The sequence below is a fragment of the Trachypithecus francoisi genome, unplaced genomic scaffold (genome assembly GCF_009764315.1).
Source record: "Trachypithecus francoisi isolate TF-2019V2 unplaced genomic scaffold, Tfra_2.0 Lachesis_group5, whole genome shotgun sequence".
NCBI classification, from domain to species: Eukaryota; Metazoa; Chordata; class Mammalia; order Primates; family Cercopithecidae; genus Trachypithecus; species Trachypithecus francoisi.
Window position 1 is genome coordinate 23,816,746 of NW_022681470.1, and position 72,089 is coordinate 23,888,834.

The 72,089-nt window shown below is 42.9% G+C and overlaps 1 protein-coding gene and 1 pseudogene across 1 annotated transcript; one reads left to right on the forward strand and one right to left on the reverse strand.

Moving 5' to 3' along the window:
* The first annotated feature begins 555 nt into the window (after positions 1–555).
* Positions 556–38,201, forward strand: DUSP27 (dual specificity phosphatase 27, atypical). Its single transcript, XM_033197021.1, has 6 exons — positions 556–699; positions 1,331–1,456; positions 22,596–22,690; positions 26,371–26,602; positions 28,296–28,513; positions 34,856–38,201. Exons 2-6 carry the CDS (start codon positions 1,347–1,349, stop codon positions 37,687–37,689), a joined length of 3,489 nt encoding a protein of 1,162 aa, XP_033052912.1. The 5' UTR covers positions 556–699; positions 1,331–1,346; the 3' UTR covers positions 37,690–38,201.
* A 32,631-nt stretch (positions 38,202–70,832) lies between these two features.
* LOC117075019 lies at positions 70,833–71,392 on the reverse strand (annotated as a pseudogene).
* Between the last annotated feature and the right edge of the window lie 697 nt (positions 71,393–72,089).

Below are 72,089 nucleotides of genomic sequence, written 5' to 3' on the forward strand. Positions count from 1 at the left end.
GGAAGATTTCCTGACCCCAAGAGGTTGAGGCTACAGTGAGCTGTGATGGCACCACTGCACTCTCACCAGGGCAACAGAGTGTGACCCTGTCTAAAAAAAAAGCAAAAGAAATATAATTCTGATCGCAAACAATGACTACTCTTTAATTGTACCACAGTGCTCTCCCAATATCTATCTGTTGAGGACCCTTTCCATTCTATATATCTGGTCTTTTATTTAGGCCTCTGAGGTTGACATGTGGCTGTGGTAAGTTTTTTATTCTTCTATATCTTTGGATTTAGACTCTCTTCTGGAAGAACTTTGAATAGATGGTCCCAGGCAAGAGAGTTTGAAGAGAGAGCCCAGAGAAAAGCTGTTTTTTAGGTTCTCCATCTATCAAGCACAAATGGTCTTCCAATTCTGCTGCTAAATGTCAGTGTCTGGAGAATCAGCCAGGAGGGAAAGAGTTAAGTGAGGACTGCTTTGGGGCCTGGGTCTGGAGCCTGCATTCCTTCCTCCCAGAGATCTGCCAGCCTATGGGGCCAGAGGCTAAATTTAGAGGGTGGCTAAGGTTTCCTGTTAACAGCTGTCCTGCCCCTAGGAGAAGAAGCCCTGGAGAGAGGAGGTGGTTGGTTCCTGTCTCACTGGCCGGAACTTCAGCTTCGGTCATTTCATGTGGGCCCCTCCGCCCTTGGTGGGGAACACCCAGGCAGGCTAGAGGTGAGTGTCCTTCTCCCCTCGTCAGTCCTGGTGAGCCCAGGACTTATAATACAAGGAGTAGCAGCTCTGCCCTGAGTGTCAGGGCACAGCCATGATGGCTGGGACCAGCTGCTGGTATACTTCATGTTCCTTAACAGGCTCCAGGATGACGCCTGAGCCAAAGGCCCTGCCTCCTGTGGCCTTGGTTAGAGTCACCGAAGGCCAGCTGCATCTTCCCCAGCAGAGACAAAGGGGTGCGCATGGGCCTAGGTGAGGGGGGTGTGTGTATGCACACCCTATAATTTTAACTGAAAAATCTTGCTGGTCCAGGGAAGTCGTTGTTCTTCAACTTCTTGAGCTGAGTTCAGGTAACCTGCTAGCTCCTCTGCCTGCTCCCTTGCTGTGGAAGGAGCCACACTGGCACTTCATATTGTCACTTCAAGGTGGGCTCCTAATATGGTAGGGTGCACTTCTTGGTGTCCCGGTAACAGTGGCTGGGCCAGGTCTGACTGGTTTTTCCTTGTCGGTCCTTTGCCCACTGGGACCTTCCTATTCCTAGTTCCACTGAGGTGACATCACCAACACACCTAATCCCCCGACAAAACCTCTGGAACCTAATTCCCTAACTGCCTTTTTCTTGCCAAACTTTCAGAGGTTGGCAGATTGTCATGGCGACCAGCAAGGACCCAGAGGAGGAGCAGGTAGTCCCAAGTGAGGAGGACGAAGCCAACGTGCGGGCGGTGCAGGCCCACTACCTCCGGAGCCCCTCCCCTAGCCAGTAAGTGACCACTCGCCTCCCACCCTCACAGCCACAGCTGGGAAGGGCTAGGGACAGGTTGGGCCATTGGCTCCAGGGAGCCTGCAGCCATCACCTCAGTTCACTCATTTAACAAATATTATTGAGTGCTTGTATGTGTCCTACTTTCTGGAAGAGGTAAATATGCGAATAGACTGATTGCAATGTGGCAGGTGTGTGCTAGGTTTTAATATGTCCAGGATCTAGTATGTGGTGGACTAGACACTAGGGAAGGGAACAACTGGACTTGGAAGGTCATAGGAGGCTTGGCTGGAAGAGATGATGATGGACCCGAACCTCAAAGGATGAGTAGGAATTTGGCAGTGCTTGATTCACTAGGACTGGGGCTTGGTATGGGGATGACAGGCCATAGACTATAAGAAAAGGGATCAGGAGAGGAGAAGCCCATGGAAGCATTCCCTAGCACTAAAATAACTTTTTTTCCATAATCAAGCTGTGTCTTTTAAACTGGGAGATGTGCATGCCTGGGGCAAGTGGCAAGATGCCAAGGGGCATGAGGCATCTTCCTGGAGAGTCCTCTTTTTACCACAAGTCATTTGAAGCTTTCTTTTACATTAAAATCTCCGACGTTATGTTATCATGTAGAATGAAAAAAATCTGCATAACGTTTTAAGACAAACCAGAGACATTAAAGAAATATCATGCTTAATTGCCTGCTAAAACAATACTGTGTGTGCCTGTCCATTTTCTTTTGTCATAAATCGTAACAGGAGACCTGACTTTTAATTATATCTCTGTCACCAAATTGGCGTGAAGAATAACTTAAATGATTGAGCCTTTAGTTGGAAATAACTAACTAAAACATCTGAAATTAACTTCCCCTCTAAGAATTTATCATTCTGCTTGACTTCACTTCTCTTCGATTCTCTTGGGGTCTTGCTGGCTCCTCCCGCCTGTGGTTCAAAAGGCTTCCCCAGTAGAGTAAGATGGGAACAAGGGCAGGTGCTCAGCACTCATGGGCCAGCGCACTTCGCCCAAATGGAGCTTAGAGACTTCTCCTTTAAAATTCAGCATTATGTCGGGAGTCCAAGGCGGGAGGATCACGAGGTCAGGAGATTGAGCCCAAAGCCTGGCCAATATAGTGAAACCCCATCTCTACTAAAAATACAAAACTTAGCCAGGTGTGGTGGTAGGTGCCTGTAATCTCAGCTACTCGGGAGGCTGAGGCAGGTGTATCACTTGAACCCGGGAGGCAGAGGTTTCAGTGAGCCGAGATCGTGCCACTGCACTTCAGCCTGGGTGACAGAGGAGTGAGACTCCATCTCAAAAAAAAAAAAAAAGAAAAGAAAAAAAAAGAAAATTCAGCATTATGGTCTCACTTAGGAAAACTGTCAGGATTGAGAGATTTAACATATGTCCTCCTCTCTTATATACCCCCCAATAAGGCAGAGGTCGCTTTGTGTGTGGTTGGGATAGGTGACAGTTTCATGTATTGCTAAGGGTAATGTTAGCTATTATATCTAAAGGACATTTCTTTCTTGCTCAAATAAATTCCAAAACAAGTACCTGAGCAGTGATTCAAGAACTAAGACTCCTTCTATCTTGAGGGTTCACCACGTTAAACATGGCTTCTAAAGTCACAATGCTCATCAGTATCCACATAAAATGGAGATGAGCATGGAGAATTTCCCAGGAGGTTTTATGGTCCAGACCTGAAAATGGCCACTTCATTTTCACTCATATTCCATTGTCTAGAACTCAGCAAGGCCATGCTTTCTTGCAAGGAAGGATGGGAAATAAGGTCCCTGAGCCCAAGAAAATGAGGAAATGAGTGTGTTGATAGTAGCAGTCTTAGCCACAATGTACTCCTCTAGTCAATCAATCCGTGTTACCTTTTTTCCCCACCTATAGAACATGTTTACTGCCTCCCAAGTGAGACAACTCAAAATCTCACTCACCAACTGCTGCATACATAGTTCCAGGCTAGGTTCTCCAATGGGTGTGCATTCTCTCCCTCAGGCCTGAATGCAACACCTTATGGTCGGATCAGGATAACTGCCAAAAACAGCTACCATTTTATAAAAGGAGGAAGAGGAAATACTGCAGTCATATGAATAATGAATATGTTGACCCAGGATGTGAGGAAACCTCCTACATTTGACCTTGATTTGTCTCTCTGAGAGGAATACCCTTGTCTGTTGTTCTCTTTGACCTCTAGCTCTGCCTTCCTAGTTGTCTTGCTTGTCCATTATCCTCCATAACCACGTTGAAGATATGTCTTCCTTGAAGGCTGTATAGCTTTTGCAGACTGTGTCCTGTTTATGAAAATTTGGTGACTCAGGGGCTGTTTTAAGGCTTATGCTGCCCAAAAGCTTTTGGAAGTTCCTGATTTCTTTGAAAATACTACCCTTTCAAAAACTCAATAGGTTTATGATCTATGTAGATTAGACAACTCCATGTGTTACTAACCACACTCAAAATTATTTCCTAGATACAGTTTTCAATCCTGATTCATTCATTTGCCTTTTTGTCTCAGTTTAATGTTAGTTATCTTGGTAGGTTGTCTGAAACTGTAAATATGGGTGGAGAGTCCAGGATGCATGTTGTAATTTGTAGTGTAATTGTTAGAAAGTTTTGCAATAGAATGTATAGCTAACAAGCTAATGAAGGGAAGATAAAATAATAAAATATAATCATTCCAAAAGAAGAAAAGAAAGTAGAGAAAAAGAATACAGAAAAAGAACAACTTTTTCCATAAGAAACTACAGGTTAAAAAAAAAAGAAAGAAAAAGAATAATAAATAAGAAAATAGTAGGATGGTAGATTTAAGCTCAAATATATGAATAACTACATTAAATTTAAATAGACTAAATACTCCAACTAAAAGACAAAGATTGTCAGACTCAATTTTTTTAAAAAGGCTACATAGCGCTTACCAGAGACACACCTTAAAAATAAGGATATAGGCTTGTCATGGTAGCTCATGCCTATAATTCTAGCACTTTGGGAGGCTGAGGTAGGATGATTACTTGAGGCCAGGAGTTTGAGACCAGACTAGGCAACATAGTGAGACCCTGTCTCTGCAAACTTTTTCTTTTTTTTTTTGAGACAGAGTCTTGCTCTTTCGCGAGGCTGGAGTGCAGTGGTGCGATCTCGGCTCACTGCAACCTTTGCCTCCAGGGTTCCAGTGAGTCTCCTGCCTCAGCCTCCAAAGTAGCTGAGACTACAGGCACACACCACCCCACCCAGCTAATTTTTGTATTTTTAGTAGAGACGGGGTTTCACCACGTTGGTCAGGATAGTCTCAATCTCTTGACCTCATGATCCGTCTGCCTCAGCTCCCAAAGTGCTGGGATTACAGGTGTGAGCCACTGCGCCTGCCCAAGCATTTTTTTAAAAATTAGCCAGGCATGGTTGCCCGTGCCTGTAGCCTCAGCTACTCAGGAAGCTGAGGCAACAGGATTGCTTGAGCCCAGGAATTCAAGGCTGCAGTGAGTTATAACCATGCCACTGCATTCCAGCCTGGGTGACAAAGTGAGGCCCTGTCTCAAAAAATAAAATAAAACAAAATAAAATAAGGATATACAGAAGTTAACAAAGAATAAAAGAAATTATACTACACTCTTCCAGTTACTGCTGCTCATAACTTCAAATTTCAGTGACATAAAATACCATTTTATTATGTTCATAATCAGGAGCCTAGATGAGGCACAGTGGGGTTAGCCTGTCTTTGCTTGAGGATGTCCAAGGCCTCAGCTAGAAAGATTTGAAGACTGAAGATCACTTAAGGCTGAGGTGACTCACAGAGGCATCTTCACGTTTAGCAGTTTATGTTGAAATTTACCTGGGCTTTTGGCCAGAAAACCTAAGATGGTCCTTCCACGTGGGCTACTTTGGGCTTTCTCTAAGCATGGTAGCTAAATTCCAAGAGTTGCATCCAAGAGAATAAGATAGATGTGTATTAATTTTCATGAGCTAGCCTCAGGAGTTACATAACACCACTTCTGCTGTACTCTGCTGTCACAAATGTCCATGAAGTTTCAAGGGGAGGCACCATAGACTTCATCACTCCATCAGAGAAGTATGAAGGTGATATCGTAAAGTAAGCAAAAACAAGCCAGTGAAGCAGATTTTAAAGTAATTATTACTAGATACAAAGAGACCAAAAGAGACATTTCATAATGATCAAAGGTTCAATTCACCAAAAAGATTAAATAATTTTCAATTTCTATGTTTAATAACACAGCCTCAAAATATATAAGGCGAAAAACTGACAGAACTGAATGAAAAATTAAAAGCCACAATCTCCCTCAACTCTATGTATATTTTTAAAAACTATCTCAGCAACTTATAAAATTTTAAAAAATCAAAAGAACAATTTTTAATAAGAATATCAAAAAATTATCAGGAGTAGTTGGATCAAGCAATAAACAAAATTAACCTAATTAGCATTTATAGAACATGCACCCAACAACTACAGGATATATATTCTTGTCATGTACACATGGAGCATTTACCAAAATAGATCATATACTGGGCCATACATATATCAACAAATGTTTAGTGATTGAAATGATGTAGAACATGTTATCTGAACATAGAAGAATAAAGATAGAGATCAGTTAAAAAATTAAAAAATAGAGATTCAAATTAAAAGTGCAATTCAATACTACTACATACTCACCAGAGTATCTCAAACTAAAGACCAACAATAGCAAATATGAAGATGTGAAGCAATCAAAACTCCCATTCATTGCTGGTGAGAGTGTAAATTAGTACAACCTTTTGGAACTATTTTGCAGTATCTACTAAAGCTAAACATATGGTTGTCCTCTGATCCAGCAGGCTCACTCTTCATAAATACTTAACAAAAACAACTACATATGTGCACCAGAAGATAAATACTATAATGTTTAGCAACTAATAGTCATTAAGAATATAAGATGTACAAACAACATGTTGAACTGTCCAATTAGCAGTAGGCTAGATAAATAAAGTCTGGCATATATATTTATTTTAAAAACTGCCTGTCTTGGCCTGTTTTCCATTGCTATAACAGAATACCTGAGACTGAGTAATGTACACAGAATAGAGGTTTATTTGGCTCATAGCTCTGGAGGCTGGAAAATCCAACATCAAGTGGCCACATTTGGCAAGGGCCTCATGCTGGCTCATAACATGGCAGATGGCATCACATGGCATGAGTGCATGTGAGAGAGGAGAGCAGGCATGTGCAAAAGAGACCAAATGCAAGAGGCAGCCTCACTTTATAACAACCCCCTCTCCTGGTAACTAACCCAGTCACCCAAGAGCAAGAACTCACTCCCGTGAGAAAAACATTCATCTCTCCTAACAACTTAATCACCTCTTGAAACACTGCCTTCCAATGCCACCCCATTGGAGACCAAGCCTCAGCATGAGTTTTGGTGAAGACAAACCATAGCATTGCCCTAGGGAATATGTATTTTATTAACTGCCTATCACTTTGGAGTGATTGAGCTTCTCAGATTGTTGACTGAGGAAGGCAAATAATAAATATGACACAAAGCGGGAAGGGGTGAAGGGAGTCACCGAAAGGGGAAATAGGAGGCAGGGAAGACTAATTCTGCTGGTTTCCCAATTTTACACCACCTTAGCCTACCACAAGACAAAAGCATTGAAGCAAAGGCATTCAGTTCTTAGCCCTTCCAGCAGCCAGTCTCCCTTACTGGGCAAAAACAGGCTCAACCTGAAAGACCCACTGTCCTGTGCAATGGACTGAACTTCCTTAAAACATGGCCCTGCATCCAGAGCAAATGTCATCTGGATTTGCAGTGACTGCTGCTGAATCCTATTGGTTTTAATGCCCTTCTAGGTTTGTGTCTACTACTCAGCAATTGATTTCTAGAAACTTACCCCAAATCATCTAGCCCTTTTCAGAAATTTTCAAGGAAGGCAAACATGTGGTGACATGGTGACATTTCATGGGCTATCTCTTCCCACAATGTCCTCATAAAATCTGAACTCTAAACTATTACAGTTGCACAGGCTTTGGAGCTATCATCCAATCAATCCCACTTTACTACACAGAACCACACCTAAACCAGTTCAGATGAATGAATCTACAGTGTTTTTTAAAAATGAAAACAGAACCTCAGACTTGGAGAAAATATTTGTAAATTACGTATCTGATAAAGAACTTCTATCTAGAATGTATTTTTTAAAACTTCCACAACCTACTAATAAGGAAACAAACAACTCAATTAAAAAGCAGACAAATGATTTGAATACATAGTCACCAAAAAAGATACGTGGATAGCAAATAAGCTCATGAAAAAAATACTCAAAATCCTTAATCATTAGGGACACACAAATTAAAACCACAATGAGTTACCATTACATACCTATTAAAATATCTGAAATTAAAAAGATTGACCATACCAAATGTTGGTGGAAAATGTGGAGTACTTGGGACAATCTTATACTGCTGGTGGGAATGTAAAATAGTCCAGCCATTTTACAGTTTTTCAGTTTCTTATAAAATTAAACATACATTTACCTAAACATGCACACCTATATCTACATGATCCTGTCATTCTACTCCTAGGTATATACTCAAGAAAAATGAAAGTCTATGTCTCCCAGGCGCAGTGGCTCATGTCTGTAATCCCAGCACTTTAGGAGGCTGAGGCAAGTGGATCCCCTGAGGTCAGGAGTTTGAGGCCAGCCTGGCCAACAGAGTGAAACCCCATCTTAACTAAAAATACAATAATTAGCTGGGTGTGGTGGGTGGGCACCTGTAAGCCCAGCAACTTGGCCTGAGGCAAAAGAATCGCTTGAGCCAGAGAGGTGGAGGTTACAGTGAACCAAGATTGCACCACTGCACTTCAGCCTAGGCAACAGAGTAAGAGTCTGTCTCAAAACAAAAGAAAACCCTATGCCTATGCAAAGACTTGTACATGAATGTTCATAGCAGGTTTATTTGTAATAGCCAAAAAACTAAAAACACCCTAGATGTCCATTGACAAGTGAATGGATAAACACATTGTGTTACATTTATGCGTAGAAATACTATACAGCAATGAAAAGAAATGAGCTATTGATTCATACAACAACATGGATGAATCTCAAAGTAATTGCACTGCTTGAAAGTCAGACAAAAAAGGGTACACACTATATTATTCCATTTATATAAAACTCTAGAAAATGCAAATACATCTCTATAGTGGCAGAAAGCAGTTTAATGGTTGCCTGGGGGGGCATAGGGCAGGGAGGGGGTGAGAGGGAGAGCTTAAAAAGGGGCACAAGGGATGATGTGATTTTGAGTGTAGTGATCGCTTCACAGATGTATACATATGTCAAATCTTACCAGTTTATATATTTTAAATTTGTGCATTTTGTATATCAATAATAAAGCTGTTTTTTAAAAAGTATATATATATAATTAATAAAACCCTCTTTTAGGAGGCAGTATGGTACTGTGGAAAGAAATTAAGTGGTGTAGTGGAGACCAAAATTGAGGTCAGATCTGCCCTCCTACTTATAAACCCTTGAAAGCTTGCTTAAATTACGTAATCAAAAAAATCTGGGCCGGGCGCGGTGGCTCAAGCCTGTAATCCCAGCACTTTGGGAGGCCGAGACGGGTGGATCACGAGGTCAGGAGATCGAGACCATCCTGGCTAACACGGTGAAACCCCGTCTCTACAAAAAATACAAAAAACTAGCCGGGCGAGGTGGCGGGCGCCTGTAGTCCCAGCTACTCCGGAGGCTGAGGCGGGAGAATGGCGGGAACCCGGGAGGCGGAGCTTGCAGTGAGCTGAGATCCGGCCACTGCACTCCAGCCTGGGTGACAGAGCAAGACTCCGTCTCAAAAAAAAAAAAAAAAAAAAAAAAAAAAAAAAATCCGAATACCAGTTTTACTCAGTAGTAGAGAATAAATAATACAACATATATAAAGGTATACTAGATATTTGATAAATGGTGGTTCTCTTCCTTTTTCCTTCCAGAGAAAGATATCTGACAACAAAATTTTTTCAGTAACTCATCATGTCAAGAAATTTTTATTTAGCCAGAGTCCCACACACACTGGTTAAGACATCATGCTTCTCTAATTCTGCTATGAGCAAATCCTGTATTCTAAGAAGCAGAGTATCACTTACTGATATTTGTCCCTGTCCTGAATAGTCCTCCTTGTACTTGATAAGTGCCTGAAATTCCATCCTTCTGGTTTTATGACTTCAGGTAAAGGTTTGAGTCTTTAAGTTAAATTTCAAGTCTTTAAGTTAAATTATGCACCAAGTCAGCAAATACCTCACCAACGGACTCTTAGTTCTTGTACTAGTTTCCTAGGGCTGCCACAGCAAATTACTGCAAACTGGGCAGCTTAGAAACAAGAGAAATTTATTTTCTCACATTTTGGAAGCCAGAAGTCTGAAATCAAGGTGGTGACAGAGCCACACAGCCTCCGAAGACTCTAAGGAAGATTCCTTCCTTGTCTCTTGCTCGTTTCTGTTGGCTACGGGCGTTTCTTGCATTGTGGCAGCATAATTCCAGTCTTCAAAAGGCCTTCTGCTCTGTATTCTCTTCTCTTCTAAGGACACTTGCCACTGGCTTTAGAGTCAATCCTAATTTAAGGTTATCTCATCTCAAAAGCTTTACCTTAATTATGCCTGCAATGATCCTTTTTTCAAAAAAGATTACATTCCCAGGTTTTGGAAGATATACCATTTTGGAGGACCAACGTTTAACTCACTACAGCCCTATATCCAGCCCCTAGCAAACATAATTCTACTCTTTCCTGTGGAACTAGAACAGAGTCTTGTAAAACTTCACCCAGTGCTCCAGTCACTAGCAACCAACCAAAATTAGCAGGGATGTAGCCTGCTTGCTGTCCTGGCAGGGAGTCTTAACATTTCAAGTCTCATCTGTAAACCTCATGCTAGGGTGAATTAAGAACCTGAGAAAGGGGTGTAGACAATGAATGGGGTATCAAATCTTCGTTTTTGCCTGAGTTAGGCACTAACTTCAAACAGCTTAAATTCAAACCTAGCCACTATGAGTCACTCTCTGGAAGAAAATGGGCGGTTAGAGATTCATCCATCTCATAGTTAGGCAAATTTCCCTAAGTGATTCATGAGTTGACACTAAAATTTAAAACCTCCTGTCTGTGGGGCAGCTTGGTGGGGACCTCTCCCTTACCTATAGTCTCTGCCAGACCTTCGCAGTCACCTAAATAAATACAGCCTAAGAAGTAAGTGTGCTTGTAATGCAAACCAACCTCTGCCCCGTCTCTTCCTTCTTAGCTATTATCATCAGTTTTCTCTTCCTTTCCAACTAAAGGAGTAAAGACATTTTTATCATTCTCTTGTTCTTGATTTGAAGAATGTTTTTCGACTCTACTTTATATCTTTTCAGGTCAAAATCCATTTCTTGCTTTGGCTTTTAGAGCTGAACTTTTCAAGACTTTGCAGTTTTTTAGAACTGTTTGGTAAGGCCTGATCAGGCTTCCTCTCACGGTGGCACTGGTTCCCTTGACCTTCAGTGAATTTCCTTAACTGTGCTCTCCTTTCCCTTCCTGTGGTGAGCAAGCATCTGTGATGTGTAGGGTAGGAGATAGGGGCATGAAGTGTAATTTCTCGGTGTTTTCATTGTGTTTTTTTGGGAAATGGCTCCTCCTGTCCATCCTTTCTCCTTTACATGTCTTTTTCAGTGAAAATTTCTCCACCTCGGCTCTTTCACTAAGCCTGTTGGAAGCGGCTTTCTAAAAATTGATTTTCTTTAGTTTACTGACTTCTTTTCTTCCTTAGAGCCTGAATTTTGCCTGTGCGTGGTCATTTTCTCTGAAGTCACTGAACACTTACAGAAACCTTGTCCTTTTTTGCAAAAGCCAAATCGAGAAAGACGCCTCCTCCTGGGCCTCTACCTCCATTCCACTTCCGAGGGACTCCTTGACAGGAAGTGATCAGCTATAGGGAAGTCTGGACTGAAGGACCCCAGTTCCACTGCATTCCATGTCTGGATATCAGGCAACTAGTTTAAAGCAATGGCTTTCAAATTTTGCTGACTGCAATCTGCAGTATGACAATACCATTTACAGCTCAACTCAGAGATACATACATGTATATATAAATTTTAAAAAGTTCACAAAACTACACTTATCCTTACAATGGGTGGTGCTATTCCCTTTCTTTCCCCTCCCTCCCTTTCTTCCTCTTTTCCTTCCTTCCTTCCCTCCCTTCCTTCCTTCTTTCCTTCCTTCCTTCCTTTTTCTGTTTCCTTTTTTCTTTCTGTCCCAGATGCTGAGCACAACCCATTGAATTGATTTTATGATACACAGATTGGTCAGTCTGCAATTTTGAAAAGTGCAGGTCTAAAGCAAGCTGCACCACTCTCCTGCTCTTGGTTAGGAAGTCCATCAAACTCCCCTTTATTGTTCCTCCTTCAATTCAGCCTCAAGGCTTTTTAGCAGCTGCTTCCTGATCCTATGATGAGGTATGTATTGATCCTAGATCCTTTCTTTCCCCGCCTGTCTTTCTTGAACAGCCAGCCCTCACTGCTTTCTAATCAGGGTGTGAGTGTCATCTCACTCCATCTCAGGTATGCCGGTTGGGACACAGACATAGTCATAAATCAAAACCTCTAGGGCTGCCATCTCACTGACCTTGCAAATATAAACAGGGCCAGTTGTTCAGGTCTCTCCCTCCTTCTTCTTTTCTATTTCTGCAGTCCTCCTTCTCTGTGGAAAACAAGCACCCGTTTTAGGTATTGTCCCCACACCTTTCTTTATTAGACTTAATAAATTGTGTCTGTGGCAAACAGTTTTATGACTATTAGGTTTACATCTCCCCTCACAGCGGCTGACTCATAAAAGCATTTGTAATCTACATCCTACATTCCACACTGGGTAATACGGAGCAGAGGTGAAAGTTGCTCACATTTTAGCATCAGCAGCCAAAGAGAGAAACATCGTGGGGCGGGGGAGGAAATCTGTTCTGAATCCCCTCTCTTTTCTCAATTACAAAGCTGCCAGCTTCTCAAGAGCGTACTGGGTAGGCTCTTCACGTATGATTTCTCAGGCTTGCCGACTCATTAGCCGAACTTCAATCTTTACCACCCATAAAAAGGAAAGATGTTTCACAGTGATTTCTCTTTTCAAAATTTCCCCTATCAAACCCACAGTCTCAGAGTGTAGGTATATTTAGGACGGATTCTTGATTCTCAGTATTTGTTATTTAAAACCAAATGCTCACAATTTAAAGTCAACGTTGTTTAGGGAAAACGGCAGGATGGAGGGCTCCCGGATGGATAATCCCAGGCCAGGATCCTGGCAATCCCACCTGCTGAGTTCCTTGCAAGGCCTTTCTGCACACCTGACAGGTGAGGGCACCTCCTATGTCTACTTTCAGTCTGTGTCAGTTGCTTGGAATACTGATTACAATGTGAGAAAGCCTCTTTGGGATGTAAAGGAACAAAGAAAACTGACCAAGTAGAAGAAATGTGGTGCTGTGCAAGTAAGAAGCCCTTGTAATCCCTACAGTAATACAATAATTCTCAGCATGGATCTGTTTGGTTTGGTTTTGCCCCAAACCTCATTTTACATAATACCGACCCTTAATAAATAAAATGATTAATGTTTTATTCATGAGTATAGTGTTAATTACTGAAAAATAATGAAACTCCGTTAATAAATATTGTTGAAATGGAAAATATGACTGCTCACATTTACGTCAAATCTGGGGCTTTGATTCTAGTTTTATGAAATGTTGATATATGAAAGCTAGCTGTCCCGAACCCCTGCAGCTCAGAATGTCCACCAGGTCTGGTATAGAGGCAGGGTTTGCTCTACCATATTGGCATGATTTTGTTGTTGCTTCCCATCCACAAAATATTTGGCTCAGTCACTGATATTTATTAGGTTGTGTATCACTGTTGAGGAGAAGAGTGCCTACGCATTTGCTTAAAACTTGCTTCTTGGCCCTTGGAATAGCACTGTTCCTGTGATCTACTGGGACTTAACAAATTATCCCAAAACTTAGTGACTAAAGACAATAATTTTATTTTGCTCCCCTTTTTGTGGGTCAGGAATTTGGACAGGACTTGACTGGGCAGTTTATCTGTTTCATATGGGCATCAGCTGGAGTGGCCTGATTCAACCATTCCTAGAGGTGAAATGAATTTAGAGAGCTGAGAAACATAAAAGTAGAAGCAGCAGCAGGAAGAGCCCTGTAAACACTCCCAGTCCCCAGGGAAGCCATTTTTGACTTTATCTTACAGGCATCCTTGGGGACGGCAGCCAGGGGTATTGGGGAAGGACCACAGGGAAAAGGAAACTTCCAGCTGAACTTTGTAATAATTTCAACCAAGTGTAAATTGTCCAAGGCAGAATGGGGATGGGGGAATGGCAAACAGGAAGTGCAAACAAGAGCACAGAAGCCACCACAGGGGAGTAGTGGCGGGGCCTAAAAGCTCTGCTTGCTTTTTCCTTAGGGAGGTCTGTAGCCTGGGGCAAAATCTCATCCCTGCTTACCGGCTGCCTAAATATAAACTCAGTGCTGTTGGTGGGGCATAGTGAAAATGAGACTGGCCTTGCTGGCTGTGTGGGAACTGGGTGAGGTGCCCACTGCCAGGTTTACCCCCACTTCCCTGGCAACCTGTATGATGCAGCAGAGGCAACCACAATCCCCCTGGGAACATAATTCCATTGGCCTAAGAACCACACCCCGACAGCAGCCACAGCAAGCCCCGTCTGAGGAGAGTCTGAGCTCAGACACACCTAAACCTACCCCCACTTTATGGTCTTTCTCCACATGCCCTGGTAGCCAAAGACAAAAGACATAATCTCTTGAAAGCTCTATGGCCTCACCCTTCACCTGAGAAACCTGAATATTTATCCAGGAGACCTTAGGACAAGTTTGTTTCCCCCCTGCAGCTGTTGCTTTCCTGAAGGTGCCACCTCCTGGCTGGAGGTCAACCAGCTCAAGCCATTACAACAACTCATAAAAGAACAATGCTGCTCCAAGAAAGGAGAAAACAACAGCTAATTCTACCACCTGTAACATCCTGGATAACCAGAGGTCCTGAGTCTGTCCACATGACAACTTTACTGCTACCATAACCAGCATTTGAGAAAACCAGTGCACTAAACAAAACTATAACCAAGGACGCTCACAGAGTCCATTTCACTCCTCTGCTACCTCCACCGGAGCAGGTACTGGTATCCATGACTGAGAGACCGGAAGGCGGATCACATCACAGGATTCTTTGTAGACACTCCCCAGTACAAGCCTGAAGCCCTGGTAGCTCCACTGGGTGGCTAGACCCAGAAGAGCAATAACAGTCACTGTAGTCCAGCTCTCAGGAAGCCCCATCTCTAGTGGAAGGAGGAGAGCACCACATCAAGAGAGCATCACATGAGACAAAAGAATCTGAATAGTAGCCCTTGAGCTCCAGGTCTTTCCGCTGACATAGTCTAGCCAAATGAGAAGGAACCAGAGAAACAATTCTGGCGATATGACAAAGCATAGTTCTTTAACACCCCCAAAAGATCACATTAGCTCACCAGCAATGAATCCAAAACCAAGAAGAAATCTCTGTATTGCCAGAAAAAGAATTCAGAGGGTCGATTATTCAACAACTCAAGGAGGCACCAGAGAAAGGTGAAAATCAACTTAAAGAAATTTTAAAAATAATACAAGATATGAACAAAACAAACTCCAGAAAAAATAGATAGCATCAATAAAAAAAAAATCACAACTTCTGGAAATGAAAGACACACCTAGGGAAATACAAAATACACTGGAATATTTCAACAACAGAATCAAACAAGTAGAAGAAAGACCTTAAGGGCGCAAAGACAAGGTGAGAGAATTAACAGTAGTGATGCCATTTTTCTACCTTGGTGATTGTGTTTTCTGCCTTGGTGACAGTGTTCCCAGAAGCAAAGTAAATGTCAACCTCACCCATACCTTTAACAGAGCATAACAACCCTGACCACAACAAAGTCTGACTGGCCCTTACCACATCCTTCCCCAGCCCCTTACAGTTCCAACCTGCCAGCACTTCCCCAACCCCTCTCCTGCAGAAACTTTATTATAAAAACCTCAGCTTTAAGCTGTCAGGGTCTCAACCAGACTCCTGACTGAGACCCCTTGCAGGCTTATTCCTGTGAATAAACCTGTTTGGCCATTGAGTTGCTTTCTCTCCACTGCTCTCTTCCTTTATGTTTTCCTAACACAAGGTTTTCAAATTAACCCAATCCAACAAAGACAAAGAAAAAAGAATTTTTGAAAGATGAACAAAGCCTCCAAGAAGTTTAGAGTTATGTTAAATGACCAAACCTGAGAATAATTGGCGTTCCTGAGGAAGAAGAGAAATCTAAAAGTTTGGAAAGCTTATTTGAGGGAATAATCAAGGAGAACTTCCCTGGCCTTTCTAGAGATCTAGACATTCAAATACAAGAAGCTCAAAGAACTCCCAGGAAATTCATTGCAAAAAGATTATCATCTAGGTATATAGTCATCTGGTTATCTAAAGTCAAGACAAAGGAAAGAATATTAAGAGCTGTGAGGCAAAAGCATCAAATAAATTATAAAGGAAAATCTATGAGAGTAACAGCAGATTTCTCAGCTGAAACACTACAATCTAGAACGGATAGGGTTCCTATCTTTAATGTCCTTAAATAAAATAATTATTAGACAAGAATTTTGTATCCAGCAAAACTAAGCTTCATAAATGAAGGAGAGATAGTATTTTTCAGACAAACAAATGCTGAGAGAATTTGCCACTACCAAGCCAGCACTACAAGAACTGTTATAAGGGGTTCTAAATCTTGAAACAAAACCTCAAAATACACCAAAATGAACTTATTTAAAGCATAAATCTCACAAGGCCTATAACACAATAACACAATAAAAAAAAGGTATTCGGGCAACAATCAGCATGATGAATAGAATAGTATCTCACATCTCAACAGGAACGTTGAATGTAACTGGCCTAAATGCTCCACTTAAAAGACACAGAATGGCAGAATGGATAAGAATTCACCAACCAAGTATCTTCTGTCTTCAGGAGACTTACGTAACACATAAGGACTCACATAAACTTAAGGCAAAGGAGTGGAAAAAGATATCCCATGCAACTGGACACCAAAAGCAAGCAGCAGTAGCTATTCTTTTTTTTTTTTTTTTTTTTTTTTTTTTTTGAGACGGAGTCTCGCTCTGCCGCCCAGGCTGGAGTGCAGTGGCCGGGTCTCAGCTCACTGCAAGCTCCGCCTCCTGGGTTTACGCCATTCTCCTGCCTCAGCCTCCCAAGCAGCTGGGACTACAGGCGCCCGCCATGTCGCCCAGCTAGTTTTTTGTATTTTTTAGTAGAGACGGGGTTTCACCATGTTAGCCAGGATGGTCTCGATCTCCTGACCTCGTGATCCGCCCGTCTCGGCCTCCCAAAGTGCTGGGATTACAGGCTTGAGCCACCACGCCCGGCAGCAGTAGCTATTCTTATATCAGACAAAACAGACCTTAAAACAACAACAGTTGAAAAAGACAAAGAGGGACATTATATAATGATAAAATAACTAGTCCAACAGAAAAATATCACAATCCTAAATATATATGCACCTGACACTGGCACTCCCAAGTTTATAAAGCAATTACTAATAGACCTAAGAAATGAGATAGACTGCAACACAATAATAGTGGGGGACTTCAGTACTCCACTGACAGCACTAGACAGATCATGAAGACAGAAAGTCAACAAAGAAACAATGGACTTAAACTATACCCTAGATCAAATGGACTTAGATATTTTCAGAACATTCTACCCACCAACTGCAGAATATACATTTTATTCATCAACACATGGAACATTCACAAAGATAGACTGTATGATAGGCCACAAAACAAGTATCAACAAATTTAAGAAAATTGAAATTATATCAAGTACTTTCTCAGACCACACCGGAATGAAGTTGGAAATCAACTCCAAAAGGAACCCTCAAAACCATGCAAATACATGCAAATTAAATAACCTGTTCCTGAATGATCGTTGGGTCAACAATGAAATCAAGATGGAAATTTAAAAATTACTTGAAGTGAATGATAATAGTAACACAACCTCAAGCCTCTAGGATACAGCAAAAGCAGGGCTAAGAGGATAGTTCATAGCAATGAACGCCTTCATCAACAAGTCTGAATGAGTACAAATAGGCAATCAAACGTCACACCTTAAGGAACTAGAGAAACAAGACAAACCAAATCCAAACCCAGCAGAAAAAAAGAAATAACAAAGACCAGAGCAGAACTAAATGAAATTGAAACCAACCAACAAACAAAAATACAGAACATAAATGCAACAAAAAACTGGTTATTTGAAAAGATAAACCAAAATTGATAGATCATTAGTGAGATTAACCAAGAAAAGAAGAGAGAAGGGCCAAATAAACTCAATTAGAATGAAACGGGAGATAGTACAACCGATACCACAGAAATACAAAAGATTGTTCAAGGCTACTATGAACACCTTTACATGTACTAACTAGAAGACTTAGAGGAGATGGATAAATTCCGGGAAATACAAAGCCCTCCTAGATTAAACTAGGAAGAGATAGAAACTCTGAAACAGACCAATAACAAGCAGCAAGATTAAACTGGTAATAAAAACATTGCACATACACACATAAAAAGTACAGGCCCAAATGGGTTCACAGCTAAATTCTATCAACCATTCAAAGAAGAATTGGTACTAATCTTATTGAAACTATCCCAAAAGATAGAGGGAATCCTCCTTATATCATTCTATGAAGCCAGTATCACTCTAAATATCAAAACCAGGAAAGGACATAACAAAAAAGGAAAACTACAGACCAACATCCCTGATGAACATAGAGGCAAAAATCCTCAACAAAATACTATCTAACTGAATCCAACAGCATATTAAAAAGATAATCCACCATGATTAAGTAGCTTTTATACCAGGGATGCAGGGATGGTTTAACATCTGCAAGTCAATAAATGTGATACACCGCATAAACAGAATTAAAAACAAAAATCACATGATCATCTCAATAGATGCAGAAAAGGCATTTAACAAAATTCAGCATTGCTTTATGCTTAAAACCCTCAGCAATATTGGCATAGCAGGGACATACCTTAAGGTAATAAAAGTCATCTATGACAAACCCACAACCAACATTATACTAAGCAAGGAAAAGTTGAAAGCATCGCCCCCTGAGAACTGGAACAAGACAAAGATGCCCACTTTCACCTCTTCTATTCAACATAGTACTGGAAGTCCCAGTCAGAGCAATCAGACAAAAGAAAGAAATAAGGGAATGCAAATCTGTAACGAAGAAGTCAAACTGTCACTGTTCACTGATTATATGCTCATATACCTAGAAAAACCTAAAGATTCATCCAAAAAGCTCCTACATCTGATAAATGAATTCAGTAAACTTTCAGGATACAAAATCAATGTACACAAATCAGTAGCACTGCTATACGCCAACAGTGAACAAGCTGAGAATCAAATCAAGAATTCAACCGTTTTTTAAATAGCTGGAAAAAAAAAAAATGCTTAGGAAGATGCCTTACCAAGAAGGTGAAAGACCTCTACAAGTAAAGTTACAAAACACTGTTGAAAGAAATCATACATGACACAAACCAATGGAAACACATCCCGTGCGCATGGATGGGTAGAATCAATATTGTGAAAAATGAGCATACTGCCAAAACCAATCTACAAATTCAGTGAAATTCCCATCAAAATGCCATCATCATTCTTCACAGAACTGGAAAAAAAAAATTCTAAAATTAATATGGAACCAAAAAAGAGCCTACATAGCCAGAGCAAAACTAAGCAAAAAGAACAAATCTGGAAGTATCACATTACCTGACTTCAAACTATATTATAAGACTATAGTCACCAAAACAGCATGGTACTGGTATAAAAATAGGCACATAGACCAATGGAACAGAATAGAGAACCCAGAAATAAAGTCAAATACTTACAGCCAACTGACCTTCAACACAGCAAATAAAAACATAAAGTGGGGGAAGGACACCATATTCAACAAATGGTGCTGGGACAGTTGGCAAGCTACATGTAGAAGAATGAAACTGGATCCTCATCTCTCACCTTATACAAAAATTAACTCAAGATGGATCAAAGACTTAAATCTAAGACCTGAAACCATAAAAATTCTAGAAGATTACATCAGAAAAACCCTTCTAGGCATTGGCTTAGGCAAAGACTTCATGATCAATAACCCAAAAGCAAATGCAACAAAAACAAAGATAAATAAATGGGACTTAATTAAACTAAAAAGCTTCTGCACAGCAAAAGAAATAATCAGCAGAGTCAACAGACAACCCACAGAGTGGGAGAAAATCTTTGCAAACCATGCATCCAACAAAGGGCTAATATCCAGATTTTACAAGGAACTCAAACAAATCAACAAGGAAAAAAAAAAAAAACAATTCTGTCAAAAAGTGGGTTAAGGACATGAATAGACAATTCTCAAAAGAAGATACACTGTAGTTAACAACAAACATATTTAAAAATGCTCAACATCACTAATTATCGGGGAAATGTAAATCAAACCACAACGTGATACTACCTGACTCCTGCAAGAATGGCCATAATTTAAAAATCAAAAGATAGTAGATGTTGGCATGGATGTGGTATAAAGGGAACACTTTACACTGCTTGTGGGAATGTAAACTAGTACAACCACTATTGAAAACAGTAGGGAGGTTCCTTAAGAACTAAAGTAGATCTACCATTTGGTAGCAATCCCACTCCTGACTATCTACCCAGAGGAAAAGAAGTCATTATGTGAAAAAGACTTGCATGCGTATGTTTATAGCAGCACAATTCGCAATTGTGAAAACATGGAACCAGCCCAAATGCCCATCAATCGACAAGTGGATAAAGAACATGTGGTGCATATATATATACACACACATACACACACATACATACATACACATATACATACATATATATACACACACACACATACACACATATATATGCTATGGAATAATACTCAGGCAAAAAACGGTCTAAAATAATGGCATTTGCAGCAACCTGGATAGAATTGGAGACCATTATTGTAAGTGAAGTAACTCAGGAATGGAAAACCAAACATTGTATGTTTTCACTTATAAGTAGGGACTAAGATATGAGGAGGCAAAGGCATAAGAATGATACAAAGGACTTTGGGGACTTGGGGGGAAGGATGGGAGGGGGTGAGGGATAGAAAATTACACATTGGATACAGTGTACACTGCTCTGGTGATCGGTGCACGAAACTCTCAGAAATCACCACTAAAGAACATGTCCATGTAACCAGACACCACCTGTTCCCCAAAAACCTATTGAAATATAAAAAAATGAGTTGATTAGCAGAACAATTATTTTGTAGTAACCATCCACAAATTGTTGTCTAACTTCAGGAGAATGCTGTGCCCAGTGTCAGCCAGGCCATGGAGAAGGAAATAACCTTGCCAGGAGAAAGGAGTAGCCTGTGAATCTACTCAGGATATGGCCAGACCTGCCCATGCAGCCTCTAGTGAACAAAGCTCACCCTTAATCCACTCCCATTCCCCAGTCATGCATATTTGAAAATGCATTTTTGGTCACAGGAGTACTTGGTGCTCGAATAGGAATGAGCCGGAACAACTGCTATCAGAAAACTCTCAGATACTATGAATGACGATGCCACATCATGCTGTCCTTGAGGTGGCATAGGCAGTTCTGGCCATGTCCTGGGTAGAGTTCCAGGCTACTTCTTTCTCCTGGCAAGAGCATTGGTCTTGCTGACACTGAGCACACCATTCTCCCTAGGGTGGACTCGTGTTGTGGATGCACAAGAGAATTGTTCTGCTAATCAGTTCAACTTAATTCAATCTCAACTTGTCTCAGCTCAAGTCAGCTTTGTTCAGCTCATCTGGATTCTGCTCAACTCAACTTTACTCAGCATAATTCATCCATGCATCTAGGCTTCCAATAAGCATTTCTTAGCTGTCAAAGTCTGCATTGAGTCTGGGAATCCAGCTGGGGTTGCTTCCACCAACCAATCCACCTCCCTGTTCTAATCTAAATGGTATCTGTGTATTGTGTAGAGAACACTGGACCTACAGCAGGACTCCCCTATGTTCTCAACTTAGCTCTGCCATTTACTGACTGCCTTGGACAATTTTCTTAATCTTTCTGAGCCACAGTTTTCTCATCTGTAATGCAGGAATAAAAATAATACATTTGTGGAGGGTTTGTCAGAATTAAATTCATAGAAGGCACTCACAAATGGTATCCATTAAAATCCTCCCTCTCTAGGCCTAAAGGAAAGACTAAGCAGACAAAAGAAAATGACCCAAAGCTCATCTGAACACCTGGAAAACAGGACAACTCACTAGAAAAGTGTTTACTAGTGAACTACGGAGTGGTCCCATCCCCACCACCATAGTGCAGTCCCAAGTCTTGTCTCTGCTCTAGACTCTCCACGTTCCTAAAGGTCTCTTTTGACAACTGCACTGAATTATTTTTGGGAAATTGCCTTGACATTTACCCAAGTTACTTTCTTTGCATCCCTGGGCTCAGCCTGACTCTTGATTTCATGTGCTCAGAATCAGTACCTGTGCATTTGAGTTCATCTTTGGCATTTCACTTGGTGCCATGCCAGTCCTTCATCATTAGCCCATTCCCTTACAAACTGGGAGAAGGAATGGAGAACAGAGGGAACAGAAAGAGTGGTGGCAACCTGTTCAGTCCAGCAGTCCAGCAGAAGACTGGCAGAGGCACAATTAAGGACATCCTATAGATTGATAGCAGAGGAAAAGGAGACAAAATTTTTTAAATGAGCAGCAGGACATCCAAGAAAGTGAAACCACATCAGGGTGGGTTACTCCAAGCACAGACATACACTCTTGCCTCCCCAACATAGACCACCATGTCATTAAACATCACACAGCATCAGTGCCAACTGTGATCTGAAAACAGGTGGGCATCTGAGTCACAGGATGCCCAGTGTTCTGTATTCTTGGATCCTTAAACTTAGGAAGGCTTTGCCTTGATCATTCGTTGTTTCCTACTTGTTACTAAAATCAGAACCAGGTTTCTCATCTAAAAGAATACCTTTAATTCAGATGCTGCAGGCTTATCTCACATGAATATCCTCTTCCCTTAGGTGTTCGATGGTCTCAGATGCAGAAACAGAAAGCATTTTCATGGAACCCATTCACCTCTCCTCAGCCATTGCAGCCAAACAGATCATCAATGAAGGTAATGCAATCAAAAGCTGGGTGGAAGCAAAGTCCAGTGGTCATCTGGAGACCCTTAGAGGGGGACCATTGGAAGATGTCAATGTGCCTCTCAGGTGCTGCCCATCACGTTAGGAAGAGCAGATCTGCAGAAGGTAGTTCTGCCAACTCCACCTCCTCAACTTTGATAGGAAGGAAGTGGAAATAATTATGCATCAGTGTGAGCAGGGACAACCAGAGAGTCAGCACCAATCTGTTCCTAGGGCCTCCTGCTCAATTTTTGGTTATGTCAGGGGTCCTGAGGTGGCTTATGGCAGAGGCACAGACCTGAGAGCCCAAGAAATGGCCAGAAGCATCCAGAGGGTTCTCTTCCAAGGAAGCCCAGACTTAGACCTGCACTTCTACCAGTGCTTAAAGATGCTTCAAACTGAAGGGTGCATGGGAAGGAGGGAAAGACTTGGGTGGGGAGCACCCAATATTAAATATGTTAATATTTACGCAGTAAAATTTTGAAGCAGACAACATATTATTATATTTCATTCAAAGGTACTTATCTAGATTAGATGAATTTTTTTCTAATCAATTTCAGGTAAATAATCTTTTGCAATTTCTTTCTTCCCCTTTCTTCTCCCTTCTCCCTGGGTAGCCTCACAACTCTGGTGAGATGGGGTGGAGTGGGATAAGGTGCACACTGATGAAGCAAGGCCCAGCTGGCCTTTGGACTTAATCTTGCAACCACCGCTGGTGGCCACAATCCTTTCCTTGGTCTTTCATTATGAGAATCACCTGCTACTCTTTGTCCATTCTTACTCTGGTCCTTTCTTTGTCCCCTGACCCATTTGGGTCTCCACCAGGGTCTCTAAAGACATCTGGACCTCTGGCACACTTCACATAGAACCAGAAATTTGACTTGCTGTTGCTGACTGTTCTGGGCATTCTAGGAGGCCCCATCCTCTCAAAGACGCATCTGCTTGGGGGGATTTTGTTTTTCTTTTTCTTCCATACCTAGGGTCTCTGTTATCTTGCTCCAAGATATCTTATCCCAAGATATCTTGCTCCAAGATATCTTATCCCAAGATATCTTGCTCCAAGATATCTTATCCCAAGATATCTTGCTCCAAGATATCTTATCCCAAGTATCTTGCTCCAACATATCTTGTCCCCAAACCCAGGCAGTGTCTTCACCCTGGTCCAGTTCTCTCTGAATTGCTACCAGCACCACCGTAGCTCTGGAAAGTCTTTTCTTCCTCTTTTGTAGTTGGAAGTTTCCCTAACTTTCCATTCTGCATCATCTCTGCTTTGTGCTTCATTCTATGGATCATTTTCCAGGCTTTGGTTCTTGATAAGTAAAAGTCCAGCTTTAGGAATTGTGGGGAGAAAAAAAAATAAAAAAACTTTTTCTCTCTTTGAAAGCTTCACTTTCAAGTCTATGGAATGCTATAGACATTCAGTCTAGTTTGAAACCAAAAGATGTGCAATGCCTTTTTTTATCTGGCTCTTTATTCTTCCCTTCTCTGGGGGCATCAAATCTAAGTTTCATTAGCCTTAGTGGCTGAAGGGCTGTAGGGGGAGAAAAAACAATATATTAGAGAGAAACGAAAATGTATCAGGTGATATTTCAAAACACCGCCATGCTCACTAGTGATCACAGGGGTAAAAATGTGTGTTGAAAACCTTCCGTTTTCATGAAAGTCTGCATATGCCACACATCCGAGAGTGTAGGGGAGAAATGTGTGGGCTTTATTTTCTGCTGAAGAAATGTCAGGTAATAGAAAGAAATTGATGCAGGGAGGGAGGCAAACTCTACAGAGGCTGAAGTGTGAACCACAGACCTAGGGAAAACAGGAGTTGCCATCAGGGGTGAAGGGCTGGGACATTGGTTTTTAAATTGAAAAGAAAAGAAATGGAAACAACACCTGCTAGATAAATAGCCGAGGAAGACAATACTGTGTATTTTAATGAGGTGTCAGGAGTCCCATTTTTTATATGTAGTAAGGGAAAGACATCTAAGTAGACAAGGGAAGGAGAGGGGGCTGCATTTGCTATGAAAGACCCCAGGAGAGCCAGGGGAGAAAACTGCATAGTGGAGAAAATAGGAACACTTCATCTATTTTTAAACAAAATAGAGCTCTGGGATTGCAGGAGTTTTCTTCTTTCTGCATTTGAAATGAAGATCAGAGAACGTTTAGAGCTGAGCCCTGATGTAGGGACGTTGGGGCCCCTCAGGGGGGTTAGAGGAGGGAAGAGAGGAGGGAAATGAAATCCTGAGCCCCAGGCAGAACCCAAGGCTCCCAGGATTTGCAATCCATGAGCAACAAGCCCTGCTTACAGACTCCTGGGAGGAGCAGGTTCCATGAGAGGCTGGGCCAAGTCTACCTTCCAAATGTGACTGGACTCTCTCTGCAGCCCCCACCCAGAGACTGCCCATTAGGGAAAGAGATGGTGCCAGCAAGAGGATATGGGGAACACAGAGGACACATCTTTCCAGCTTCTTTTTTCTCTCTCTCTCTCTCTATTCAGTATTTTTGGCTACCATATGAGTGGAACGATTTTGTTCTTTCTTATTTTTGTCTAACTTAAAGAAAGAAAACATCTTACATTTCCCCAAATTCGATAAACTGTGAGCAAATATATTACTAGAAGAAGATAAAGATTCACCCCAGATGTGAGTGAGTTGGGATTTGAGTTCATGTGGAGTTTGAACTTTTTGGACCTGTTGTCAGAAAGGCCCTGAGTCACGTTTTGAGATTAGAATGAGAGTTCATGTCCAATCTTTGCCACCTATCTGTGGGCTGGGAGGCTGAGAACCATAGGTCCTTACATTCTAGTAGGGGGAAGGAGACAAAACAAGAAATAAATCAGTAAATTAGATGTATATTAGAAGGTAATATTGCATAAATCACTGCTGAAAGTTTTACTTTTCCCAGGGTTATTTGTAATCCATATGTAAAAGAGTCAAACTAACAGAGTGAATTATACTATGAATGAATGCCATTCACTCATTTGGTAAACACTCCTACCCTTTTTTTTTTTCTTTTTGGAGACAGAGTTGTTCGTTCTTTTTGACCAGGCTGGAATGCAATGGCGCGCTCTCAGCTCACTGCAACCTCCACTTCCCAGGTTCAAGTGATTCTCTTGCCTCAGCCTCCCAAGTAGCTGGGATTATAGGTGCTCATGACCACGCTTGGCTAATTTTGTATTTTTTGTAGAGACAGTGTTTCATCATGTTGGCCAGGTTGGTCTTGAACTCCTGACCTCAGGTCATCCGCCCACCTCGGCCTCCCAAAGTACTGGGGTTACAGACGTGAGCCACTGCGACTGGCCAGTAAATACTTCTGAGCATCCACTTTGTACTGGGCACTGTGGGAGTTATTAAGTATGAATCAAAGTACACCTAGTACTTAAGGAACTTGGTCTAAAAAATTATCGACCAGCTTCTGAGAAGCATGGGAAGGAGTAAAAGAAATTGGATCCCCTTTACCCACATCTATACAGTCCTCTTGCTGACCCTGATTACAAGTGTCTGGGCCACTGCAGCAGGTACCCTGGGCCCAATTAAAATCCTTCCTGGGAGATCCTGCTGGCATTCAGTTCATGGCCAAAATCTTGGCAGCAAACTGGCCAAGAGCATGTTCCCCCCAGGAACAAGGAAGGCCATGATATTCCTAACTCTCTGATGAGAATGCTGCCTGTCTTCTCTAGAACTCAAGCCACGGGGGGTCAGAGCAGACGCAGAGTGTCCAGGCATGCTGGAGTCTGCTGAACAGCTGCTGGTGGAGGACCTGTACAACCGCGTCAGGGAGAAGATGGACGACACCAGCCTCTATAATACGCCCTGCGTCCTAGACCTACAGCGGGCCCTGGTTCAGGATCGCCAAGAGGCTCCCTGGAATGAGGTGGATGAGGTCTGGCCCAGTGTCTTCATAGCTGAGAAGTGAGTCTGACTGCTCTTCATGACCCTTTGTCCTACCCCTCTGGTTAGTGCCTGAGACAGACGAAACTCCCCCAACTTTCACCAACGGCACCCATAGGTCCATCCAGCACAATGAGGCTGCCTAGCCACTTACCCTGCCCCAGTCCAGAGAAAGGCCCCTTCATTCACCTGCATTCAGAGGTCTCCAGGCAAGATGCCACCATGACTGCTTATCCTTTGCCCTCTTGCCAGGACTCTCTTGTCCTTCAAGAAGGCCTTCTCTGGGCCTCCTTTCCTGCCACAGAGTCTTGCCAACTTCACCATCTCATGACATCTGTAGCTACCACAGAACTGGACACTAGGAGCCACTGACAATAATATTGACATGCATATGTAATTACCAACGTAGGAAAATGTTCACAATACAGTAAGAAAGAATTAGATTACAAGAGAAGACATGTAAGTAAGTGTGCTGCTAATTGAGCAATAGATGTGTGTGTATGTGCGTGCATGTTTTTGTATAGACAACAGAAGGAAATGTGAGAAAATGATAACAATGTTTCTCTCTAGGAGATGTTTTTACAAGTGGTTTTTATTTTCTCTTTAGATTTCCTTTGACTTGTACAGGTTTCCTAAAGTAGACATTGTTTTTATAATCCCAAAACTATTATTTTCTAAAAGTTTATCAGGGGCTTCCAGAACAAAAACAACTCACTCACATCCTATTTCTTTAGATGCCAGTGCATAATTGCTACCACTAGGTTAATTAGTGAAACAAATATTTTGCCGATTCATCAAATACTTAATGAGATGTTTTCCCAATGTAATTATCTGGATATCCAGAAGCAAAGGAGGAAATTTGGCCTCAGGGGAGGGAATAGGGAAAACAGCATTGGACAGTGGGTCTCATCTTTACCAAGGAGTCATCGGTTGCCTAGAACTTGATCCTCAGCGCTGGGCACCAAGTCCTACATGATCTTTAAATAGATCTTCAGATCCAGGAGCATTCATCTCATGGTCACTAAGAACCCAGCCATCGCCAGGTATCCTTAGCTAAAAGCTTTTGGTCCTTCTTGGACAACCTGTTCTCAGGGCCTCTTCAAACGAAGCTGCACTTATACAGCTACAGCAAAAAGAGCTCTGAACTAGAAATCTAAAACACTAGTTCTTGTTGTCTTTTACTCCTTTCACAATCTTGGAAAGTTATAAGAGCTCTCAGATTGAGTTTTATAACCTTCAAATGGGAATAAAACTAGCGTCCCTGTCTACTTCTTAAATTTATTGTTAGGATAACATGAACTAATGCATGTGAAAGGATTTTGAAAGTTATAAGCATGCCACATCAATGTAGAATACACTTAATTTTATTATGTGTGCCTGCCACTTTTGTGCCTTGATGAATGTCTATTCCCAAGGCATGGGGTTTTAAACTACAAGTCTCTGGATCATTCAAATGTTTCCTTTCACGTCACTTTGTTGGCCTCTTCATCTCGTCCTTCCTTGCCTAACTCCCTGTCTTTTCTCCCTTTTGCTGAGACCAAGTCATCGACTCTTTCTATAATGGTATTTGCAGTGATCCCCAGACAACCAGGGCAGAAAAGGAGGTACTTGCCCAGCTGCGGCCCCAGACCGGCTGAGGCAGGCTCGCCATGGCAGTGGTGACACACCTTTCTAGTTCCGACTCTGGCAAACAGGTCCCTGCCTCTTCCCCCAGGAGTGTGGCTGTGAACAAGGGGAGGCTGAAGAGGCTGGGAATCACCCACATTCTGAATGCTGCACATGGCACTGGCGTTTACACTGGCCCCGAATTCTACACTGGCCTGGAGATCCAGTACCTGGGTGTGGAGGTGGATGACTTTCCTGAGGTGGACATTTCCCAGCATTTCCGGAAGGCGGCTGAGTTCCTCGATGAGGCACTGCTCACTTACAGAGGTGAGAGGGGTCTGCCTGCTCCCGGCTGCTGGAATTCCACAGGGGGAAGAGCAACATGGGGAATGTTAAGAAAACCTGATTAGTTGGCGTGTCTGGAGGGTATCTGTCTTAAGAACGCCTTTTTCTCTAAGAAAAGGAGAAAAGACAGGATAATCATTCATCCAGTAAGTAATTACTGAGTGCCTAGCATGTACCAAGTACCATTCTAGGCACTGTGGTGAAAGATACAGGCTTCCAGCCTTTGACTCTTATACTGTAAAAAGGGACAGAAAATGAAAAAGAGAAAAATGTCAGATGGTGATAAGCGTGAGGCAGAGACTAGCTAGGACAATGTGCTAGAACAACCGACTAGCTCCTTGGAGAGCATGGTGGAGGAGGCCTTCTGACAATGGGACATTTAAGCCAAGTGACAAAGAGCTAGCCATGGGAAAACTGGAAGAAGAGCATTCCTGCGGAAGAGAACTAGTAGTGCAAAGATCCAAAGGTGGAAAGCTTGGTGTGTTCAGGAATCAAAGGCCAGTGTGGATGAGCATGGTGGATGAAGATTGGAGTGGCAGGGGCCCCCCATCAAACAGGAAGCTAAAAGCCAGGGTAAGAAATTGGAGCAGCACCTTGATCTGATTTATGTTTTAGAAAACTCCCTCTCTCCACCTTGGAGAACAGACCCAGTTGGAAAAGTAGAGAGTAGTGCTTTATATGCTTTAATAGAGAGGGGCTGCTATTGCTATATCCAAGTGAAAGGCAACATGAGACTAGTCTGCAGAGGTCACAGACCTCAGGGAGGAGGAGTAGAGCCCACGCGATGGGGCCGACAGCCTGACTGGGAAGAGTTCAGAATTTGGTGTCCAGAAACCTGGGTTTGAGTCCAGGATTTGCTACACTGTATATACAACGTGACCTTGGGCCATTTCCTTTAGCCCTGGGAACTGCAGTTTCCTTATATAGAGAACAAAGACAAAAATATCAAATCCTAAAGCTGCTGTGAGGAATAACGTTTTAAAAATGCATATGAAGTAACTCCCTTGGGACAACACTTGGCACAAGAAATGCTTTAAAAATTATAGCCATTGCTATAGTAATATTGTTAATAATTTCCTGGAAAGGGCATTTCCTGTCACCACCAATGGCCAGGTTAGGTAACTTCTAATGGAAAATACAAGCACACATATTTTCTTTTTTTATTATTTTTACTTTTTATTTTGAGAGACAGGATGCAGCTCTGTTGCCCAGGCTGTTGGAGCGCTCACTGTACCCCTGACCTCCTGGGCTCAAGCGATCCTCCCACCTTGGCCTCCCAAAGTGCTGAGATTACAGGCGTGAGCCACCATGCCTGGCCAAATACACATATTTGATATATGTGTTTGTGTGTGTGTGTGTAAATTATATATAGAGAGAGAGAGGTGTGTATGTGTATGTATACACACGTATACACATATACATATATACACACATATATACATACACACATATAAACAGTTTTCAGTTTTCTCCTCTTTTCAATGCTTAAAAACTCCTTTTTTTTTTTTTTTGAGGCGGAGTCTCACTCTTGTCGCCAGGTCTGGAGTGCAATGGTGCCATCTACGGCTCACTGCAACCTCTGTCTCCTGGGTTCAAGGGAGTCTTCTGCCTTAGCATCCCGAGCAGCTGGGATTACAGACGCCCGCTACCACGCCCAGCTAATTTTTGTATTTGTAGTAGAGACGGGATTTAGCCATTTTGGCCAGAGTGGTCTCGAACTCCCAACCTCAGGTGATCCGCCCGCCTCGGCCTCCAAAAGTGCTGGGATTACAATGAGCCACCGCGCCCGGCCAAAACAACTCCTTCTTTTTAAAATGAAGGACATTTGACCAATGTGGGATTGAAAGGGTCTGTCGGTCGTCGGCGGCCTAGGGAGTGTGTCCCACCTCGCTCGCTGGCCCTGGCGCGCACCGGCCGACCTCGAGGCGGAGCGGGGACGCGCGCGGTAGCTCCAGCATGTGGACACGGCCACAAGCCGGCGGTCCCCAGCAGTATCCCAGGGCGGATGAGACAGATCCCAGAATGTGGAACGCATCCCAGAAGCGATAGCCAGCGATGGGGATGGAGGGAGGAAGAACGCGCCCAAACGTGGAGGCGGAGTCGGTGCCAGGAGCCTCGCGGGCTCCGCAGGAAGTTTCCTGTCGCTGGTGCAACCCAGGCGCGGCCTTCCCTGCAGCATACCCAAGGCGGGCTGGGTCATGCTGGCCAGGAGCCAGCTTGTCAGCTACACCCGGCCTGAGAGCCTAGGTCTGAGCGGGGGTGTCCAGATCCCTTGCAGGGGCCAGTGTGCCCTGCAGGCATCTCCTCCCTATTCAGCCTCACTCTCCCTGCCAGGCAGCGAAAGGCCCTTACTGTTGCTGTGCTTGTTGCTTTTGTGGGTCGTTCCTACTCCACCGCAGAGAGGTCGTGGCATCCCTATAATTACTCCCCGAGCCTTAGGTCCTGTGGTTTCCTCTACTCTAGGATGCTTGGGAGTCAGTTCTCCAGAACAGCGAAAGAAACACCTGGCGCCGGCTTTTTACGTGATAATCACAAAGAGCCTATAAGGGGGTGTTGTTATTTACATTGTACACACTGGGAAGTTGAGATCCATGGAAGATTAACTGCTGACTTTGTATGGTGCACGGTGTAATAATCAAGATTCTCTTGGTTGCTAGTGGGTGGAAACCATCTCAAACTCCCTTACAAGTAGCAAAGGCATTAATTCTGAAGATGCAGGAAAGAAGCCAAAGACAGGAGCCTGGCACGCCAGGCAGGCCTGGAACAAGGACTGGACAATCTCAGGACTCTTGGTTTCCCTCTTCTTTCTCTCTCTACTTCAGATAGCAAATGGCTGTCCACAGGCCTGACATCAAACTAGCTAATTTCCTGCCTCAGTCCCATTTCCAAATTTCCTGAAGAATTTCTCAGATACTGATCCTTTTGTGTACCCCGAGTTCCATCAACAGTGGCAAGGGGTGGCTTCTGGGCAAATACAGGTGTGGAGAGGGGTACATTCTGAGGAAAGAGGGAATTTTGAATTGGGAGAGTATAGTACAATTGCCTGCCATATAAAGGCATACTGAGAGTGTAGAGAATTCAAATCCAGTCTTGCTCAAGTCTGATGCTCTTCCCCAGTAGCTGTACTCTTCAAAAAAAAAATTTTTTTTTTGAAAGGCCTTTTTTTGAGACAGAGTCTCACTCTGTCACCTAGGATGGAGTGCAGTAATATGATCTTGGCTCACTACCTCCGCCTCCCAGATTCAAGCGATTCTCATGCCTTAGCCTCCTGATCAGCTGCAATTGCAGGCACGTGCCACTACTGCTCAGCTAATTTTTGTATTTTTAGTATTGACAAGATTTCACCATGTTGGCCAGGCCAGTCTCAAACTCCTGACTTCAAGTGATCCACCACCTCGGCCTTCCATGGTGCTGGGATTGCAGGTGTGAGCCACCGTGTCCGGCCTGTACTTTTCAAATTTTTAAAACAGGGACCCTCTTCACAATCAGCCCTGCTGGTAATCAAAATGGTAACTCTGCAAATTAGAAAAACACTACCTTCCTCAAACCATTTTACTGTTGGAAAATTTTCACCATAACCCAAGTATACTTTGATATTTTTATTTCGATGTGAAGAGCCCCCTAGAGTTGTGCAGAGAAGAATCTATACAGCATCAGCCTACCTCTAACAGAGAAGACAGAAAATCCTGTTGCTGCTCTGGGTGAAGTGGGTAAAGATCCCTGAGTCTCATCTACCCAGCCTCTCTCTTGTCCTTCTGACTGCCCTTTAGGCTCCTCGGAGGAGTCCCAGTGTGCTAGGAAAATAGCAGGAAAAACGTGGCCCCCCAACCTGGTCTCCACCAGACTGAGTCTAAGTAGTATTTGATGCCCCTGTGAAGAAGACTGGCTGGTCATGTCCTGAAGGGTCCTGAAGTAAGCTGGTCTGGTGATTCCACCTCCAAAGAAAACCAGTGAGACTTTGAGACTAGTCACAGTATATGGTAGCCTGGTCAGATGGTGAAGGGGAGGTCCTTGTAAGGGACAGCTAAGCCCTGAGCTGAGGGTGAGAGGAGAAAAAAGACAAATGCTTCCGTAGATGCTCCTTATAAGGCTTTTGCTTGTTTTTGTTTGTTTGTTTGTTTTGTTTTGGAGACAGAGTCTTAGTCTGTTGCCCAGGCTGGAGTGGAGTCATGCGATCTCAGCTCACTGCAGCCTTTGCCTCCTGGGTTTAAGTGATACTCCTGCCTCAGCCTCCCGAATAGCTGGAATTACAGGCACCCACCACCACGCCCGGCTAATTTTTGTACTTTTAATAGAGGCAGGGTTTTGTCATGTTGGCCAGGCTGGTCTTGAACTCCTGGCCTCAAGTGATCCACCCACCTCGGCCTCCCAAAGTGCTGCGATTACAGATGTGAGCCACCGCACCCTTGTTTGTTTCTTTTTGAGACAGGGTCTCATTCTGTTGCCTGAGCTGGAATGCAGTGGGACAATCACCACTCACTGCACTCTCAACCTCCTGGGCTCATGTGATCCTCCCACCTCAGCCTCCCAAGTAGCTGAGACTACAGGCGCTTGCCATGGTTTTTTGTTTTTGTTTTTCAGAGATGAGGTTTCGCTATGTTGCCAGGCCGGTCTCAAACTCCTGGCCTCAAGCGATCCTCCAACTTGTCCTCCCAAACTGCTGGGATTACACATATGAGCCACCATGTCCTGGCCTGTGGCTTTGACTCTGCTGATTTACCTCCTTCTAGTGGCTGCTGGCTCTTGGGAGTAATACCTTTCATCATTACTGGCCCTCAAGTCCTCTGAATTTTCTGTCCCTGACCTCCTGTGTGACAAAGACATGACCTTAACTGCCGCGAAGATATAATAAGAAGTCACCTCCCCTCTCATATTGTTACAGAGGATTTTTAACTGATTTAGCAAACATCCCCAAAGACTGTTGGCAAGTTAGACTGATGAGAGCAGGGAGGAAGGTCTCCAGTGGTCCCAGTCTGCATTTTAAACAGCTATTATGAGGAAGGCATAGGAGGCATATTTGTCATGTTCATGAAGGATGCAAAGCCCAAAGGGAGGCTAGAAGCAGGTGACTGATCTGTTGAATGGTAGAGTCAAGACTTGCAAAAGCTCCTGTAGGCTATAAAAACAGACACCCACCAAAAGATGTTAATAGGAATTTGTGAAATTATCCTTAAGTTTAAAAATGACTGCACATTAAAAAGAACATGACTTAATTGGAGTTTTTAAAAAACGTTTTACAAGTTTCAGCTGACGGATGTAAAAGATAACTTGAGTTCACCGTGTGGCATATCTACCCATATTGCAAGCTTGTATGGCATCAGTAAAGCCCCAATGACCCAAACAAGGGTGGGGAAGGGCCCACTCTACTCTGTGTGAGTGAGTCAGTCCAAACCTGAAATATCTTGCTCCATCCTCAATAAAAACTCCTAAAAAAAAAAAAAAGAAAGAAAGAAAGAAAGAAAGAAAACAAAAAGAAAAAGAAAAAGAAAAAAAAAATCCTGATAAATTCAAGTTTTGACCTGGAGGAAAGTAGCTAGAATAGTAAGAGAACATGAGAAGATGTTCAAATAATGTTGAAGGACTCAGAATAGCCAGGAAAATAAATAAATATATATATGGAAGAATATGATAGCAATCTTCTTAAGGATTTTTGTATAAAAGCCCTGTTTCATACAATGTATTCATTGTTGACTTTATAACGTCAGAGCAGGAATATTAGATGCTTGTTACAGAAATTTATACTTTTCCCTAACATATGAAATAAATTTTGAAGCACTAGAGTGATCCAAAAATGCATTGACTTGTGTCTATGTGCCCATGTGAGCTAATGAACTCCCCATCACTGGAAGCACTCAGCAGTGGCTGGATGACAGGTATGACAGGTGATCCAGCATCAGGGATGTTGTAAAGGGAATTCTCAAGTTTAGGATGTGACTTATGATGCTTCCCGACACCGAGATTCTATTTCTCTGTGATTCATTTATCTTAGCCTCTCATTCCTTTTCTGCTTTATCACCCTTCCCCCTGTTCCTCTATTTCTCCTCCCTCTGATGCTCAGTTTGTGAGAAGAAAGTAGAAATGCACTCCAGTGTTTCTAATACAGGGCCAGTGGGGACTGTGGTGTCATACAGATGTGATGACCCCATCTGTAATATGGGGTCAGTGATGCCGAGCCCTCCTGTGTCTTGAGCCGCCATGAACTTCAGAGGCAAAGTAAACACCTTAAGTGCAGCACATTAAAACGCACTTACCAAAGAAAACAAACAAGAACGCTACAAGGAAGCCACTGTCATCACATCATTTTCTCTTGTGTTTTCTTTCCAGGGAAAGTCCTGGTTAGCAGCGAAATGGGCATCAGCCGGTCAGCAGTTCTAGTGGTCGCCTACCTGATGATCTTCCACAACATGGCCATCCTAGAGGCGTTGATGACTGTGCGTAAGAAGCGGGCCATCTACCCCAACGACGGCTTCCTGAAGCAGCTGCGGGAGCTCAACGAGAAGCTGATGGAGGAGAGAGAAGAGGACTATGGCAGGGAGGGGGAATCAGCTGAGGCTGAGGAGGGCGAGGGCATGGGGAGCACGCTCGGGGCCAGAGTGCACGCCCTGACGGTGGAGGAGGAGGACGACAGCGCCAGCCACCTGAGTGGCTCCTCCCTGGGGAAAGCCAGCCAGGCCTCCAAGCCCCTCACCCTCATTGACAACGAGGAGGAGGAGAAACTGTACGAGGAGTGGAAGAAGGGGCAGGGCCTCCCCTCGGGCAAGGTCCCCCAGGGTGGAGGTGGCCAGCGCTCAGCCTCCTCTGGCCAGGGTGGGGAGCAGCTCGAGGACGAGGACGAGGACGTGGAGAGGATCATCCAGGAGTGGCAGAGCCGAAACGAGAGGTACCAAGCAGAAGGGCACCGGAGGTGGGGAAGGGAGGAGGAAGAGGAGGAGGAGAGCGACGCTGGCTCCTCCGTAGGGAGGCGGCGGCGCACCCTGAGCGAGAGCAGCGCCTGGGAGAGCGTGAGCAGCCACGATATCTGGGTCCTGAAGCAGCAGCTGGAGCTGAACCGGCGGGACCACAGCGGGAGGTGCCGCTCAGACTCGATGTCCTCGGATAGCACCTGGGATGCGTGGAACGAGAGGCTGCTGGAGATTGAGAAGGAGGCTTCCCGGCGGTACCATGCCAAGAGCAAGAGAGAGGAGGCGGCGGACAGGAGCTCAGAGGCAGGGAGCAGGGTGCGGGAGGATGACGAGGAGAGCTTGGGCTCTGAGGCCAGCTCCTTCTACAACTTCTGCAGCAGGAACAAGGACAAGCTCACTGCCCTGGAAAGATGGAAGATCAAGAGAATCCAATTTGGATTTCACAAGAAAGACTTGGAAACAGGAGACAGCAGCAGTGAGCCCAGTGCAGAGGAGGCAGTGGGGGAGAAGAAGAATCCCTCGGATGTCAGCCTGACAGCCTACCAGGCCTGGAAGCTGAAACACCAGAAGAAGGTGGGCAGTGAGAACAGGGAGGAGGTGGTGGAGCTCAGCAAGGGGGAGGACTCGGCCTTGGCTAAGAAGAGGCAACGGAGGCTGGAGCTGCTGGAGAGAAGCCGGCAGACGCTGGAGGAGAGCCAGTCTATGGCAAGCTGGGAGGCGGACAGCTCCACGGCCAGCGGGAGCATTCCCCTGTCTGCGTTCTGGTCTGCAGCCCCCTCAGTCAGTGCTGATGGGGACACCGCGTCAGTACTGAGCACCCAGAGCCACCGCTCCCACCTGTCTCAGGCTGCAAGCAACATAGCGGGGTGTTCAACCTCCAATCCCACCACACCCCTGCCTAACTTGCCAGTGGGGCCTGGAGACACCATTTCTATTGCCAGCATCCAGAACTGGATTGCCAACGTGGTCAGCGAGACCCTTGCTCAGAAGCAAAATGAAATGCTGCTGTTGTCCCGCTCCCCGTCTGTTGCAAGCATGAAGGCAGTACCAGCGGCCAGTTGCCTGGGGGATGACCAAGTCTCCATGCTCAGTGGACAGAGCAGCTCCTCCTTGGGTGGCTGCCTGTTGCCTCAGAGCCAGGCAAGACTCAGCTCTGACATGCAGTCTGTGCTGTCCTGCAACACCACACTGAGCTCGCCCGCTGAAAGTTCCAGGAGCAAAGTGAGGGGGACCAGCAAGCCCATCTACAGCCTCTTTGCTGACAATGTGGACCTAAAGGAACTTGGCCGGAAGGAAAAGGAGATGCAGATGGAGCTTAGGGAGAAGATGTCTGAGTACAAAATGGAAAAGCTGGCCTCAGACAACAAACGCAGCTCCCTCTTCAAGAAGAAGAAGGTCAAGGAAGATGAGGATGATGGTGTGGGTGATGGGGATGAGGACACTGACAGTGCCATAGGGAGCTTCCGATATTCTTCCCGCAGTAATTCCCAGAAACCTGAAACAGACACATCCTCCTCCCTGGCTATCTGTGATCACTACGCAAGTGGCAGCAGAGTTGGCAAAGAGATGGATAGCAGTATTAATAAGTGGCTCAGTGGCCTCAGGACAGAGGAAAAACCTCCTTTCCAAAGTGACTGGTTTGGAAGTTCCAGGGGGAAGTACTCCAGATCATCCCTGCTCAGGGAGACAGAGTCTAAATCCTCCAGTTACAAGTTTTCCAAATCCCAGTCAGAGGAACAGGACACCTCCTCCTACCACGAGGCAAATGGCAACTCTATAAGAAGCACTTCACGGTTCTCATCTTCCTCCACCAGGGAGGGCAGAGAGATGCACAAGTTCTCCAGGTCCACGTACAGCGAGATCTCAAGTTCCCGAGAGGAGAGCAGCCCAGAGCCCTACTTCTTCCGCCGGACCCCAGAGCCCTCAGAAAGAGAAGAGTCCCCAGAGTCACAGCGCCCAAATTGGGCCAGGTCTAGGGACTGGGAAGATGTGGAAGAGTCATCCAAGTCAGACTTCTCTGAATTTGGAGCCAAGAGGAAATTCACCCAGAGCTTTATGAGGTCTGAAGAAGAGGGAGAGAAAGAGAGGACAGAAAACAGAGAAGAAGGGAGGTTTGCATCTGGACGGCAGTCCCAGTATCGAAGAAGCACTGACAGAGAGGAAGAGGAAGAAATGGACGATGAAGCCATCATTGCTGCTTGGAGACGTCGGCAAGAAGAAACCAGGACCAAGCTGCAGAGAAGGAGGGAGGACTGAGCTGGGGAAAAGCTGAGAACACTGAAATAAACCACTCACCTTAGCATAGGGCTCAGGGCACACATTGCCACCACCCATCAGGCGATGAGGATACAGAGAGCATCTTTCAGAGGGGCAGAGCCAGAATGAGAGGTGCCAAGCATAAGGGCAGCAAAGGTGAAGTAGGGAGGAGGCAAGGACGGGGAGAACCATCAATATAAGGTCCGAATGCTGGACCAACTGACACCCTTTTCTGTTGCCCAGCACCCTCTAAGCTTTGGTGTTTCACTTAGTGTATGTGATAGTGTTCATCACAGACTAGAGGTGAGCTTGGAAAAGCACTGTAGTTTGTCAGAGACTCCAGTTTACATCCAGAAAGGCCATGAACATAGGACACGCTTCTGTCTGTAGACGTTTCACATGAAACCCAGAAAGTCTGTCCTATGGCAAGTCTGACCTCTCCTGGCAAAGCTCAGTTCTGATTTTTTTTTAAATGTTTTGAGTCTCCAATAAAAATGGTATGTTGGCAAATAGTTCTTTATTCTGGTCATATTTAGATCTTTGGATATTAGAAGAAAATCACTTTAAAAGACACAAATGTGTTATCCTGAGCCAGTCTCACCTTGTTTCACAAAAGTTGGGCCTCCAGACAATGCCATCATCATCTCATTATAAAAAATAACAAATAATTATTTAGCCTATGGTACAGTACAGTAGGAGACTACAGTAGGAAAACCCTTGAGAGTAACAGAGGGAACTAGAGAAAGAGGGAATTAGTTTTATTGTGGCGAGAATGGCAAGATGTAAAGTAGAGAGAAGGCCTCTCTGGAAGGCAGAAAAACAAAAATAGAGCATGGGGAGAGAAGAAAATAAACCCAGTACAAGGAAATTGAGACATATTTTTATAAAATCTAGTAATCACCTTCGCTTCTTTTTCCTAGGAGGATCACTGGGTAATGCAGTGGATAGTACACTTGATTCTTCCCTGCGCTCTGAGTGGGCTAAGTTGGTGAGAATCTTTTACCTTTTGTTCCCAAGGCATGTCTTTCCCTAAAACACAGGTTGAGTTGCCAAATCAGGGAGACACTTTGAGCACTTTACAACAGTGATTGATGGACTGGTTTCTACGGTTCTCTTCAAGCTGCGGCACCTTGAAGGATTTGAAAACAACTAGGTGCTATACAGGGGTCTGAGATGTCTTGATCAATCAAAAAATCCAATTCAGGAGACACAAATGGTGATGAAATGATTAATGAGAGGGAAGAAGAGTAAGGAGTAATCCACCAATGAGACAAATAGTGTTAATTATGTGATCACTTTTTCTAAAAGTGGAGTTTCATGGGCCATGGAGATTACATAACCTTCCTATGTAGATTAGTTCAGCATCACATATTTCAAAGAGCACAAAGATAAATATATCAAGGCAAACAGAAGCTGACTTGAACACAAACTCACAATGCCACATAGCTGCTGTTAAAGCAACTGAATTAATTTGCTTGCCTTCCCTCTATCACTTTAGCCCACCGTTCAGTTGCTAGTGGTACTTATCTCTCCTTCACTGATTGAGGACTTGAGAAAAAAATACTGCTCAGTCTTTGCCCATTTGCCCCTTTTTCTTCTTTTGTTCGTCTTTAATCAATCTCAGCCCCTAGTTTCCAATGCTGGATGGGTCATTCCCACCTTAGAAAATGGTGTTATTAACCTGGCATGGTGCTGCGTGTCTATGGTCCCAGCTACTTGGGAGACTGAGATAGGAGGATCACTTGAGCCCAGGAGTTTGAGTCCAGCCCGGGCAACATAGCAGAACCCTCATCTCTTTTTTAGAAAGCATTATTCTAATACACCCCACAGCAAGAAGGCTGTTGTGGTCCATTTTACTTTCTGGGAGAGCTCTCATTTCACTCCTATAGAGAAGTTGTTGATATAGGCACAATTAACTGGGCATCTACTCTAGAAGGTTGACCTTCTGGAGAGAAGAATGGGAATATTCTTTGATGGGTCCCTTGTGCCCACCCATAAGGAGCCAATTAGCTCAGATCCCTACACATGTCTTTTTGGTTTTTTTTTTACTATAAGTAACAAAATATATAAGTTGATCTCATGTCAAAGTAGACAAGAAATTTAAAAAAAAAAAACAAAACTATTCTTAGTAAATCTCAACTCATACCCCACTGAATAAATGTTGAACAAACATTTCAAGCATATTGGTTTGAAGAGTCACCCCAGTTTTTCTTCAGCCCTGGATGTGAGTCTGGGGGAAACAGACCATGGAGACTGCCTAGTTTGCTTTTAGTTGAGCTCTTAGGCTAGAGGGGCAATAATGACCCGTGTGGCCCACATGTAGACCAGCTGGGCTCACCAGAGGAAACCAGATGTCTCAGAGTGAAGCTTTCAAGAAATGCCTTTGCTTTCTGTGTCTCCAAAGATAGCTGCCTCAAGATCCTGTACTCAGGGAGGTGTCTGCCAGAGAATTCAGAATTCCGAATTTAACTTATTGCTGGAGTTTAGGGTATATTTTGGGAAACCACATCAATAGAAAATGTATTGGATTTATCATGAACTTGAAGAAATATCTGGGCTTTGAATTGTTAGAATCCCAAGGGTGACTTCTGAATTCTACCTAACCTAGTGTGTTAGGTTGCAAGCCAGCCTTCCAGCCTCCGAATGACAATTAAAGATATCTCAGTAAAAGTCCCCACAGGAAACAGATGACACACCCAACGTGGTGCCCGATAAGAATTTAATGCAGGGACCATTTGCAGAGGCATAGGAAGGAACGAGGGAGCCAAAAAGAAATAGTAAAGCACCCGTGTGCTAGCAACATTGATGCCACCCTAGCACTGAAGGGACAAAGGGACAACGCTGTTTCCAGAGCCCAGCAAGAGCCACCACCGTGGAGAAAGCCACCTGACAACCTGGCAGAGGAGTAGGGAGAATAAACACCCTGCCCCTCTCTGCTCCTGGTTTTCTGTTCAATGCTAGTAACTTCCATGGACTAAACCTAACTGGAAGCAAGTGGGTGGGACAGCATAGTAGTCTGGAGAAGGACAATAAGTAGATCTGGAGGCAAACACAAAACTACCAGCACAGAGGTCAATATGTTTAAATGGAGAGGCCATCTCTGTAGGAGTTTTTCCATTGATGTCTGTCTTAAATGACCAGAAACACTATACAATGAACACAAAATAGACTCTCTGTTAAGAATTCATCAACAGGCCGGTTGCGGTAGCTCACACCTGTAATCCCAGCACTTTGAGAGGCCGAGGCGGGCGGATCACCTGAGGTCAGGAGTTTGAGAGCAGCCTGACCAACATGGAGAAATCCTGTCTCTACTGAAAATACAAAATTAGTTGGGCATGGTGGCATATCCCAGCTGTAATCCCAGCTACTCGGTGAGGCAAGAGAATCACGAACCCAGGAGGCAGAGGTTGCAGTGAGCCAAGATCATGGCATTGCACTCCAGCCTGGGCAACAAGAGTGAAACTTTGTCTCAAAAAAAAAAATTCATTAACAATTCAAGTAGAGTTTCAGCTACATAAAACCAACTATCAGAGTCAATAATTTTGTTTTACAGAAAATAAAAAGAGGAACTGATCTGAATTACTCGAGCCCACTCCCGAGTCATATAAACCGTTTTCACTAGGAGAAAGCTCCCACGTTATTCAGCACAGAGAATCATGCACTGAAAGGGGCCCTACAAGACAAAAATCCTGCTCAGACTCCTGAGGTGAGGGCTGGGTAAGAGAGAGGCAGAGAGAAGGAAAACAGATTGTTTTCTTCATCCAAAGGTAAGGCACTGGAGGAAATTAGATCTATGGGGGCTGTGAAGAAATAAGAAATAAGATGTATCAGGCAGCATCCCAGCAGGAAACAGAAGGCATGCCCAAATTAGGTTGATTCAAGGGGGCGTTTTCTAAAGGAGCTATTCACAAAGGAGTGGACATGGTACAGGGTACAGGGTACAGGGAAACCACCAGGCACAGTTCACAGTCCAAAGCCAGGGGCCTCTCCTAGGCCTGGAGAGACAAGGGAGGAGCTGTTACTGGAGCTCAGTAACAGAGACACAGAGAGACACAGAGGGCTACGTGGAGGGGCTGTCTTAGGAGCTGAGACCTTGGGTCTAGAGAGCCAGCCTGATGTGACCCCACAGGAAAGGAGGCAGAGGACTTTAGCCCCTCTTACGCCAACCTCCATCAACCTCCCCACAGGCCAAACCCAACCAAAACCCATAGGGAAGAGAGTTGGTGTGTGCAGTCCATTCTGACAGCCCCATGGGACCCCAGGGAGAGTGGGGAGAAAGGTGGATATAGATCCAAAAGGGCAAATAGAAGATATACAACAAGGGCAAAATTTCAGGCTAGTGACATATTGTTGGTACTGCGTTATGAAGACCCTGCTTTTAGTGTCTTGAATATTGCCAGAAGAGGAAATATTAATTTTTCTGGACTTTTAAAACTTAATTTCTTGTGTTGTTTGGGAGAATTATCAACCAACGACAATTGAATAACTAGTAACCTGCCTTAAAGCATGCTACATAGAATTGCCCTTGTGTGAAGAATCTTGAATAAAAATCTACACTGTTCTTAGGCACATCTACTCTTCGGAGTTCTGATTCAAGCCTCGTGCTTTAAAGCATCACCTATATTGTGAACCCTGCAACAAGTCTTCCCTCAGCTCCACTTGCTCTGCAAGATGCCTGCCATCTGTCCCAGGTACCACACAGAAACCACCTGCCCGCCACCCTTCCACACATATACACGCAAGAGTGAATTTCATGTAAAACCTGTATATTAAGTCACGCTATCCCCAAAATATCTGCCAGATGTAGTGCAAACCCATCCAGCAATTTTGCCTCATAGAGGTAATTAACAATATTCTATAATTTTAATCTCATAGGTTCCAAACAGTTCAGCGGTCATTTTCAGACACTGTGATCCTTGCAGTGTCTGTAAGCAAGCTGTGCATATAGATCAGCCAATGCAGGAGCCAGGCCACACCACTGCCCGCCATTCAGTACCCTGGATCCTGAGTGGAAGTCCCTTAGAGCAGGGAGCAGACCCACTTGGATTAGCTTCATCTGTCTCTAGGCTCCTGAAGGCCGAAGTGGGATTCACCTTTGGTGGCAACCAAGACAGTGGCCTCAAACCAATCATTCGATTCCATTTAGCTCAGCTTGATAAGCATTTCTCGAATGCCAACCTTGCACTAGCACTGCACCAGGGTACTGTGCTATCAAGAGCACATGCTACATGAAGTCATGGAGGGTGGAGACAATCTCAAGTTAAAGAAAGACCCAGTCCCTCATGAGAAATAATTTTTGAAATATTGTCTGAGTTAAAGAATCCTCAAGCTCTCTGGGTCTGAACTTACAAGTGTGCCAAGTACATCAGAAGAGCATCAACCACTCACGCTTGAAACCTCACAGTCAGGTTTGACACCTTTCTTTGCCTCTTGCCTGCACCTGGGCCAGGTAATTCTGCTCATTGCATTTGCTCTCTCCATTCTGTTATCACTACCACCTCCCCAAACCAGGTCTCAAAGTGAAGCCCTCAAGAAATGCCTTTGCTTTCTGTGTCTCCAAAGATAGCTGCCTCGAAGCTCTTGGTGTAGCACCTGGCACATGGTAAACATTTAATGTAAGTGTTGGTTGTTTTTCAATTGGATTACAAAGTTGTGTTCTCAACTACTTTACCACATTGTGTCCAAACTAACTGACAAATATTATAGAATTGTATGTAACAAAGTGCAATTACTGAATTCTACTTAATGCTATGAACTGTCTAGGCACATTAAAATCATGTCTTATTTAATTATAATCCCACAAATCCTGAGGGGGGGTAGATATTCTTATCCTTCTGCACTAAATTCCTATAATAAGAAGCAGACTGTGGCAAGCATGGATAGACATAAACAAAGTGTTGTGCGATTTCAAAGGAGGGGGAGACTCCTGTGGCCAAGGTGGCTGGAAGAGGTTTAACAGAGGAGAAGCTCCTAGAAGAACCTTGGAGGGTGAGGGGATCTCAGCAGGGAGGAAGTAGGTTGGGGTGGGAAAGCTGAGCCAGGGGAAAAGCCTGAGCTAGGGCACAGAAGAGTGTTCCAAATGTTGTGCGGTTCACCCATGGCCAGAAGGTGAGGTGCATGAAGGGAGTAATACGGTAGGGCTGGAAAGGGTGGGGAAAGTGGTCCTTGAATGCCAAGTGAAGGAATTTAAGATTCATTTCATAGGTAATAGGAAACCGTTAAAGACTTTTTAGGCAGAGGAAACAAGAACCAGAATTGGGAACTTGGGAAATTAATTTGGTCCTAGAGTAGATGCAAAGGAGATGAGGCTGGAACTGGCTAACAAGGTTACCGCAGTAGCCAGGTGGTATATAAAGGAGACCTTGTTTCCCACGTAGCCCTCTGTGTCTTTACTATATTTTTTGGCACCCTTGACCCTTCCTATGCCTCTGTAAATGATCCTTGCATTAAATTCTTATCACTCACCACTTTGGGTGTGCTGTTTCCTGTTAAGCAGGAAAAAAAATTCCTCTTTTAAGCATGAATTCCTTTTTAAGCATAAAATGTGCTAAACACTGGGCTAGGCTCTGGGCATTCAGCAGAAATCAAAACAAATCAAACTTGCCCTTAAGGAGCTAACACTTTTATTAAGGGAGATGGGCAGTAAACAAGTAATTTAGAATATTTGGAATATTATTTGGTTTTGGCCTGCCTACTTCTCTGCCTCTCCCTACTAGAATGTAAGCTCCATGGGGGGAGTTGGTATTCATTGCTGTATCCCCTGCAACTAGAAACCAGGCCTGGTCTAAGCAGGACTTCGGGCAAACATTTGTTTTTGTTCAAGACAATAAGTGCTCAGAAGGAAATTATCGGATTAATCTGATAGAAAACAATGACAGATGGGGTGTGGCATTATTTAAGACAGGGCAATCAGGGAGACATCTCCAGGAGGAGGTAATATTTAAGCTAAAACCTGGAGAAGGAGAAGGAGCCAGCCAAGCAAGGACCCAGAGCCAACACTGGGAAATGGACAAGGATACTGAGGTTTAGGGAGGAGAAATCACAAATTACCCAAGGCCATATGGCTACTCCATGTCAAAGCCAAATTCAAATTGAGAGTCTGATTTCAGTGCCCATACACCTTACAGGGTAGTAGCATCTGTAAAATGCTTAGGACAATGCCTGACACATAATAATTGCCCAGGAAGTTATCTTTTATATCCTCTACTGCATTTTAAGTTTTAAAATTATTCTTGTTTTGAAAGCATGGAAGTATTGATTAGCTAATTAATCCAGCATGGATCATATTTAGGACCCAAAGATGCCAGTTCATTTCTGTCTAGTTTCAGAGTAATCTTTTTCCTTTTTAAAAAACTTCTCATGAGTGAGCAAGATGGTTAGGGTGTGATGAGATAGAGAATGTCACAGGATACTGGAGGTTGGAGGGAATTCCAGGCATCTTTGGGAGGTGCAAGAGTTTAGCCAGCTGCTTGGAAGAATACCTCCTACTACAACTACACTGACTGCTGGGCCAGAGTTACTGAAAGCATCTCTCTCCAAGCCACAGGGATGCTGCGAGTGCATGAGTACAGCCAGTGTTGACAAATGTCCATGCTCTCAAAGGCAGAGAAGTGGCAGGGTTGGGGCAGAAGGGAGGGGAAAAAGAAAGCAACTCCAAAGGCCATGATGGTAATAATTGGTCCTAGCCCTTGCTCTGTGCCATGCCAGCTACACCCAGCCTGCTGGGACCTCATTCACACAAAATGGCTAAGAGCTGTTCTGGGGGAACCAGACATTCCTCAAAGGAACACAGAGTAACTAAAACCCCTGTGGCAAGCAAAAGGGCAGACAGCAGGCATGACTCACTGCCTTTGCAGGACATTGAGAACATGTGGCTTAAATGGATCTTTCTCTTATTAATGTTTCTCAAACACGAATGCAATGCAAACAAGCCCTTAAACAGGAAGACAAGGCAAGTGATTTCCAGCTCCCAGCCCTGGTGGCCCCTGAGAGGGGCAGAGCAAAACAGGCCCCAGAATTGGACCACTTTTCTTTTTGGAATTCCATTTGGAAAGCTGATTGACCACCTCTCAGCCAGGTTCCATTCAACTCTGCTGAACAATACAGCAACTCTGCAAAGCAGGTATTAATACCACCTTGTTACAGATGGGAATATTCAGAGGGGTGCTATGGCTTGAATGTTTGTGTCCCCCCAGAATTCATATGCTAAAACCTAATCCCTAATGCCGTACTAAGAGGTGGGGTCTTTAGGAGAAAATCAGGTCCTGAGGGCTCCATCTTCATGAATGGATTAGTGTCCCTACGAAAGAGGCCCCAGGGATCTTGCTTTCTCTTTCTGCCATGTGAGGACACAGCAAGAAGGCACTATCTTAAAAAGCAGAGAGCAAGCCTTTACCAGACACTAAATCTACTAGTGCCTTGATCTTGGACTTCCCAGACTCTAGAACTGTGAGCAATACATTTCTATTGTTTATAAATTACACAGTCTATGGTAGTTTGTTATATAGCATGAATAGACTAAGACAAGGGGTTAATATAATATGCCCAGAATCACATAATAAGTAGGCAAGCAAGGATTTGAACCTAGCTATATCTGATTTTAAAGCCACTTTTTCTACCACACCATTTTGCCTTAAAAACATCTATGCCCAGGGAGAGATTAAAACTACAATTGCAGAGAAATCTGGAATCAGAGTACAGGGTAACTGATGGATTGGCCATTCAGAAGATACAGTCCCTGAACAAAGCCTGTGCTCCAGTTGGCCTTCCTCCATCGTCCGTGTTAGCCATCTCACTAATAAACAGTCCTGTGCAAAAGAGTGTCAGGAAGATGACAAGCAGGGAGCCCCCAGGGACTGCTCTTAAATAGGAGCTTTACTTAAAGGACAGGATGTTCAAAGAGGTTAAGATTTCTGTGCGCTTCTCTCTTCCTGACTCCCAGGAGAGAAGCTTTCATTCCAGGGAGTCACAATATTTGTGCGTTCTTCAGACAGCGTTCTCTTTTTAAAGCTGCACAGTGCAGGTAGTTATGTAGCTCTCGATTTATTACAAAGGCTGCTGGTGTGGGGAACAGGGAGGGGAATGGCAAAGAGCTGGAGGAGGGGAGTTTCAGCAGCTTTTTCTGGGTCGAGGCAGGATCTGTTCCCAGATCTGTTTTGGTGTGTGTGTGAGAGAGATATTAGGCAAATTACTTATCCCAACAGTGTCTCTCAAACCGAAGCAAAATTGCTGCCTGTTAGATAGCAATGGGGTCAGGATGAAAGAGGACTTCAGACAAGGACAAAATTTAGACAATTAGGTCTAAAAGTATACCTATTAATTATTGTTATTAATATATTTTAATAGGTATCTTCTAATACCTATTATTAATATATATTTTAATAGGTATTTTCTAATAGGTATTAGCAAATTTTAATAGGTATTGAGAAATACCTATTAAAATATATTAATGACAATAATTTGAGACCTGCCATAAAATATCTCCCTCATCAGGTTCATTTTTACTCTTTCATTCGACAAGCATTTATGGGGTACTTACCATGGGACAAGAATTGTTCCGGGTGATGAAAATGCAATATCTTCCTCTGAAGAGTTCCAACGCAAGTCTGGTGAGTTTGCTAACAAAGACAGACACTCGAAGCCCAGGGGCTACCTCAGCTTTAAGTCCCAGTGTTACACTCAATCCTTTGAGTTAAAGCCTCAGCTACGGTTAAAACGTCTGTGAATTAGGGATAACTCAGTGGCATGGATTAGCCAGGATCGCTTTGAAAAGAGGACACCCAGACAGTAAGTTTTGATGGAGGAATATCAAAAGGTCCAGGAGCCTGCAAGTTGTGTCAGAAGACTAACAACGGCAATATGGGGCTATTTGCAAATCAAGACACGGACCTCCTTTCCTCCCTATTCAGTGCAGAGGTGCAGTGAATCCCAAGATACAGCAGAGCTCACTTTCCACATACTGGCCCTCCACTACAAAAACATTTTCTTTTTCTTAAATCCCATATGTCAGCAGTTCAGTCAAGCTCATCAATGCTTTTTATTTGATCAAGAAAATTGTAGAGTTTAGGTAATGATGTTTACTGGACACGAAATATATTGGTTCTGATATTATTATAAACTGGATGATTTTTCAAAATTGCAACTACTATAATAAAATATTTTCACCCCCTCATAATAAACAATATGATTTAAGTACTCAAAACTCTGGCTTTGCAGGCCTGACCCTCAGTGAAATCTCAGCTTTAAGAACAAGCTCTGTTGGAAATCATGCTAGATGAATGTGAATGGGCTGGCCATCAGATCCTTACAGCACCTCCATTGTCTCAGATACACCTGGCCAAGCAAGTGGGGTTTACTATGGAAGACAAACAAACAGGGACAGTTCAGTTCCATGGAGATCATTCCGAAGTTCTCTCCCTTTAGCCTCAAAACACTATTTCATTAACCTGTGCATCTGTCTATGTAAGATGACTGTCATGGTGTTTGTTTCAGTGTGATAAAGAAATGATCAAGAAAATCTTTACAATAAAATGGCATCACACATTATACTTTCATCTTTTTTGTTTTTAAATAAAATTATGTGCCTCTAAGTCTAATATTTTCAGAAATTCCTCTCTGACTTGCTCTAGGACTCAGCTGCTTTTGTTGTAGCCCCAGCTTTCCCCGCTGTTTCTCCACAAATATCTCCCAGCTCGTCTCTGACAGCCTGTGTTGGATACACCCTGTGTTATCCCCTGTGTCTCCAGGACTCTCCAGGGCCTTTAAGTCAGCTGATGCCAGCACATCCTAGCTTTTGTGACTCTGCATAATCTCAGTGTTCACACAATAACGAAAGCTAAGTGTTTGTAATCATCATTGTACAGATGCAAAAACAGATTCAAAGTTAAATTACTTGCCCGAGGTCAATCAACTAAGGAAAGGCAGAGTAGGGAATCTATGCTGTACCTTTGATCCCAGCTGCCACAATGTTTCCACTGTGTTACCCTTATTGAGTTGAGCTCTAGATCCTAAGCAATATTTAAAGGCATTTAAATTTTTTAATTAAAAATAATTAGTTAATAATTTAAGTGTGTCTATTACAACATTGCAAGTATTTTCTGATTTAATGTTATGGATTAGGAAAATGATTTTACACATTTTTCACATCTACCTCCATCCTCCAGTCATTAGGAACTTTCCAGAATATTGTCAGTTTCCTTGAGGTGAGTCTGTTGTTTTTAATTTCCTTTTAAAATGAAATTGTGGGTTTCCGCAAGAATATCTTTAAAATTTCTAGACAACATTTTCTTTTCTCCCAAACTTCTTTTGACATGGTGGTATCTATTTGCCACATTTTAGTGTGGACTTTAACGTGAAAGAGTTGGACTCAAGAGTCCCATAAACAAATGAATTTTGGTTACATTAGATATGGTTACAGCCCACGGTTACTCAGTGATCTAACCTCATGATTAGTCTTAAAAGTTTTCTGCCATTTTCTCCAGTAAATAACTAGATACCTCCTTAAAGCACCCAATCATTTGTGTGTGTTTGTTTGTTTATCCAAATCTGTTTTGCATCTCTATATGAGATTGTGCACTGTCCCTGCATGCTGCCAGTAATGCTAAGTGCCACCATTTGTGGAGTGCCTGCAGGCACTATCCCAGATATTTCACAACAACCCTGTGAGACAGATGTGTCTATACCCATTTTACAGATGAGAAATGAGGTTCAGATAAGTTCAATTACTTACTCAAAGTCACATGTCTAGACTATCAGGGCTAACCTTAAAATACATTTCTGCCTGACCCTCTCTCCTCCTATGTGGCTTCCCAGTTACGAAGTGCTCCAACAGGTACAACATGGAATTCTGGAAGTTTAGAGACTTCTATGATACTCCTAATTTATTTTATCTGCCATTCCCAAGTCCCCAAATTAAGGACTAAAATCATAAATAACACTGGGCACATAACTTTTAATTTCGTGGTCTATAATATTGATGTTTCCTCAGTTGGATGTCCTGATCATGTCTGGGGTTATTTTCTGTTTGTTTCTTCTTCCTCTGGGGAAATAAATTTGATCTCAGAGCATCTGTTATTTTCTGGAGCAATTTTCTCATTTTGCTTTAAGCTTACTGTAGGTATCAGGGTTGCTGGTGCACACCACAAACGTTATTACTACCTATGGCTTCAGCATATTCATGGAAAGGGAGAATGGCCTTTGTTAGTAATGCCACTATCAACTTTCTTAAGTTACTAGTACTTGATGTTCTGGGTATTTTGAAGGAGACAGAAGAAAAATGGATACCATGTTAATGGTGTTCTGCAGTTGAGGTGCCCTCTTCCCAGTGCCAAGAAAAAAGATCTGTACCTATTACAGACGATTAATAATTCTATTAGTGTATTACAAGGGCTGCAGCGCAAGGATGTTGGCGAGATTAGTAACTTGTGCAGACTTCTGCTGCCATTCAGAGTAAAGCCACTGTTTAAAGAGGGTTTAATTGCTGTGGTCTGAAAGACACATTAAGAATAACAGAAAACTCTTCATGTCAAAAGAGTTTCTTATCAGATGTACAGTTTCCAGATTGGAAAAGATGAAACTAATAGCCAAGGATCAATTACAGAATCAATTAAAGAATATTAAAAGAGTAGATAATGAAGTGGGAACTGGGGTGCCACAGACCATTATACTTTTATTCAGTAACATTATTGACACTTCCCCCCTCCATTAACAAAAAAGGAAAAAAAAAGCAAACACAGAACATGCAGAAAAACACAAAAAAGAAATTAAATTTAAAACTATCTATAATCATACCACTGGGAGAGAATCACCATTGATATTTTTCTAAGTATATAACATTTCACTATATATTTGAAATAATATGTACAGATGATTTTTAAAGTTAATTTTCACTTAGCATTTTGCCATGGAAGACATTTTTCTGTAACATGAGTTTTCATAACTTTATAATGCTCTATTTTTGGCTGGGACTACTGTACTTTACCAATCTCTATTATTGAACAACTTATGTTTTCTATTTTATGTTGTAAACAACACTAAAGCTGAGCGTGGTGGCACACGCCTGTAGTCTCAGCTTCTCGGAGGCTGAGGAGGGAGGCTCATTTGAGCCTAGGAGTTCGAGACCAGACTCCTGGCAACATAGTGAGACCCCATCTCTAAAAAACAAACAAAAAACAACACTGAGATGAATCATTTGGTTATAAACAACACTGCCGTGAATCACATGGTTGTGTATCTGTCAAGTTATTTCTTCAGAATACATTTCTATGAAGTCACTACCTCAATGCATACCTACTTATAAAACAAAAACTCCTTTGTAATGTGTTGCCAAATTGCCTTCTAGAAGGTATGTATAAATTCAGCATCAGCAATAATACCTAGTTCTCCATACTCCCACTTGTGCTTGGCATTATCAAATGCATTCACCGTGGCCAATATAATGTGAATAACGGCTAAGGTTGCTAAAGGCTTGCTGTGTGCCAGGCACTGTGCTAATGCTAAGAGCGTGTGCAAGTCAGCCATTTTTAGATCCTCCATCAGCCCGGCCAAGTGAGGCAAGCCTTGTTGTCCCAGGCCATTGTATGCTGCTCTCAAAGAGATTGCAAACTAAAACCCCAATCCTCTTTTATCTGATAAAGTTCACCTGTCAGCCACCCTGGCCATCCAAAATGACGTACATGTAAAACATTGTACATGTATTATTTGGATAAAAAATAAAATTTTATTCCTAGCATGTTAAGTGTTTTTTAATGGAATTTTCTTGTGATATCTTTGTCTGGTTTTAGTATTAGGGTAATATTGGCCTCATAGAATAAATTGGGAAGTGTTCCTTCCATTTCTGTTTTAGGAAGAGTTTGTGAGGGATTGTTATTAATTCTTCTCTAAACTTTGGTTCAACAGTGAAACCATGTGGCCTGGGATTTTTGTGTGGGGGGGATGTTTTAAAATTACTAATTTCATCTTTAGTTTTTATAGATTTATTCAGGATTTCTATTTCTTCTTGAGTCAGTAGTTTGTGTCTTTCTAGGAATTGTCCATTTCATATATGATATCCTTTTTTTTTTTTTTTTTTTGAGACGGAGTCTTGCTCTGTCGCCCAGGCTGGAGTGCAGTGGCGCAATCTTGGCTCACAGCAACATCTGCCTCCTGGGTTCCAACAAGTCTCCTGCCTCAGGCTCCTGAGTAGCTGGGATTACAGGCACATGCCACCATGCCCGGCTAAATTTTGTATTTTTAGTAGAGACGGGTTGCACCATCAAACTCCTGACCTTGTGATCTGCCCACCTCAGCCTCCCAAAGTGCTGGGATTACAGTCATGAGCTACCGCGCCCGGCCATGATATCAAATTTGTTGGCATGCAGTTATTCATAGTACACCTTATGATCCTTTTTATTTTTGTAAGGTTGGTAACGACGTTTTGTCTTTCTTTCTCTCTCTTTCTTTCGTTCGTTTTTTCTTTCTTTCTTTCTTTCTTTCTTTCTTTCTTTCTTTCCTTCCTTCCTTCCTTCCTTCCTTCCTTCCTTCCTTCCTTCCTTCCTTCCTTCTTTCTTGAGACTGAGTCTCGCTCTGTCACCTAGGCTGGAGTGCAATGGCACAATCTCAGCTCACTACAACCTCCACCTCCTGGGTTCAAACGATTCTCCTGCCTCAACCTCCGGAGTAGCTGGGATTACAAGTGCATGCCGCCATGCCCAGCTAATTTTTTGTATTTTTGGTAGAGACGAGGCTTTACCATATCGACCAGGCTGGTCTCTTAACTCCTGACTTCAAGTGATCCACCCGCCTTGGCCTCTCAAAGTGCTGGGATTATAGCCACCACACCCTGCCTCTTTTTTTCTTTTCATTCTTGATTTTAGTAATTTCTGTCTTCTCTCTTTTTTTTTCTTGGTAAGTTCAATTAAGGATAATGTCTATATTTTCTTGCTATATTAAACCTCTTATTAATATACAATGCCCTTTTTGTCTCTTGTAAACTTTTTTGATTTAAAGTCTATTTTGTCTGATATAGTCACCTTTGCTTTCTGTTGGTCACTATTTGCATGGAATATCTTTTTTCATTTTTTCACTTTCAATGTATTTGTGACTTTGGATCTAAAGCAAGTCACTTGTAGACAGACTATATAGTCACATGCAGCATAATGACGTTTTAGTCAATGATGGACCACATATAGGATGGTGGTCTCATAAGATTATAACACCATATATGTACTCTACCTTCTCTAGATATGTTTAGGTGCACAAATATTTATAATCACCTAGAGTATTCAGTACAGTAACATGACATACAGGATTGTAACCTAAGAACAATAGGCTATGTATCACGTACTCCAGGTATGTAGTAGACTGTTCTGTGTAGGTTTGTGTAAGTCCACTGTATGATGTTCACACAATGATGAAATCACGTAATGACACATTTCTCAGAATGTATTTATCATTAAGCAACATGTGACTGTAACTATATTTGGATCCTGTGGGATTTTTTTATTCCATTCTGCCAATCTTTGTCTTTTGATTGGATAGTTTAATCATTTAGACAAATTAATTGCTGGTAAGGAGGGGCTTACTTCTGTCTTTCTAGTATTTGTTTTCGTTATGCCTTATAACTTTTTTGTTTCTCATTTCCAACACTACTGTCTTCTTTTCATATTTGGTTGATTTTATGAGAGTGAAGTCTTCAAATTCCTTTTTAAATTTCCTTTTGCATGTATGTATAGCTCTTTTACTTATGTTTACAATGGTGATTACATTTAACATCCTAAAGTTATAGCACTCTAATTTGAATTTATACCAGCTTAACTTCAATAATATGTAAAAACTCTGTTCCTTTATAGCTCCATCACCGTCCCTTTTGGTTGGTGATGTCACAAAATTACATCTTCATACATTTTGTGCCCCAAACCATAAACTAACAAATCTATTATAGTCTCTTATATTATATAGAAAACAAAATGTGAAGTTACAAACCAAAGTATAATTATACTAGTTTTTAGACTAATAATTTTAAAAAGTGCATTAATCTCTCAAATCATGCAGAAAACAAACAGTAGAGTTACAAACTATTGCTATAATAATATCAACTTTTATAATTCCCTATGTATTTACCTTTATCAAGATCTTTATTTCTTCAGATGGTTTCAAGTCACTGTCTAGTGTCTCTTCACTTTAACCTGGATGATTCTCTTTTGTATTTCTTGCAGAGCAAGTCTAATGGTCTAAAACTCCCTCTGTTTTTATCTGGGAATGCTTTAATTTCTCCCTCACTTTTTAAAGATAGTTTTGCTGGATGTAGGAGTTTTGGTTGACAATGTTTTCTTTTAGCACTTTGAGCGTATTAGCCCACTGCCTTCTAGCCTCCAAAGTTTCTGATGAGAAATACACTGATAATCTTATTTAGGATCCTTGTGTATGATGAGTCATTTCTCCCTTGAAGCTTTCAAGATTATTTTGGTCTTTATCTTTCCAAGATTTGAATATAACGTGTCTTGGTGTGGATTTCTTTGAGTTAATCTTACTTAGAGTTTGTTAAGCTTCTTGGATGTTTATGTTCATGTCTTTCATCCAGTTTGAGAAGTTTTTAGCCATTATTTATTCAAATATTCTCTCCTCCCCTTTCTCTCTCTCGTCTCCTTCTGGGACTTCATATGTTTGTTCACTTACTTGTGTCTCACAGGTCCCTTAGGCTCTCTTCACTTTACTTCAAATGTTTTTCTTCCTATTCCTCAGATTTTATAATTGTCATTGTCCTGTCTTCGTGTTTGTTGATTCTTTCTTCTAACTGCTCAAATCTGCCCCTGAATTCCTCTAGTGAATTTTTTATTTCAGTTATTATACTTTCCATTTCCTGAATATCTTGTTTCTTTTATGGTTTTCAATACCTTTATTGATATTTCCATTTTGTTCGTACATTGTTTCCTTGACTTTCCCCATATCTTCTATTAGTAATTTGAGTGTCTTTAAAACAGTTGTTTTAGGGCCAAGCACAATGCTTCACATCTGTAATCTCAGCATTTTTGGAGGCCGAGAGGGGCAGATCACCTGAGCTCAGGAGTTCCAGACCAGCCTGGCCAACACGGTGAAACCCCCACCTCTACTAAAAATACAAAAGTTAGCTGTTCATGGTGATGTGTGCCTGTAATCCCAGCTACTTGGGAGGCTGCAGCAGAAGAATCACTTGAACCCAGGAGGCAGAGGTTGCAGTGAGCTGACATTGTGCCAGTGCACTACAGCCTGGGTAACAAGAGTGAAACTCTGTCTCAAAATAAAATAAAATGGTTGTTTTAAAAATTTTTGCCTAGTAGATCTGCCATTAGATTTTTTTCATTAAGTTTCTGTTTATTTTGTTTCCTTTAAATGGGCAATAGTTTTTTTGGTTTTGTTTCTGTTTTTTCATTGCATGCCTTATGATTTTCTGTTGAAAACTGGACATTGGAAGCTAATAATGTGGTAACCCTGAAAATCAGATTCTCCCCCTTCTTCAGGGTTTTCTGGGTTTTGTTAACTTATTCATTGTTTTGGAGGTTAAAAAAAATTTTTTTTAGGCCCTCTCTGTGCCAAAGATCAGCCTGAGGTATAAGCTTAAGGTTTTCTCAGGTCTTTGCTGAGCTTACACCTTTCCTTCAGTATGTGCAGTCACTTTCTAATTTTACCATACATGCAGTTACTTTTGAATGTCCTAGGTTAGCTCTCAAAAAGACAAAATGAAAAAAAAATGAATGTGGAAAAGGACACTGGCCCTTTAAGCCTCCTGAAAATCACTCTAGCCAGAGGTGGAGGGGCATGCAACAATGGGGAGAGGTGCAACAACAATGGTTGTGATCAGAATCAGTAATCTGTGATTGGAGTACAGACCCCTGATGTTAAAGGACAAGGATTTTTTTTTTTTTTTTCTCACTCTGGCTCCCACAAGCTGTAAGCCAGCTGCTCCAGCTGCCTGCCAGGGGGCTGGGGATGGGGGAAGGTAGTTTCTACTGTGCTTAAAAGCTGAAATTGGCCAAAAGTCACTGCAATTTACCATCCTATTCTTCCCCCGGAAGTTGCAAGCCTTTAATAGACTCCAGAGTTCCAAAATAGGAAGATACTGGCATACAGCTGTCTTTAGGTGGGGAGACAGGTTCCTGGTGCTTCTTAATCTGCCACCTTCCCAGAATTCTTTCCCCACTGCCTGTTACTATACATAAAATTATATTAAAATCTACTCACACCCAGCTCATTTATTCATTGTTGATAGCTGCTTTCACACTACAATGCCAGAAGTGAGTAGTTTTGACATGGACTGTATAGCCTGCAAAGCCAAAAATGTTCACTATTTGGCTCTTCACAGAAAAAGTTTGCCAAGCACTATGGGGGAATAGAGTATGTAGGGTATGAAAACTAACAAGATAGCCTACAAATAAGACATCTATTTTCTAAATAAATGTAAATTATAGCTATAAAATATAATTTAATAAATACATGAAACACTATGAAAGCATTTACCACCACCAAAATTGTGCTGCTGCAAGTAATCTTGGGAAGTGTCCAACTTCAATCAAAGTGACCATTACTCAATACTAGAAGGTAACCAAAGAAAGCTCAAATTGGATCATTCATACCCTGAAGTACTCACAAAATTTGGAAAGTCAAACTTTTAAACTTTCTGGAATATCAGTATTTCCAGAATACAGTTGAGTTTAAAATGTAAATGTAAACACAGCAATACCAAGGAGTAAAATGTAAAATCTGTATGCATTTTTAAGATAAAACAAATTACTACATGATGCTCCTCTTGATTGCAATGGGTTGATTGAGCTACCCCAAAAACTCCTAGCAAGTTACCTTTATTCACTCTGTCTTAGCAAGTTGCTGTGGAACTGTGGTATATGAATAGGATATTCTTTGTAATAATCTTATGTGGGTGTGGGAAGTTCTCAATTCATTGCTATTCAATACCTAAGAAGTTGGCCCAGAAAGCATTAGCTGAAACATTCTGAGGTTGAAGCCAACTTGGCACTCTAGATGTCAGCCAAGGAATATTTGTTCTAATTTTAAGTAACAACCCAGTGTCAAGGCAGAGTTCCTACTACTGAAAAGACACATAAAGCACTCCCCAAGAGGGTGAGCAGGAAGGGCAGGATCCCCAACTTGGGTGCAGAGTCAAACTGCTGGGGCTAACAGACTGAGCTTCTTGCTATGGATTATATCAAAGCTACCTTAATCGAAGAAACAAAAGCTTAAAACAGCTTGTCAACTTTCATCTCAAAGGACTGCAAGGAGTGTTGCTTCTGTTAGCTTATTCCAGGATGCCAGAGCACTCTGGAGTCTTCTCTTCCCTGGACCTTCCCAGGGCCACTTTCAAGTCCTCTCAATCTCCCTTCTTTTCCCTATTCTCTAGTCTTTGGGTTAAAGGATGTTAGAAAGAAGGAATAAAATTTCCTTAAAAAGCCATAAGCCACTGCTTTTTTCCTTCCTTTTCTAGGGCAAAACTGTCGGCTAGAGACAAAACTTCAGGGGCCTTGATTAGTAATTCAGCATTCCATTCATAATGGATATGGGTATTTCAGTGGAAACATTTGCTCAGCAGCACCAGTGCTCGCTGACCAGTCCTACAGTAGAGTGGTCTGCATGGAATGTATAAGAGGGGAAGAATGTTATTAACATTTTATCAGTGTTTATTCAATCCAACAAAAGGAAAATTGATGCAGCATTCCAGGAATGAATATTCCTTTGTGGGTATTTATTTATTTTTTTGAGATAGAGTCTTGCTCTGTCACCCAAGCTGAAGTGCAATGGTGCAGTCTCTGCTCACTGCAAGCTCCGCCTCCCGGGTTCCCGCCATTCTCCTGCCTCAGCCTCTGAGTAGCTGGGACTACAGGCACCCGCCACCTCGCCTGGCTAGTTTTTTGTATTTTTAGTAGAGACGGGGTTTCACCATGTTAGCCAGGATGGTCTTGATCTCCTGACCTCATGATCCACCCGCCTCGGCCTCCCAAAGTGCTGGGATTACAGGCTTGAGCCACCGCGCCCGGCCAGGAATGAATATTCCTAAATGGGGCAGCAATGTTCATCTATCTTTCCCATAGCCCAGTGAAACATCATTCAAGAGTATCTAAGTGGCTAATCCCTGATTCTACATTTGCTATGAAATTGTTCAACCTTGTTTCCATAATAATGACCGAGATTGGTTGCTGTCTACCCAATGTTCTTTCTCTCTCCTGCTTCTTTAGTAGCATAGTTCTGATTTTGAGAGGAGAGGGAGTGATGATAAGTCTGGCTGAAGAACTGAATTTCTCAGCTTCTCTTACAGAGATTGGGTAACTCTATGACTGAATTCTAGCTTCTAATACGTAAGGCTTTTCAGGAAAAACCCCTTGAAAAAGGAATGTTGAATCAGCTAGGCGTCCTTTTGGTGGCTCCTCAATCCTCTTTCTTCCTGCTGGAATGATGAATTCAATGGCTGGAGAGGCAGTGTCTAACATGTGAACTTGAAGTGACTTTGTGAATGGAAGCCACACAATAAGGATGGCTTATTGAAGGAGGCGGGAGCATTGATGATTCCACAGAGCCAGCATATCAGCCTTTAATTGTCCATATCTATATTTCATTTACATGAAAGAAACAGAAACGTCAATAACTTCAATATTCTGTAAGCCACCATTACTGAGGAGTACAGTTACTAACACCCCATGTGCCAGGCAGGATGCCCTAGAAGTCACTGGTCACTGCAGAGGAAAAACTGTGATACAGATTTGTACACCAATCTCCTGCAAGTTTGGTTAGTAGGAAACAAGCCCCTGGAGACATCTGCACCCAGTAAACTACAAAATTAAATTTCTGAGTCTTGCGGTGCATGGAGTCTGAGATAAGAAGCCTCTACCTAGGAGAGCAATAAAGGAAACAGGTCCTTAACTATGATCAGCTCTCAGTTAAGAGAAAGTGGTAGACAGAAAGTTCTATGAGAAGTCTGAAGATAAAACAGAAGCAATTCAAAAGGCAGGAGAGTTCTGAATAATGAAGGTAGGAGTCATTCCAGCATTTTCCATGTGAATCTCGGCTGCCCATCCCACCTCACATCCCATCACTCCCATGCTCACACATTCCTGTAAGCCTAGAATTCACGCATGTTCCCTAGTCTCAGGACTTGGTAGCACAGCCTCCACTGACTTGCCCAATAGAAAGCAAGTTTCTCTTCTTGCCATCTGAATTCCACATTTGGTGTGCCTGAAGTAAACCCTAAGAGCCCATACTGGTTCAGTTCTAGAACTTTACTGTCATCCAGTACATAACCCATGTTCAGTAAATATTAGTTGATTTAACAGAGGACAAAAAAATTATAATCCCCAAAGTAAAATAGTCTGAAAATTTCCGGTGAAAAAGTTGAGGGGAATGGTATTTAAAAATAAATGCAGCTGGATGGGCACAGTGGCTCACGCCTGTAATCCACGCACTTTGGGAGGCCAAGGTGGACGGATCACCTGAGGTCATGAGTTCGAGACCAGCCCAGCCAACATGGGGAAACCCTGTCTCTATTTAAAAATACAAAAATTAGCCAAGAGTGGTGGTGGGTGCCTGTAATCCCAGCTACTTGAGAGGCTGAGGAGGGAGAATCGCTTGAACCCAGAGGGCGGAGGTTGCAGTGAGCTGAGATCGCACACTTCACTCCAGCCTGGGTGAAAGAGCAAAACTCTGCCTCAAAATAAATAAATAAATAAAGTAAAATTTTTAAAAATGCACTCAACTTATAGTTAGGATTTGTGTTGATAGTTGCTGGAAGGTAAAGAGAAAAATCCCATATAAAAATATTCTGTTACTCTGGCCCATAAAATCATCACTTTGAAAGAAACAAGGTGGAAGGTAGGGCTGAAAGGATATTGAGAGGACACTGATGACCAACTTCTGTGAGCCACAATTTTGCCCAAGGCCTGCTCTGGTACCAAAGTGGCCATTTCTCTCCTCAGTGACCCCTTTCCAGACTGGCTGCCCGCTCTATCCTGCTTTGCTTCTGCCGCCCACTTCCTGGGCTTCTAGTGCTGGGCTGGTACCATTTATTTGTTTATTCAGGGCAGGAAAGGACTTGACCAGGTGTCTGTAGCACCAAATGCCTGTGGCTCCCTAGAACTGGAGAGTCAGGCCCAAGCTGATACACACAGTGACCACCTTGAAGGTTTCACTCGAGGCAGGGCTCAGCCAGAACATTCCCAGAGAAACTCACTCCCTCAAAGTTACGGTCACCGTAGTTATTTTAGCTATTGAAGACCACAGTTCTCTAAATGTGTTGGCTCATTTGTGTTCCAACCTCCTCTGAGACATCAGTTCTATTATTATCTCCATTTTGCAGTGGAGGAAACAACTTATACAGGTTTAGTATTTTGTCCAAGATCACAGTTCCTAAGTAGTGGCTCTGGGATTCACACCCAAGCAGTGTGACCGTGGAGCCAGACTCCAGCCAGTGTATGTATTATTTACTCCCTGTTGTCTGTGAAATGTAGAAAAGAAAAGGAAAAGAATAAAAATCCCCTCTGACTCTAGCAACAGAGATAACTATTTACTTTTTCCCCACCTGCTATCCTTATGCAAACCCCACCTTTATGTGGTGGTAACATCAGCTTCCCAGGCATATTCCTGTGGGAAACAGTCTGTCTCCCTCCCTGGCAGTGGCATGTCTCAGAAGTACCCTTTGGCAACCTCTTGGTGAAGTCTGTGTCTCCCTCCCACACCCCGCCATGCTACCCTCTCAGGTGACCTCTGCAGGGCCCACACCAGCAGGTTTCTTGACTAGTCCCCAGGCCCGCCCCTCTCCCTTCCCACCCCAGAGACTGTTTCTGCAGAGGCCTGCCCTCTCTTGCCCACAGCCTGGCTAGCCTAATCATCTCAGGTCATAAATGCTGAAGCTCTAGCAGGTTACTCCTCCCAGGTGACATGCTTGTACAGGCATTTTTGAGAGATATTGTACTTTTTAGCCAAAAGCCCCAAAGTAGAGACATGCTGGGCTTGGTCAGGGTTTTGGTGTTCTCTTAAAGCACACCATCCCTCTGCTGCTTCACCAGTGGGAGTGAAATGTTTTCACAGGGAAACCTCCCTCCGGCTGCCAGGCTGTGATGGGGAAGTGTCAGGGGGTGGGTGCCGGAGGGGAAGATGTTTTATGTTACAACACAGGAAGTCAATGACCTTGGGGCCTCTGAGCACTCTGGCAGGTCAATTCATCTCGGAGGTTGTTCTTTCCTGCCCCAAAGCCTAGGCTGACTACAAAGCTCCTTCCACCCCTCAGAGCAATTAGAGAAACAGAAAGAAGCAGAGTACCAGGACCTGAAAATGGAGCAATGCAGAGAGAAAGCTAGTGTAAGACCATGCTTCTCAATCCTTTCACACATAATACTTAACTTTTATAAGAAATATTTCAAAATATTCATTTTGCTATCTAGAAATGAGGTTCTTAGATATATAACCTACCTACACATACAATTTTTAAAATAAATATAATGTCCTACGTACAATGTAAAGAAAAATAAAAGGAGAGTAGCAGGTAATAAAATATATTTAAATATGTGAATTCTAGTACACAGCTGCCCTAGAAGACATAGCAAAGGGCCAGGTGCCTGCACCTTTACTTAAAATCATTGTGAACACAAGGGATATAGCTGCAGTTAAATTGGTGATTCAATATTATGAGAAGAGTTGCTGTCAGAAACATGCATTTCCAAAATTGTGAATAATTCTTGGTAAAGTTCTTTTTTTTTTTTGAGACAGGATCTCACTCTGTCACCTAAGCTGGAGTGCAGTGGCACAAACATGGCTCACTGTAGCCTCAACCTCTTGGGCTCAAGTGACTCTTCTGCCTCTGCCTCTTGTGCATCTGGTACCACTGGTGCATGCCACCACACCCGGCTAATTTTTAAATTTTTTGTAGAGATGGGGTCACTCCATGATGCCCAGGCTGGCCTCAAACTCCTGGGCTCAAGCAATCCTCCTACCTTGGCCTCCCAAAACTCTGGGATTATGGACGTGAGCAACTGAGCTCAGGTTAAAGTTCTAGACAAAACAAAATATCATCTTGCCTTGATTCCCACTATAGTTATGATCTTAAAAATTTCAGTATCTATTAAACCATGCAAAAAAAATTATGTTTATACATAAAACAGAGTCACATTCCAGGCACAGGTCATCTCTAAGATTTTCATCAACACATATGTCTATTGTGATTTTCCAAAGGCATATGGGACATAGAACAGTTGCATTTCAGGAAGTCTAGCATCCTTGGCCCCCACTTCCTAAAATGCTAGGTGACCCTCCAGTCATTGTAACAAAAATGCTCCCATAAATGTCCAAAATACACACTCCTCAGAAGTATGGCCCCCATTGAAAATCGATGTTTGAGGCGACCCGAGGAAATGATTAGCAGGAAGATCGCATACCTTAACTCTGTATGGCATGAATTGCTCAGTAGAATCAAGGAAACTGAGGGCAAAATACTGATAAACAATATAGGCAAGTGTTAGTGACATGTTTCCCAAGAAATTAAAAATACTTGCCCTCAAGAAGATCAGTGTAGCAGGATTCATTCAGAATTTGCTAAATCATCTTAAAGAACTAGGAATGCCCAAGATTTAACTAGAGAAGATTTAACAGTAACTTAACTGAGGATAATAAATCCAAAGAAGAACTAAAATTAAATTTGATGAAAGCCAATTTGTCAAAGGTCAATTCTCCAAAAGTCAAGTCACTAAATGACCAATTCACCAAAAGCCAATGTGTCAAACATTAACTTGCTGAAAGATTAATTCACCCAAAACTGCCAAATTTAGTACTTTAAGCCATGTCTAGAACTGCAGCAATTTCACCATAAGCCAATTTGCTACCATTGAGTCACTGTGGCTGGCCAAATCCTAGTGTATTTGGCACTTTTGGTCTGTCATTAAGTAATGAGAAGATTCTGGGTGTTTCAAATGTTGTGCATTTTGCACATCTCGAATGTCAAGGAATTTATGAAAAATAAGGTAGATTTCTCTCTGCCAGTACATATAACCAACTGCCTTCCCTATTACTCTTAATCATGGCTTTGTGAATAAGCTCAATCAAATAGATATTTTGTGCACGTTTCAAATTTCAGACTCTTTCATCTGATATCATATACATGAAAGAAGAGTTTGCCCTTTAAATAGTTTTATATCAATTTGCCCTTCCCTATTTGTGCTGACTTTGTCAGTCTTTTGAACGAAGTTTTTGTCTGCATGTGAATTTTTATGTATCCAAAAATATGTGGAAACTAGCAAAAATTATTTCCATGAAATGGGGTCTATATACAAATTTAGGAATGTGGCTAAAATCCAAGTTAGGCATAAGGCCTCAAAACTAGAGAAGGTCATAATCTGTGTTGAAGGGCAAGCTCCCCCATTCACATATAAACTGCTGTACAAGAAGTGCAAGGCCCTAAAAGGTGAAAAACATGAAATGAACATTCAAATAAGCTGCCCTGATAAATTCATAGGGAGAGAGATGAGGTGAAGCAGTTCCTGTGAGCCACACCAAACAAAAACGGAAAATAAATCTTCAAAGACTATTAAAGCAATTTCATGCAAACAATCTGTTATAAGCTCCATAGGCAGTTAATAGAATCAAGGTTTTGGTGAATCAGTAATTTGGTAAATTGGTCATTCGGTGAATTGATGAGTTGCTATGTTATATTTTAGTGACTGGGATAGCACCGTCTTTTGGAGCATTAGTTTGCCTTCCTCGCGAAGTAATGTGGTAGGAAGGTGGGGAGTTGGAAATAAAAGAACAACAGAAGCAAGCATGGGGTGTGCCCAACTTAGCACAGCCCATTAGAGATGATGTCCCTTCTCCATTCTGACCTGCACGCATGTCCCCACTGTGGAGACAGATGCCTCGGGCTAGCTCAGTCAGCTGCCAGTAACAGGTGAATCCCATAACCAATTCTTGTCCCGCTTTTGCACTCACCTGAAATGCTCCTGATTATAAATGAGCTTCCTCAGTCGTTTTCCATCAGAGAGAGAAATTGTAGTCCAAGGGTCATGCGTACCTGGTCACCTTGGTGAATATAAATCTCAATGTGCATTAATAAATGAGCATCTTTGTTTTTACATCTGTATTTTATGAGCTCCTAAATGTGGACCAGCGCCACTGAGTCTGATCACCCCTAAGACCCTGGTAAGAGTAATTTTTCACAGCATCTGTGAGTAATGGCCAGACCCAGGTCTGTTCTGAATTCGTCCCTGTTGGCTCCACACCTTTACTTTATGTTTCTACAATCTATAAAACATAGTGGAGGAAGACTCTACATGTAAATGGTGGGTCTAAAATAATTGGGAACAGGGAGAATTGAATATTTTTGTTACATATTTTATATAAAAGTTCTGAAGTGATAGTCTGTGTATCGGAGCACTAAGACAGGTCACGTGAACAGACATAAGCATTATTTCTCTGGCTCCAGCTTGAACCAGCTATTGTGGGCCTTCTATCTTTCTTTGCTTCACCCCTCCACCCCCACAGCCACCCCTACCCCACCAGTTATTTAGGGGAGGTACCAAGGAGTTCTTGTGTGCTAATGAGGAGGTCTCTCAGCTCTTCCTGCCATTGTTCTCCCTGTTTCACTCCTGTCTTAGTCTGTTTGTGCTGCTATAATAAAATACCTGAGACTCAGTAATTTATAAAGAACAGAAATCTATTTCTCTGAGTTCTGGAGGCTGGGAAATCCAAGATCAATGTGCCAGCAGATTTAGTGTCTGGTGGGGAGTGCTTTCTGTTTCCAAGATTTTGGAATCTTGGAATACTGCTGCTGTGTCTTCACATGGCAGAAGAGATGGAAGGATAAGAGGCACTAGGGTTCTCCCTTCAACTGCTTTTATGAGAGCACTAACCCATGAGGGCAGAGTCCTCAGAACTTCATCATTCTCGGAAAGCCCACACTTCTTAATACTATCACATTGGTTATTAGGTTCCAGCATATGAATTCTGGAGGTACACATATGTTCAAACCACAACTTCTTTCAATTCTATCTATTGCTTCCTTGTGAAGCAAGGAAGGGCTGGCACTGAAGGTGGTCCTGTCCGTGCCAAGGGCAACCTTCTGCTGCTGGGCCTCTTCCCACTGCTTCTCCAGCTAGAGCCAGTGTTTTGGGCACAACTCCAGGCCCTCTAGATGCCCTGGATCTCCAAGTGCCAATGCAGGGCCTTGCTTGCTGGTACCTCTAACTTGACATGTTCTGCACAAAAACGCATGTGAGGAGCATCTCTCCCTTCTCCTTTGCATCACAGTAGACACAGGGCCCTGCAGTGCTGCCTCATGTTTCCCAAGAATTCTCACATCAGTCTAGAGTCAACCGAGTCTCTAGATGAGGGAGTGATCGTTGCTACACAGAACCAGAACATAAACAAGCTCAGGGTGCCGCAGAGAATCAGAAAGTGATGCAAAAACATCTAACCAAAAAAGATAGAGGCCATGTACACCAGGTTAGTGATGGGCTCTTATCTACCCCTGGCCTGTCCTGCTTACCCTGATGGAGAAGAAAGTGAGGATTACCATTAAGCCATGCTGAAGAACGTAGGTTAATTTTTGTAGTCAGAAAAAAATGGTGACATTTCAAACCATCATTGTAATAAAAAAATACATTTATTTATTTAATTCAATGCTTGTAGTCACATTATACAAATTGCCATCAGGTCACAGGTCTCAATAGTGTGGGTACAGTCACTCTCAATGAATCATTTTGCCATCTCCATAAAGTCACAGGTGAACAAAGGCCTTTAGATAGTGTAGGGAGAGACACCAGATCCAACTGGACCCAACTAAATGACGTGCAGCATTTCATTACCCTGAATGGGCAGGTCAGAAAAATAGCTTTCTATAGAACTCTCCCTTTTCCCATACCTTCAAAATAGGGCCTCAGTGGGATTGGGGGCAGTGAGCTTTACCTGGGCCTGCCCCAGGTTCCATTTCTGGTATCAAGGACTTTTCAATCCCTCCCTACCTTGTCATGTATCTATGAATAATCACATGCGTACGTACACACACACACACACAATTTCACTGGTCCAGACAATTTCCAAGGCTGCTGGTCAACCCTGGTGCTGGTTTCCTGATTAACAGTTGCTCACTCCAGGCTTTACCTTGTAAACCTAAGGAATTGTCCCTGGTTCTGCTCTGCTGCTTTAGGAGGCAGAGAACCTCTGTGCAGGCTGGAATCTCACCTTTCCAACATCATTTCCAGACAGGAATCACCAAGGACATCTGTGTCCTATGGGAAGTCCAAACTCCCATTCTGAAAATATGTCTAATTTATTTCAGCATTCAGCTGTCCCTTTTCTGTGAAATTTTTCTTTTATCCCATGTGTCTTTCTCTGCCTCGCCCTCTCAGTCTCACCCTTCCTTCCAACTAAGTTAGGAGAGGGACTCTGCTATTTATGGTTGACCTTACCCTGCGCTTTGTAAGGTATGCTAAAGGATTTTCTCCCCACCTTTGCCAGTGGATTTTTAAATTAATTTTAAAAGAGAACACAATCTCTGAGGCTGTCCTTCCTTGAAGGACACTTTTTATTCCCTCTGCAGAATGTGCACTGGGGATTGGTCTACAGAAAAAAAATCTTCTGTGCCTCTGTTTTATTTTACTCCTGGGGTGGTTTGGAGGATGGGTGATCTGATGACACAACTAACCTCACAAAGTGTCCTCCTTCTCTGTCGGAGTTCAATTTACAATATAATCGGGCTTGGCAAGGGATATCCTGAAACAGCAGTAACCCTCTACACAAAACATCACTTTGCCTCAGGCCAAGCCTATTCACCTTCATGGTTACTTTTAGACAGTGTCTAGTATCTTGTGTACAACTATAGTACTTGGTCCTCAGTTATTAAAAAGAACACAGGATTTGTCTACACACACACACACACACACACACACTCAGACTCTGGGAGAAGTGTGCCTTCCAGAAGTGTTCCTTGCATTGCTGCCCAAATCCAGACCTCTTCTTTGAGAAGGGAAGGGCACATTAAAGGAGGTACCTGAACCCTTCTCTGGGTCGGGGGCCCATGGATTCCTCCACCTCTCTGGTGGAGGCCTAGAGTCAGAGTGGGAGAGAGAAATGGTTGGAGAAGAGGACAGAGCTATGTCGAAAGATAGCTGGGGAGAAAGCAAGCCCTCTACTCCCCTCTGCCCCTTAGTCCATGCTGAAACCCCAGAGTACACTAGCAGAAAGCGGAAATGGGCAGTCCTGCCATTTCCAGGTTCTGGTGGGCACCTTTCCACATCCTAAACCAAAACACGGGACATGGACTGTCTGGGTTTGTTCTGAAGAGGTGGCAGGTCCATTTTTTCATGGAAATCCTGACAGTGTCAGCTGTGAATCCCACTGATGCTGGTGTAGGGTTAACACCATGGAGGTTGCAGGGGCCTGTGCTCTTGCTGTACTTCCCTCACAGCTCTCTCTGTTATTTACTTTCCCCTTAATTTCACATTTGTTAGTTGTGGGTTTGGGTAGGGCAGGAGAAGCAATTATTTCCATTTACTACCAACCACATAGCACACAAAACCAAATGTAGACCACTCCTCAGTCACTGACCACTGTTTCTGATGGTACAGGGACATTCTAGGATGGGGGATAAGATATCCATCATTCAAAATGAGCCCAGAGGGTCACTGCTGTAAATATATGTGGTTGGCTGAATATAATTGTCTGACTGTATATTTTTTAAGATGAACTTTTTGTCTGTTTTGTTTTGTTTTGAGACAGAGTCTCTCTCTGTCTCCCAGGATGGAGTGCAGTGGCATGGTCTCAGCTCACTGCAGCTTCCACCTCCCAGGTTCAAGCAGTTCTCCTGCCTCAGCCTCCTGAGTAGCTGGGATTACAGGCATGCACCACCATACCCAGCTAATTTTTGTATTTTTAGTAGAGACATGTTGGCCAGGCTCGTGTTGAACTCCTGACCTCAAGTGATCCACACACCTTGGCCTCCCAAAGTGCTGGGATTACAGGCATGAGCCACCAGGCCCAGCCAAGATAAACTTAAAAAAGAAAAAAAGACTTTAATTAGCTGGAACCCCAGTAACCAGCACGCTGACTTAATTAGGACAATAAACTATCAGGAAAAGAAACAAATGATAACAAAAAAAAGATAAAAATAATAGCTATTTATTGTGTCACTTCCGTGTGCCAGGAAGTTATTTCACATACTTTTTATACCAACCCTGGGGAAACTCTAAATGTCAAAGAGGTTAAGTAAGCTAGCTAAGAGCATACCTCCACTTACAAGTGAGTCAAAACTCAACCCCAGGTTCCATGCTCTACAGAGCTATTCTATATGCCTAAGTTTTGTTATGTGTTGCCATAACAGAATACCTGAGAATGTAATTTAAAAAGAAAAGAGGCTGGGCGCAGTGGCTTTTGCCTGTAATTCCAGGACTTTGGGAGGCCGAGGTGGGCGGATCACAAGGTCAGGAGATCGAGACCATCCTGGCTAACATGGTGAAACACCGTCTCTACTAAAAATACAAAAAATTAGCTGGGCTTGGTGGCGGGCACCTGTAGTCCCAGCTACTCCGGAGGCTGAGGCAGAAGAATGGCGTGAACCTGGGAGGTGGAGCTTGCAGTGAGCTGAGATTGCGCCACTGCACTCCAGCCTGGGCGGCAGAGCAAGACTCCGTCTTAAAATAAAAAAAAAATAAGTAAATAAATAAATAAATAAAATAAAAAGAAAAAAGGTTTATTTGGTTCACATTTCTGATGGCTGGAAAGTCCAAGAGCATGGCACTGGCATCTGCTCTGCTTTTGGTGAGGGCCACGTGCTGTGTCACACGTGGCAGAGAAGCAGAAAGGCAAGTGGGTGTGTTCAAAGAGGGCAAAACATGAGAGTCAACCCTGCTTTGTAACAAACCACGCTAGTGGGAACTAATCCATTCCCAGTAGAACTAACCCTGTCTTGGGAGAAAGACATTAACCTATCTTAACCACCTAATCACCTTTTAAAGGCACCATCTCCCAACACTGCTACATTGGCAATTAGATTTCAGCATGAGTTTTGTCAGAGACAAACCACATCCAAACCACAGCACTTTATATATCTTGTTTTTTTTGTTTGTTTGTTTTGTTTTTGTTCTGAGGTCCTAAATAATGAAATGGGTAAGACTTTTATAGCTACTAGGGTAGTCATTAGCACTGTTTATCAAATATTTTTGGATTGCCACGTTCTGAACATAGAGAAAGACAATATTTTCCAGCCCCCTCCTGAGTGGGACACTGTGGCTGATATAACTCAATATGTTGTGAGTGGAAATAATAGAAGTGATGTGTGTCACCTCTGAACTGGGGCATTTAATCATTAACAGGAGACTCTCCAGAGCTCTCTTTCCTTCTGCAAAAAGGCAAGTTCCAGCTCCATCAGCATAGGTCTTGAAGTGAGGATGATTTCAAACCAAGCCTCAGCTGCCCCATGGTAGATATTTTATGTGCCTGAGAGTTGGGGATTATCTGATACTGCAGCATAATCTAGCCTATCCTAACTGAAAGGATCACAACCTAAAGAGTACAGAAATATATCTTTATTTCCTCGTAACTAACTTAACTCTCAAGCCCCCACTTCCACCAATAGTAGAAAATTTAGTGTTGCCCATTCAACTCACTGTGAGTGTAGCTCTCCCCCATTTTTTGAGGAGAGAATACTCGGTCAATTCCAAGTTCCACCCCTTGGGATAGGGATGGGAGAGTACATCTAAGTTTCAGGTAATGAAGTGGGTAAAAAGCATAGTTTATTTTGGTTGTTTTTGTTTTGAGATGAAGTCTCACTCTGTCACCCATGCTAGAGAGTACAATGGCAAGATCTGAGATCACTGCAACCTCCGCCTCCCAGGTTCAAGTGATTCTCCCACCTCAGCCTACCAAGTAGCTGGGAATACCGGCATGCGCCACCACGTCCGGCTCATTTTTGTATTTTTAGTAGAGATGGGGTTTCACCATGCTGGCCAGGCTGGTCTCGAACTCCTGACCTCAAATGATCTGACCACCTCAGCCTCCCAAATGCTGGGATTACGGGCGTGAGCCACAGTGCCTGGCCAAGAGCGGTTAAGTGTCCCATAACAAAGAGAGGCACTGGAAGTTACCTTTGTCCCAGGGCTGTCTTCTCATCTGCAAGCCATCACAGCCACGTGGCTCTTTCCTCTCTACCTTTGTGGTGGATGTGTCAGAGGCACCTGAACTGGAGCGACTCCATCTTGAATAGGGGCTGGGTAAAATAAGGCTGAGACCTACTGGGCTGCATTCCCAGGAGGTTAGGCATTCTTACTCACTGGATGAGATAGGAGGTAAGCACAAGGTACAGGTCACAAAGATGTTGCTGATAGAAGGATGCAGTAGAGAAGCTGGCCAAAACCTACCAAACCCAAGATGATGATGAAAGTGACCTCTGGTCGTCCTCACTGCTCATTATACACTAACTATAATGCATTCGCATGCTACAAGACAATCACACCAGCACCTTGACAGTTAATAAATGCCATGCCAATGCCCAGAAGCTGCCCTATATGGTCTAAAAAGGGGTGGAACTCTCAGTTCCAGGAATTGCCCACGGCTTCCTGGAAAACTCATGAAAAATCCACCCCCTGTTTAGCATATAATCAAGAAACAGCCAACCAGCAGACCTCAGGGCTGCTCTGCCTATGGATTAGTCATTCTTTTATTCCTTTACATTCTTAATAAACTTGCTTTCACTTTATGGATTTGCCTCGAATTCTTTCTTGCACAAGATCCAAGGACATTCTCTTGGGGCCTGGATCTAGACTCCTTTCCAGTAACAGATGCCTGCAACACCACCAAGGCTTCTGAACATGAGGCAAGCCACTCCTCATCTTAACCCAAGACCTCTAAGGTTTCTAGCCCTCTCACAATGTTTCTCCCTCCTCCACACCAGATCTCTGGACCTCAAGACTACTGGGACACTGTGAGGTAGTCCTCGAGTAACTCATGCAGCTACAGTTACTATTGCTCTGGCATCGTGTGTGCCTCTTTAAGGGCCTCACTGTCTGCCTACGCTACACCTTGGGGAGCAAGGCACGAGTGCCCTCTTGCCTCAGGCCCCAACCCCACCAAACCTATCAGAGGTTTATTTTTGTTTGTTTGTTTTGTGCCATTGTCCTAGGTTTCTTGAAAATATTACAGTATTGCAGAAAGATTCAAACAGATCCCTGAGGCGTTTTGAAAGTCATGTCACCTGTAGGCTGACTGACCTGCAGGTTGGACAGACTGCCAAATGCTGGAGTGCAAAAAAGCATTTTCTTAGAGTCAGGATCTACTTCAGTGATCTGATCCAGGGCTGAGACCTCGGGAACATAATTGTCTCTTTTTTCTCCCTCCTCCTCCTGCAATTGATGGAGATACCTCTTACTGCGTCCCTCCAAATCCACTTCATCAGATGCGTGACATAGCGTGCTATCTTGTTGTGGAGCTTCTTGCTGGGGATAATGGTGATCTCCTCACACACGTGCTTGTCCGTGTAGCAGTCGTCGTTGCCCAGGCATATGTAGTACTTTTCTATGATGACCTGGACTGCCTTCTTCATGGTTTGGGTGTGAACACAGCCCATGTTGGCAGGTCCTTGGTAAAAGAGGCCCTATCAGAGGTTTCTAACACACATTTTCTACACCCCACTGCTGTCATGAAGTCAACGGGGTATGGGGAGAGGGGTTAGGACTCTGAACATTCTCACAGGGAAGCCCAACAATATCAATATCTTACTTTCCTGCTTTCCTTTCCCAAGTCTTAGGTCCCTCCCCTTTTGGAATGTAAAACTATCTCTTACATCAGAGCTGCTCAAAGTGCTGGTTGGCAACAAGCTAAGTCTGGTTGGTGTCAGCACATAAATCACCGTATTGCTTCCTTCATCAAGAAAGTCTTGCTAAAAAGAAAAAAAAAAAAAAAAGCCAACAACAACAACAAAAAAAACCCAGCAACATTGCCAACTGAACTGAACAGTGTTCATAGTGATAAAGTTGATTTACATTCTGGAATAGGCTTCTTATCTCAGTAATAAACAGGTCTCAGGAGGTAGCCGAGTTTGTTGTACGTTCCTACCTATTCTGTGGTTTGTGGATAAATTTTATGCCCAGCTTCCTTCCAGTTTCGGCTTTTGATGCAGTAAGCCAGCTTTTGGAATTTAAAAAGCCTTTCCACTCTCTGGTACCTTGTCTTTCAAGACTATTGTTTCAGCTATGAGTTTCAACAACCCCATTCAACAATTCAATTGACTCCTTTGTTCCAGCCTGTCTCTGCCCTCGTCCTGAGAATATTTTTTTTAAATCATTGCTGAGAGACTGGTAAGGAAAAGATAATAATTCTGCCTCTGTGCTGTTCAGCTTTTTAATTGTATTTCTTGTCTCCCTGGCTAGAATGTGGCATGGTTTTTAAGGCTGAGATTTATTTTATAAAGAAGA

Excerpts from the sequence above, each read along its gene's own strand:
- DUSP27 (XM_033197021.1), top strand. The coding sequence starts at position 1,347 with ATGGCGACCAGCAAGGACCCAGAGGAGGAGCAGGTAGTCCCAAGTGAG. Across the intron at positions 1,457-22,595 it reads CGGAGCCCCTCCCCTAGCCA|GTGTTCGATGGTCTCAGATG; the intron begins GTAAGTGACCAC and ends CTCTTCCCTTAG. Across the intron at positions 26,603-28,295 it reads AGTGTCTTCATAGCTGAGAA|GAGTGTGGCTGTGAACAAGG; the intron begins GTGAGTCTGACT and ends CTCTTCCCCCAG.